The 72,089-nt window shown below is 44.3% G+C and overlaps 1 protein-coding gene across 5 annotated transcripts; it reads left to right on the top strand.

Moving 5' to 3' along the window:
• Positions 1-12,673: 12,673 nt before the first annotated feature.
• On the top strand, positions 12,674-69,836 carry LOC147454216 (Phosphoglycerate mutase family protein). Of its 5 annotated transcripts, none has more exons than XM_086516222.1 (8): positions 12,798-12,855; positions 12,934-13,014; positions 13,311-14,494; positions 27,418-27,540; positions 27,706-27,818; positions 31,600-31,667; positions 31,845-31,969; positions 69,477-69,836. In XM_086516222.1, exons 5-8 carry the CDS (start codon positions 27,779-27,781, stop codon positions 69,643-69,645), a joined length of 402 nt encoding a protein of 133 aa, XP_086372348.1. In that variant the 5' UTR covers positions 12,798-12,855; positions 12,934-13,014; positions 13,311-14,494; positions 27,418-27,540; positions 27,706-27,778; the 3' UTR covers positions 69,646-69,836. The 5 variants fall into 5 exon arrangements, with proteins under 5 accessions (XP_086372344.1, XP_086372343.1, XP_086372348.1 ...); XM_086516220.1 differs by having other exon boundaries at positions 27,639-27,818; XM_086516219.1 differs by lacking the exon at positions 27,706-27,818 and having other exon boundaries at positions 12,807-12,855; positions 13,311-14,043; positions 14,132-14,494; positions 31,605-31,667.
• Positions 69,837-72,089: the final 2,253 nt, after the last annotated feature.

The following is a 72,089-nucleotide window of genomic DNA, read 5'->3' as shown; positions in this document are numbered from 1 at the left end:
TGCTTAAAAATTCCCTTTTCTACAATTTGCTACCCGATTTGCACTAGTTGCATTCCCCAAGTATTGCAACTTTTCTCAATTCAAAAGTATGTCCAAGCAATCAAGCTCTATTGCTTGTTGTCAGTTGCCAATGCTACCAAATTTTGGGGCCGTGAGCTACTCGTAAACTCCTTAATTGGCCTTGCAGATTGCAGTACACGGCATTGTCAAAAATAAAAATTTTCTACTCTTGCTATTGATTCAAGCTCAATTGTGTGTGTGTGTGTGTGTGTGTGTGTGTGTGTGTGTGTGTGTGTGTGTGTGTGTGTGCACGCATGCGCGCGTGTGTGTGTACACACACACAACCTCAAGCTCAAGATGCCGACTCCCCTTTTCTCTCAAGCTCACAATGCTCTTCCATTGCCAACTTTGCCAATGCTCCAAGCTCTGTAGAGTTGTAGTTGATGCTCAATTTGCACTTGTTTCTCTGCTTTTATTACTCAGATTGTTGCCGATCTCCTTCAAGGACAATTCTTTACAGATGCCTTGATTCCCTCTCAAGATTCCATGTCCTCAAGAGGACCTGCACATGTTGGTGGCTCCAAGCTCCGCTATAGCCACTGATCCGATTTCATCGTGCCAGATCTGCCACTGCCAAGCTCAAGTTTGAGCTCCAAGCTCCACCATAGCTAGCAAGGTCACTGTGAGGCTGTCCATCAGCTTTTATGCAATGTAGAGTGTTTGTACGAGAAGGGGAGAAGGAGAGAGTGCAAGGTGATGGGTGGGTGGAGCAAGTATTAAAGTGAGCTCACCCTTATTCTCTATATATGTACAAGAATAAGGTTAGTGGGTGATCAGACACTAGACGTCATACAGCTCGGGCAAAGGCACAATGCCTTTACCCCAACACAAAGTACAAGTAATTACCAAGGATGGAGTTTGCATAGGCTCACAAACACTATGACAAGTACCCTACATGTAGCCCTTACTGAACCATCCTTTGGAAACTTTGAATGCTACATCTTACCCAAAATTTTGATGCATGTCACCACATAGGCTCTAGCGATGTGTGAAACCGAATATCCCTCCTAGAAACAACATGCTTTCCTTGCAGGTATCTTGTAATGACCTGCAATTCTCCATGATGCATCATGCTAGGGTCAATAATCACATGACTAACAATTTAAACTACAAACACTCCCACTGCAGCTACTATGACGGGTCTCCATACTAAGAGATTATACATGAGAGTCGTGAAGGCTAATGACAAACATGTAATCTTTGCCAGCATATCCGTGGAAATCACATCAAGACCATGTGCAGTGACCTTTGCCAATCTATCTTCGGTAGGTATCTCAACACTCACTGCATCACTACCAAATTAGTCACGATGAACTCCTACTCGTCAATCGTGACTGTAGGGTAGTTGTCACTCCCTCATTGTCCATAGAGACTATTTTTACAGTCCTCATATCATCATATCAGTCTTTAGCATGAGTATGTCAAAGAACTCCACATCATTCATCTCCATGGTATGAGGCATTTGTGTCCTAAGAGGATCAATCTATTGTGTCTCAATAGAGCATGTCCGCTCTAGCTCTGCGTCTATAGACATGTCGTGCACAACACTCTGTAGATCATCTACAAAAGATATGTGTCTAGTCTCTTGCTGACATGGCTATAATGTATTGGAGACTATGCCATCTCTCACCTCAGATACATGCATTGGGTAGACCAAGCCAATCCTAGCTCCTCTCGCAATGACTAGCAAAATGCAACGCAACGCATCTCAAATAACTCCTCTCTAAGCAGTACTTGACATCCATTGTCTCTCAACTGTCTCACTGAGATCAAACTCTGTGCAATCTCCAGAACATAATGCAAATATCATAGCACATAAGATGCACCATTGGGTAATGACAAACATACATCTCTTGCACCCTCTATATCATATGTTGATCCATCAATTGGATGCATACAACCAAGGCTCCCACTAGCAAAAGTGCTAAACCACTGACAACATGATGTGACGTGGAATGTTGTATACTCATCTAGCATCCATCGAGAGTAAGTGGCATCTCTATCAAACATAAACAAAAGAGGAACACTAGAGGTAAACATGATATCATCATCAATAGGATACAAAGCCACCTCTCTAGTCTATGTCATCAAAATCGTCTCTACATCACGCATACATTTGTGCCCCTACCTCACGCATCTAAAGCAATGTCGTCTAATGTGCCTTGTGTGACCACAATGCCAACATCTCAAGTGTCAACATAAACGAGACCGCTCTCTCACATGAGTCATCGTAGTAGACTCAAAGCTGTCACACATATCAATTGCCACAAGTAATAGTGAAAGTGGGAGATCAACTTGACCACTACACAATCATAACTATGATCAACACATATGCAACCTATAGCTCAACATAGCTCTACCAAAGAAACATGTAGAACCGGTAACCTGTGACTACTTGTAATGTGTAGCCACAATGAGAATACTCTATAACTCCACCACTATCACCAATACAATGGCCGTCAAAATTGGATAAGCAAGAGGTATGGCTCTAGTGGTTTTTCTCGTGAGCACGGCTCTTGAATGACGATTCTGAACACATGCAATGTAACATTTAATGGCCTAAAAACTTGTGTGTAGCGGAAATTAGCATGAACATAGTGGGCATTTCATTAGAATAGATTCCTAATGAGAATTACAAGAGTGCTTGGGTGGAGAGAGCAACAAAAAGCGTAACACCTAGTTAGATAGCATGAAAAATACTTTCAAAAGAGAGAGAAATTAAGCTATTGACAACAGTTGAGGACCGGATTTGCATGTAGCCGGTCCCCCCTCCAAAAGGCTTTGTATTATGGTTTCTCCCATCAAGAGAGACATTGTACAATACAATTCTTTGTGTTCCTTCAAGACTAGCTAGTGCAATGAAGATGAAAGCTTCATGCACTAAGCAAAACACTTAGCAAACACAACATCAATTATCCCTAGTCTCAGACCCAAGACCTCACACACCTTCAAAGATGGTGAGAGCTAGCAGGGTATGAGAGTAGATTGAGAGGAAGAAGGAGTATCTTACGAGAAAGTTGTACATCTCCTCACATAATCACTCATATTAGCATAGCTTAGCTTAGTAATTAGCATGGTAGAGGAGATGAGCATGCATTGAAGCTTGGCTCTTGGTTGGATATGCATCACAAAGCCAAGAGTTGTTGGTGTAGGCCTCCCTTCTCACAAGCTTGGAGTAGGTGGTAAGCTTTCCATTAAAGCTTGAGAAGGAGAGAGAGAGTCTTCTTTACTTCACACATGAGATTGTGTGAGTGTGTGTGTGATAATGCCTTGCAAAAATCAGCCCCCCATCTCTCTTGGGCGACCCCTCTTGCTATTTGCTCTTACTGACCTCTCATTGGATCTCCCTAGGGCTAGCCAATGACAATTAAGTAGCATAAGTGATAGCCTTCTGACATGTGTCCCCCTTTCCCCTTTTGTGAGAGCTTTAGGTAATTTAATAATTCAACTAAAATCTCATTGGACCCCTTTGCCTCTGGGCCAATAGGAATCAGGCAAGCCATTGGGCTGCTGAATGCTCATTGGACCCCTTGGGAGACTGTCCAATAGTCTTCTAGAGGACTTAATTCTCATTGGTTCTTTTATTAAGTGTTTTTAAATTAATTAAACTAGATTTAATCTAGGCTAATTCTCATTGGTCCACCTCCAAGGCCATCCAATAGGAATTGGGTACACCTTGTGGGCATCTAGCCTAGGGAGCTGACATGTGTCCCTCATTCCCTTTGTGTAAGGGGAGCTTGTGTGTGTGTGTGTGGATTTCTCTCTCATCCCCTACATGCAAGGCTCACCCCCTCCCAAGTAGGGATTGCAAAGACTTTTTTGTACACACACAAAGCATCCAATTCCTTTAAGGTTGACCTTTGGACACAACCTTTGAATTTTGGAACCTTAGCATTTTGGAAGTCTTAATGGGCTGAACCTTAGGGTCTTTTTAGCCCATTGTTGCACATGGCTCTTTTGCAGATGGCCCCCCCTTTGGATCCCTATTTTCCCTCCTTTGGATCCCTACTGTGGCCGGTCTGCTAGCTTAACCAATATTCTAGCTTTTTCTCCCCTAGCACTTCCCCATATTAAATGATCAGTTTAACATGAGAAAATCATTTAGGAGAATTAGATATTGATTATTATGACATGCAGTTGGTTGATTGTGCTATGTGTTTGGTTTTTTATCGACATGTTTTCCCATCGATAAGGCAGTGTGCCAGATTCCAAGCACTTTTTCTCACAGGTTACACATTCTTTTCCAATGTAGATTATGCAGCACATGTAGTGCTTATGTATGACTGTGTGGAACATTCTAGAGAGTGATTTTAACATGGTTTTGGTGCAACCTATGATATGTATTCATTTGCAGATATAGCTTCAGCTATGTATAGCTCGCAAGTAGTAGATTCACAGGTTTACAGGTACTTTGGACAGGTGCAATCGTCCATAGAGCCACTCGTTCAAGAGTGAGCCAATTTTCCATTTGTGGATCTATTTATTAAGACATTGAGTGTCTATTTTCATGGGGTTTTGGAGGGATTTTTTGACTTAGTTTACAAGGTTAACATTTTTCTCAAATTCACGCCATGTTTTCAGCATGTCTGCTATTTTACTCTCTGATGATTTAGTGGTCTAGTTTGACTTCCACTTTGATAGGTTTTGTCAACTTGGACACAGTTTAGTGTTCTTGTACCCAATCTTATAGGAGTGAGAGTTTCATATGCTCATGTAGCTATAGACAGATAGTCATAGGCTTTACATGCTCTAAAGGTTTTTGATAGATCTTTGCAAGCCTACTTGGGATGCATTTTGAGCCCGCAGTGGCTTGGTATATCTTATGCATGTATCTGAGGTACGAGAAGACATAGTCTCGATTTTGTTACTGGCATGCATTGAGTGAGAGACGAGACGTGTCTACTTAAATCTAACTTCAAAGTGTTCATGTGCTTTAAGATATTTTTGGCTATGGTTCAAAATGTACTATGGGCACCCTCCGTTTAGATGGAGGGGGGAGTATATGTCTCATGAGTTTAATGCATTTTTGGCTAGTCGTGGGATAAAACACCAATGTACAATACCTTATACGCCTCAACAAAATGGTGTTGCTGAGTGGAAAAACAGATCGCTTATGGAGATGGCATGATGTATAGTCAAGATTCAAGCTTTATCACATTCATTTTGGCTTCAAGCTGTCATGTCTTCTACCTATGTACTTAACAGGTGTCTTACTAAAGCTTTACAATCTAAGACTCCTTATGAAGAATTTCATGATAAGAAGCCATCTATTGATCACACACACGTTTCTGGTTGTTTGGCTTATGCTTTGGTGCCACAAAAGTAGTGCAAAAATTGGATGATATAGATATCAAATGCAATTTTGTTGGTTACAGTCTTGAAAGCAAAAGTTACAAGTTATACCATCCACATACAAAACTTATCTTGGATTCACGAGATGTTGTATTTATGAAAATTTCTTGCTATCATGTACTAGAGATAGTGATGTAGGTACATAGGACATTTATGACAGTCTATTGCCTCTTTTTGATGGTGAAAACTTTAATGTAAGTTCTAATGAGGCAAATGTATAGCCCATGGGGGTTTTGGAAAATGTTATAGATTAGCCTACAAATTTAGACAATGTACTTGATGTGGAAAGGGTTGAGAATGAAGAGGCTAGAGGTTTTGACAAAATGGATGATGCATACTTTGCATGCCATAAATTGGATGCACCTATGTCTACTCATATTCGTTCAAGTTCTGGCTGGCATCACATGCATCAGATTGTTATACTTTGGTTGTTTCTAGTTTATGTGATGAAGAGAAACCTCTTTCTTTTGATGAAGCATAGAATTCAAAAATTTGGATGGTTGCAATTCAATTAGAATATCATGCACTTATGTAAATGAAACATGGACTTTATGTGATTTTCCTCTTGGAAAAAGGCTTTTGGTTAAATGTAAGCCGAATAGTGAGAGTGATTGCTACAAGGCTAGACTTGTTGCAAAAGGTTATGCACGATAGAAAGGCGTTGACCACCATGAAGAGACTTTTGCTTCCACTTGTTGTATGACTACTGTTTCTTTTCTATGTCCATTGGTAGCTTACTTTAGATGGAATGTACATCAATTAGACCTCAATCAAACATTGTTATTGCTTTCTTGAATGGTGATATATTTGAGGAAGTATTTGTAACACAACCTCACCATTTTGTCGAGAAAGGACAAGAAAATAAAGCTTTGTATGGGTTGAAGAAATCTCCTCGTGCTTGTATGAGAAAGCTGATGCTCATTTGGTTAAACAAGGCTTTTGTTAATAGTCCAACTGAAAGCACTTTGTATGTCAAGCATGATGATATACATCTCATGGTGATTTTGTATGCAGATGCTTTGTTGAGGACTAGTCCGAATGAAACAAACATTGCCAGACATTATTATGTAAGTTTGGAGTTGAGGCCACAAATCTATTACTACTCTAATGGAAACACATTTGAAATTGATCCTTCATGATGTTGGAGATTTTGTGGATGACATTCTTTGGATGCCTTATTTGCAATATGAGGTTGGATATTTAGTTTGCAGTTTCATAGGAGGTCAGTAGATTTATGCATAACCCAGGGTCTAAGCATTGGCCGAGTATTAAAAGGATCTTTGACTACTTGAGTGACACTCTACATCTTGGGTTGCTTTATCCCAAGGGGGGATCATTACTACCAGACATGCATGCTTTTTTGGACTCAAAGCGGTTTGTTTGTTATGAAATATGAGTGTCTGCAAGTGGTTTCCATTTCATACTTAGAAATTCATGCATATCATGGTTGGTAAAGTAAAGGGGATAAAAAACTTAAGGTCTACTTGGGAACAAAAAGAGAGATAGATGATGAAGGATAGAGCGAGTTTATTTGGGAAAAAATGAAGTAGAGGATAAAAATCACGATGTTGCCATGTGAAGAAAAACTAGAAGGTACAATTTGAGATGACCAGATTTGAGACAATATATAAGAACCTCACTAGTAAAGTTTTGAGAGTAAGACTATAGAATTGTTTGATTGAGTTTGTAATCATACTGTGTATTTCTCTTATTTAATGTACCTTCTTTAAAGCTTAGTATCTTTTTTAACCTTAATATCATTTTACTTAGAAATCTCACAAAACTATCAATTGTCTTTAGGGTTTTTAGGCGTTTCGGACACAATGGTGTGGTCAAAATCATCAAATTCATGTTAAATTTAGAGAAAGTTAGATTTTATCGCTGCTAAATGAAAACCTTTAGTGTGTTTACAAAGCCTACATCAACTGCGACAAATGATGGCCCACGATGTCATGGTCCTTAGCATGAGAATCTTTACTATGTGTTCTAGGGAAGTTTAAGGTATTCTTGTACTCCACCACCTACGTTTTTATGCACACAAGGCAATATTGACAAAAGTGGACTTGTTCTAATTTAGAACAAATTCACATCTAGTTGAACTACTAATAATGCACACATAATCTTCATGATGATCACATGGAATTTGTGACTTTTATGCTTGACATTAATGCTTAGAGGGAATGTCGATTTGGGAAGGTAAGTTCTTCTCGAGGTATTATTGTCTATGTTTTGTTGTTGTTCACATAGTCCTTAATGTCATCTATGGTGTGGCTGAAGTTGAGATTCAACATCCTCTGCAGCTCAAGTCGTCCTGTTCTAAGTTGAGGTGCTAAAACCATCACTTAGAGACAACAATAATGGTTGGACTCGCTCGGATATGAGATTGCTCGAAAAAGCTTGCTTAGTTCATGGGAATCTGATGTTGGTGGAAATTTGCACATCCCACAAGTTGAAGTTTGATAGCATGGAAGGAACTAGCCAAGGTGAGAGCTGGTACAACAAATTGTGTAAAATCTAAAGGTGAAGATAGAGGAGGACATGCATAATTTTGATGCATGCAAGATTTTTAGTCCCAAGCATTACGCAAGTGAAGAGATGAAGATGGAGAATAATAGCAAAGCATGGCTAGAGAAGCTACTTGGTTAGTTTCGATGATTAAAAATGATGTGGAGAAATGCAAGGGAGAGCTCAATATATTCACAACAATTCTTGCCAACAATTTCAAACAAAAAAGTGTTCGTGATGCATGTCATGTTTGCAAGTATGATTTCACTATGCATGCTCCTTTACAAATATGATGAAACTGTGCAAGATACTTTTGGTAGTGCCTATGAATATGATTGTTTCAAAGTGTGGGTTCACTCTTCAGAATACCATAAAGACAACTCAAAGGACTCGTATAAATGTAACAACAATGGAAAACTATATGTTTATAGCTTGATGTGGACCCAAGTATACTTTAGATATTCCATGGGATGATTTATATTTGAAAGCATTAATGAATGCTCAATATAAGTATACATCAGAGAAAAGGAGTGGAATCCATAAGGCTTTGATCATGAGCTTGACAAGAAGAAGATTTATACTACTAGAGGCTCCTCAAATTTCAAGTAGTCTCTGAAAATTCCGTCAAATGACTTTTGTAATCTCAAAATTAGCTCTCAATTTCTTCTACAAAGTTGTGGAGCTTGAAAAGAGCTAAAGTTCTTTTTAAAAAGTTTTTGCAATATGACCTTGTATGAGGGAGTTAAGCTCAATTTAATGAAGACTATTGCTTCCCCTCCCTTTTTAAAAATAGTAACTTTGAATTTCTTAGAGGAGGTGGAAGAGTCCAAAGTATGGGAGTATGAACGTGGAGGTTTAGCCTCTATTGAGATCTTTGAAGAGGCATATGGACTTTCTAGGTCGTTACGCCCATCCACATGCCCTTTTACCCACTTTGCCTCCAATTCTACCCACCGTAAGCTATTGTCATTTTGAGTTCTTGTAAAATTATTGTGAAATCTTAGGAGAATTTTTCATGCACTTATAAAGTGGCATTCATCTTTTGGCACTTCCTTAGCCATGAGTGCACTCCCTTGTATGCCTCATTGTCCTTAGATGTCTCTCTAGTATAGTCATTTCTAGATAGAGAAAGGCCATGGTAAAGCCTAAAATTTATCAAAGTTAAATTTTGATGACATGCCCTACCATTTTCAACCCTGATTGCAACTATTTTTCACCATATAATCATAGGTTCACACTATGCTTGCAATGTTTTAGTGGCAAGGTGTACTGTTCTCGGTCATGGTTTCTCGATGTGAGGGGTGATGGCAATCATATTCCGTAGCCATCGTGAGGGGTGATGGCATTCATATTCCATAAAATGCTCAATGACCCACATCATCTAATGAATGCTGGGTCACCAAATTCCCCGAAGACAAGGGTGTCAAATAGTCTTATGGTGGTATTAGTAGTATTTTCAAAACAAAAAGTTGTAGTAAATTTTGATAATTGTTTCATGCATGTATCTTACAATTTTAGCTTAGAAAAATAAGTCTAAGGCCACAAGCACCTTGCGATGCAAATTCTCCTTCATCAATTTCTTAATTCTCTCCCTCTCTCCATGATTTTCACCTCCATGCTTATCTTTCTGTTTTTACTCATCAATTGTTGTTTTTTTCTAAAGCATATATTAAAATACTTGCTTTTGTGCACATCAACAAATTTCGCTTCAATTCCTCTCAATTCCACTTGAATAGATGAGATATATTTTATTTCTCAAAATGACGTGGACACTATGCTATTAGATTCAGATGTCACATCTACCATAACTTTTGGCTACAAACTTTCTTGATATGAACTTCCATGTTCAAATCTGTATGTATGATTAAGTGAATTGAAAGACACACTAGCCACATTCTCCTCTTCTTAGACAAGCATACCGATTATTTGTCAATTCTAAGAGATTTATGAGAAATAAAATCCATACTGCACAATTCTATTTCTTTCATTGTATGGTCGGTCCACCATTTCATCTCCGGGCAATCATTGTTATTGAGTTTACCAAATCACATGCATTCAAAATTCTAAAAATAGACCCCGTGTATACATTATGAATTTCATATTTCCACCTAGGAGGTGCCCATGACCTCGCTCTCTTGGTCGGTCTCTTGCTCTCGTCCTATCTTCACTGTATGCCTTAACAGTTAGCATACCATGATTTTGAAAATATGGTGCATCATATTATTTTGTCGTATACATTTCTATTATAGCGTAAGTTGCCGGACATGTTAAGGTATTTACCTATGGTACACTAGTATACATTTTCTATATGGTTGTTTAACACGTCAAAAGCAATCTATATCGTTGGATTGTCTCTCAAGATTTAATGGATGATGTTAGATGAACATGGATAAGGCTCTCTTATCTCTGTCATTGGATTGTTAAAATAACATAGCATGACCTTGTCGTAGGCATTTCTATTATTTGTAGGTTTGCTCGACATGTTAAGGGACTTATTTATTGTACATTGGTATACATTTGCTATATGGTTGTTTAACATGTTAAAAGCAATCCCTATCGCTAGATTGTCTCTCAAGATTTAATGGATGATGCAAGATGAACATGGATAAGGCTCTATTATCTCTGTCGTTGGATTGTTAAAATAATAGAGATGGATCATCCATTTAGACCTTGACATACAATTCAATGATAGATATTGTTTTGCATCTATCAACCATAGAATACACATATAATGAAGCTTAAATCCATGCACATCTGACATCATCTACAAGATCTTGAGAGACAATTCAACAATAGTGATTGCTTCCATCTATTAACCATACAATAAATATATGCTAGTATACCATAAATAAATACCACAACATTCTTGGCTCTTTGAAGCAAGGCCAAATTCTCTCTTGGCACTTTGGTATCCTTCTCACCCATGTCTCCATGGAACTAAAGTCTTGGAGGAAATGGATCATCAACCACTCATTCCCATGCTTCAAAAGTCCCATCCACCAAGTCTCCTTCTTTGATGGATTCTTGCTCTATAAGAATATCAATTTGACATAAAGTATAGAAAAGGAAAAATAGATTTTTAGCATATGGCATCTCTTGATGTGAAATGAAATAGTCACAACTCACATCAATAACCGGATATCCTATCATGCAATAAGAATTAACGAGTTACAAAAAGTTGACCAAGCTGTTCGACAAATAAACCAAAATTTACGAGCTCCCCACGTCTATCTCCATAAACCTATGTATGTAATCATTGACAATTTGGTGTGCCTCAGGTACTACAACAACATTGATCCAATATTCCATGCCCATCACCTATGAGGTCACCTTGGTTTTACAAGGTGCTAGAAAAACTTCGATTAACACATTTTTGGCTACAAATGTGTAAAACCAATAGCTACACCAATACATAGCCTGCTAGGAAATCGAAACACCAAATCAAAGGCCACATTGGGTGGATGCATGATTAGGTGGCCCAATTTTTACTAGTTGAACATATCGGCATTGTTCGTCTTTGAGGCTTCAAATTGGGGAGAATATAATACTAGTTGAGAGGTTGCACATTCATTTAACTAAAAGCTGAACTAAAAAAATCTTAGTTCAAGTCATGCATTCACCTCATTACTTAAACCCCATTATGGCTAGTGTTCGTAGGGCGGGGCCCATTTTTGACCTGAGTCCCTAGCAAGCATCTTGGTCATCATAGAATATCTCACACAATGGTGCGACTTGCAAGCACACATCAAGTAGGGGCTACCCAATCGTAGAAAATGAAAAAATAAGGCAGAATCGTACGAAGATGCTCTCGAGGCATTTGTGCGAGGTCAAGACCATCACTTGCACAAGCAGCGTGCGCGGGTGAGGAAGGGAAGATCCTGTGACTTGCAATGGGGGAGGGAGGGCGATGCAGCCGGACAAGCCATGAGAGCTATGGGCGATAGGAAGCGACAACAGCAGCCAGACGAGGGCAAGGGTGATGCAGCCGCTGTTGCGAACTATTTTTTTATACTTATGGTTGAGTGTTCAGATCATGACCACCTGGATGGTGGGTTAGCTAAGGGGAATACCCTCAGGGCGCTGGAGTCTACCGTGCCTACATTTGAATCCGCCATAACCCTTTTAAAGGGTTAGAATGTAATTGTCTGCATTCCAAGGTTAGGAGTAGGAGTTTCGAGGAATCTCCTATGAATGACGGAATAAAATAAAGAGGAGCCAGTAGGAGTCAGTAGAAGTAGCTAACAAAGTCCTAGAAAATGTCACTTTTAGGCACGGTAGAACAATTTAAGGGAGAGGTTATGCAATCCTCATAAGGAAAGCTCGATCATGACACACTAGTGTGAATATAAGCTATGTATTTAGGCCTGTGTCACACTGGGACACCCGACAACTTGCAATTTGTGAGTGTGGATACACAAGAGGTGTCACACCAGGTCACCCAGCAAATTTGCACGCATCTCAGCAGGGAATTGGCACTAGCCAAGGGGAAAGCTCCCCGGCCATCGCGCTGACCTGCAGAGTCCGAAGCCTGTCGCGAGCACTCCCGCCATCACTTTTGCAGATGGCCTCCCAGTTTGCGAAGTTGGCCGGGGGATTGAGGCCGCCCCTCTGACACTCACGCAAGGCCATGTTTCACTTTTTGGCAAGCAAATGGTTGCTTGCCACCTAAGCATGGCCAACGTTTGCCCGCCCTAGTGTGACACCAGCCTTATATACACTCTAAGTCCTGAGTTTTTGTCAGCCTTAACTCACGTCATCCAACTGAATATCGATGAACGCACGGGCCAGAGAGAGGACGTCAGAGAGACCGGCATTAGTACTCTCTGTTTTCCACACGCACGAGCGCGCGGAGGAGCTATGGAGCTGAAAAATAAGTATTGGATTCTGCGGCACGGGCGTAGCAAGCCCAACGAGAGAGGTCTGATCGTCTCTCATTTGGTGAGCACCCTTCATCCTGCATCCATGCAATGCTTGTGCTGGTTCCATTACTTCTTGTTTAATTTGGGTGGTTCCTAGAGCAACGGTGTGTTGGAGGAGCATGGACTCTCTGCTGTGGGTATAAATCAAGCTCAAGAAGCAGGACGTCTGTTTCTCAAGGTATTGCACGTCCCTCCTGACGTTACGCACTCTTCAACTGATGGTCCACCTGTGTATTGCAAGGCACAAGTAGCGATGTCTTCCCTAAAAATTAGTTACATGATGATTCCATGCTGGCAGCCACTATGGAGATTTATTAACATCACAGAGCTTTAGCACCTGTGAAATTCTTCAGTTTCAATGCGAAACCTAGTACTTTATGTGACTCGTGCACCTATTACGCCTTGTAGTTCAAAAATAAAAATAAAACTAAACAGATGTATATAGCATTTTAAAACGCTGCGGACTGTGTGCAGGCAAGGTTATTCTCAAGGTGCAGAGAGGGAGAGGTTAGACATTGCCTCAGTTGCTTCTGCGAGGGAGTAAAGGTGCGACTTGGGAGAGGAAGAGGAGGAGAGGATTTCGAAGTGGCGAAACAGCTTGGGATTAGTGCAAAGGAGTGGATCGGCATCGGCTTGGAATGTGGAGCGGAGAGGAGATTTTTTGTGGCCTAATGGAGTGCGAGAAGGTAGGAAATACCAAGTTTTGCAACTTCAACAAGGCACCCCCTTGCTCGAGCGCCCGTGACGAGATCGACCAAAGACAACTAAAAGCTATGGACAACGGATTGTCAACCATCCATTTCGCAGCCTATGTCTCGGCATAGTTCTCAAGGAACCCAACAATTTGTTTGGCTCAAGTTTGTGAAGTCAAAAGCAAATGGAGGAGTTGGTTAGAGGACAACGACAAAGATCAGTTGGACAAGGATGGCAGTACCAGTACTCAGTTAGCTGCCTCGGTACCTGAGAGGTACGACCGCGGTCATGATTGTGATTCGACGCTTTGTTTGGCTCGAGAGTTTGAAGCCAAAGGCAAAAGCAAGAACTCACAGATAGACAAGGATAAAGGCAAGCTGGACAAAGATTACGATAATAAAGATTTGACAAAGGAGATCTGCATGACACTCGTGGCGGTGGCCACAGTGGCCTCGATGTCAGATTTCTAGTCAAATGACATGTGTCACCACTAGCTTCAACCACAGAGAAGCTTGTGAGTGGCAGAGAGGGGCAGGCACTGTTTCCTATAATTAATTTGGATCCTTGTGTTGGAGTTCAAATTTTGGTGTTTGGATCTGTAGGTCGGAGTTCAATGCACATGTATCTGGCAGGGAGCCAATCAGACGTCTAAAACACTATGGATGGGCTAGCTAATTCATTGTTGTTGGTCGGATTATGGACATGATGTGTTCCAACAGTTCATTATCTTGGAGTTTTATATTTTGGACGTGATGTGTTCATAGTTTACGAATGGGGATTATTGGACGTAGTATGGTCTACAGTTCAAAGTTTCTACAAAGGCAACCGATGCTCAAGATGGCATTACTTTCAGGTATAAAGTTGAGGAGAGCAACATCGAGGTGTATCCAGTAGCCCGGCCGGTGCTGGGTTGTCCATGGTAGCTTCTTCATCGACTTGGTCCCATTATTTAGTTTGGCTTTTAGGTATTTATTTTACTTATTTGTCAAAGTCTTTGGTAGGTCAATTTACTGGGCTTGTTATATAAGCAAACCCTTGCCTCCATTGTATACACATTCAATTATTCATTGTTAAGGTTGATTGGTTCAGGAGACTCTCTCTCTCTCTCTCTCTCATGCTCACTCCCCTTGGTCTCTACGCTTTCACATCGTCGACTTTGACAATAACCAAGGTAGTTAGTCCTCTTCTTGCGCTTTTTCATTTGCCCTTTTGGATTGATTGTTCATGTTCAAAAGCTGACTAATCTAGGTCTGAAGGACCTCTTGCAGCTCTTGTTCTGTAAACATCCTCGGAGAAGGAGGTTTCTTGATTGCTGGTTTGATGGGTGGTTCGGTGGCTTTTTGTCACTGAATGTGCACTTCAGTGATGATTACTAAGACAAAAATTTTGCAAACTGAGGATCTTTGGCAAATTTAATCATCTGCTTTGTTTACTCGTCAACCTGCTATCGATGTTCGATCTCTTGAAGTTCGTACTGAGTAGGCCCACGTGGCCCGTATTCTTCCTCTGTTAATTCGGTTGACGACACGGCCCGGCGTAGTTCCGTGCCAAGAGGTAATGGCCCCAAAGATTGATGGCCCTTTTTGTATTTATTTTTATATTAATCTGTGTGCAAAGTACAAAGAGAGCCCGCGGGTACTCACTCTCAGACTCTGCGTCCAAATGCTTTGAGTACTAAGTCCCTAAGGACTTATTTATTCTTATAAGAGATGGCCAAAAGCAGAGCCTTAAAATCAACTAACTCAAGCTGAAAAGCAATTGCCCAAAAGCAGCCAAAATCAACTAGCATAATTTCCGTACGATGTCAGCTGAAATCACGGAATTCCATACGCTACAACGAAAGCATGTTAGCGTGTTCTGCGACAGTTCGTAGAGTGCCATGTCAGCATGTCGGCGCATTTCCCGGGGGGCGTGCCTCGTCACCTGTCACAAATTGGTGACATGGCTACCTGGTACACACACCGCCCTGCTGAGATGCTGTAGTGGCAGCTGTATAGTCTCCCCAAATTCCCGCCGCATAATGCGTTGGCAAAAAAGTTGACGTGGCAGCCATACAGTCTCCACGATTTTCGGGCTGCTAACGTGGCAGATTTGCGTACGGATTTTCTGGCAGCTTTTGGGCCTGCTTTTGCCTGTGCAATGCATGAGAGAGAGAGAGAGCTATACTTTTTAAAGCTTTGCTTTATTTACTCAAGAGAGCTTGTGAGAGAGAGATTGCTTCATTTTTGAAAGCTTTTGAGTTTTCAACTTTTAGGGGCTCTGCTTTTGGCATCCCTTGTAATGATTAAATAAGTGGGCAGGCTTCCCACTTCTCCGAGCATCTGGACGTAGAGTTTGAGAGTGAGAGCGTCCCACTAGTGCCCTTGTACTTTGAGCTGCAGATTAATACAAAAAGAAATACCGAAAGGGGTGCCAATCTTTGGGGCCAACATCGCTAGGCACGGAACTTCGCCGGGCCAGTGTCGAATCAATTGTGAAATGTGAACTGTTTTAAAGTGAAATATTGTGGTGTTGCGGTAGATTCTCAACTTGGAGTTTCCAAGTCTGTTACTGTGGTATCAGAGCGCGGCCGACTACTCTTCTACCGGGAAATCCGATCCTTTTTTACGCGGCACTTATGGATTCAGATAGAGATCAGTCGACTTTCTCTGCACCTGGAGAGGTGGGAAGAGATCACGAAGAGGATTCACGCGAGGAGTACAGCCCGCCTCGGCCTACTCCGGTGGAGCTTGAAGAGATGGAGCGTCGACGATTGATCGACCATGCAGGGAAGATGATGTTCAATTTTACGAAGGACTCGAAATTTGCAAAATTTATGAACTAGACCTCCTTCGACGAGGTGTATGCACAGTGGCAGCAGACCACAGAATCACCGCCCAAATCAGTACTCAAGAAACCTCCTACTCCAGGATGTTTACTGAGCAAGAATTGGAAGAGGTGGTTGATGCACGGATTTCTTAGCTTTTTGACACGCAGAACAAAACGGAAAAGCACGACAAAAAGCAGAAGAAAGGAACTGACTTCCCTGGTTATTTGGGTCGTCAATCTACTTCTGCCTCGGCAAGAAAGCAGACGAAGCATGTGCGGTTTGAAGGATTCCTAGTTCTTCTTCTTCTAGAGTTCTTCTAGGTGTTTTGAGTTGAGCGAAAAAGACAGAAAAGGCAAAATTTGAAGCAAAAAGCAAAGCTTCAGAAAGGCCAAGACAAAGGCAAAGAAGTCAAAATCTCGCCCAGTTTTGGACAGTTCTACTGAGGACTCGTCTTCGGATAGTTCGGACTCCGATGACAACAAATTTTATGCAAGGAAGAAGAATTTTTACAAAGCCAATCAATATGACTTTCTGGAAGATAAAAGCAAGAAAGTCCGAGAGTTTAAAGAAGGTGGACAGTCAATTAAATTTGACACATTTTCTGTATTTCGAGATGCTTCGAAGGCTTTGGCCTTCATACAACATTTTGACATAGCTTTCTCTGGAGGACGTTACTCAGAGCACTCCAAGATTCGGAGGGCTACCTCTTACTTGAGGGGAAATGCTCAAACTTGGTGGTCCATGCTTCTATTGAACAAGAAAGTGCCAGTTAAATGGCTGAAATTTAAAAGGCTTTTTATTTTTTCTTGGTTGACTTGGGAGTACGAGCGTAACATACGAACTGCTTGGAACCATCTTCGGATGACTAAGAGAGATTCATTGGACGCATATTGTGAGAGATTCTGGAACTCTTTTCTACCAGCCTCTTCATTTAAGAAGATCTCGTTCAAAGAACAGATTGAGCGGTTCACATTGGGACTTCCTACAGAGATCCGAGATCACTGCTTAGAGCAAAAGTTAAATTCCATTTAGGAATTGATGAGTCATGCGACACAGGGTTTTGCCATTCATTCAGGCAGTTTGACTTACCTCACAGATGAGATCATGACGCAGAGAACCGAAGAGACTTCTAACAATGAATGTAGAAAGAAGAAGAGTAACCCAGAACAGAAAGAAAAGGATGCACGACCCCAGCTCACTCTTCGAGAGAGGGTCAGCTATATCAAAGAGGGAAAGTGCTTTGGATGCAGGGAAACTGGGCACATGTTCGTGAAGTGCCCTAAAAAGGCACCGAATAAACAGGATGAAGAAAGGTCAGAGAGTTCGAAAGCAGCTGAGGAACGTGGCAGAAAAGGCAGATGAAAGCCAAAATGGTACCACATTGCGTGGGGCCCGAACCAAATTAAATGAATGAAAGTATAAACTTTGCCGCTTTTAGGGAAAAGTGAAAGATTAGGAATCCCTCTTTTTCTTTGATGAAGGAGCCAAGGCCAACTCCTTTTGGCGGCTCGATTTGGAATTACGCTCGATAGACTGAGGCCACAGGCGGAGGTAGTTCTAACGGCACCTGGACGGGATGTTGCCATTACACCGATCATGGGCAAACTTTGTTTGCAATGTCAGGGGTGTTTAGGGTACGAAAATTTCTACGTAATTCCCTTGGGAGGTTGTGATGTCTTGTCACAAACTGATGACGCGTCGAAGCCCTGAAGAAGGGAGTCAACTTGCAGATGTGGGCCGAGGAGCCTAAACCCTAAGTGAAGAGGCAAAGCAGCAGGAAATAAAGTAGGGCTCACACACTCACACAAGAACTTACGAAGCAGGCTGATGACGTGACAGATTTCCAAAAATCACGCTGGCTGATGACGTGGCAGAACTGTATAGATTTCCACTTTTCACGCTGGCGGTGCTCACGTGGCAGGACTGTACGGATTTTCGTAAATTGCGCTGACAGCTTTTTGGCTTTGCTTTTGGACCAGATGCTTTTGAGTTTGAAGGCTTTTCACTGTAATTGGTTTTTAGGCCAAGGGCCTTTAAATATGAGGTTAGGGCTCATTCTCTGGCATGCTTCTTGGAGAAGGTGCAGAGTCTGGAGTACCGGCTTGTACTGTGTTGATGCAATATAAAGAAATACCGAAAGGGGCGCCAAGGTTTGAGGCCAATACTCTTTGGGGTGGAATTCTGCCACTTTGTGTCGCGTGTCGTCCCTCTCTTTCAGTTCAGTTGTTATTGAAGTGCTAAAAGTCTGTTCAGTCTGTTCTTTTGTATTGGCACGTGGTGCCCGTCTTGTGACACGTCCTACTCGAAATCCCTTGGTACCACAAGAACAACGCCGTGGTTGACTACCGGGTCGAGAAAGCGACTTTGACAAATGAAGGGCACGGACATTGTACTTGATGAAATTCAGTATCTTTACTTTTTGGAAAGGATTGAATGATGATTGAAGGTCGAATATGTTTTGACCTCGAAAAAGAACGCCAAGATTTTCTCCACACTCATGCCGATTTCTTTTCAGAGGGCCTGCCAGGCGAGTTACCACCCGCTCGTCCTGAGGACATTCACTTCCGCTGCACCTTACATTGGTATCAGAGCTTTGGCAGTGTTCTGTATCACTCAAGAAAAAAACCACAAGAACCACATAATTTTTTTTGCTTGTTGAGGTCGCACGTAACCCAAGTCTTCTTGGGCATGTCGATTCCTAATCATGTTTTTGAAGAGTGACAGGAAACCCAAGAAAGAAGGGCTTGTCCAGCCTCCCCTTGTGCCTCTTTTCACTCATTGAGAGCGGATCGTGCACTTAGCGGCCGGCCAATCGACGTGAGGTGGGAAAAAGCAACCTTGGTGTGAGCGCAAGGCCGCCAAGGGGTGCGCCCGTGGGAAAGAGAAGAACTCGGGTAAAGAGAAGATCCTTCTCTAACACAGATTGCAAGCTAAAGAAGAACCTCAAGAACCTCAAGAACCTCTAGACTCCAAGAACCTCAAGAACCTCAAGACTCCAGAACCTCAAGACCCAAGGACCCAAGACCCAAGACCCGCAAGAACCCAAGTTCCTCGTGAACTTAAGAACCCAAGACTTCAGTGGATGGTCAACACTCGAAGCGGAATGGATACTTCGCTTAGAGGTGGTGAGCATGAGGGTGGCAAAGAAGAATTTTCCCTACCAGGAGGTTTTTCTGACCCTCCCCCTCCCCCATCTATGCCAAGGATTTCACTAACAAGCTTTCGACAAAATGATGATGGACAGGAAGTTAGAACGCGAAGAAAGAAAAGCAGAAATGGATAGCAAGCACAAAGAAAGAAGAGCCGAAATGGAGCGTGAACACCAAGAAAGAAAAGCAAAAATAGCCGACGAACACGAAGAAAGCATGGCAGCCATAGCCCGTGAAAACGAAGAAAGAATGGCAGCCATAGAGCGTGAGCACAACGAAAGGAAAGTCACATTGTTCTGACTTTTTCCTAATGTGCAGGCGCAGCTTCAAGAGATTCGGTAGAAGGAGACTCTCTTAGTCTTGTCTTCTCCAAAGCAAGACACACAGAAATTACATGATTTGCATGATAATGATAAGCATGATGAATTGCATGATGATTTGCAGGATAATGATGTGATTTCTCACGAGCATGATGATTTGCAGGAAAAAGACGTGATTGTTCACAAGGTTGATGGTTTAGTGGATACTTTTTCTAGTGAAGCTAACCTCATTGCAGATTCGATCGATCACAAAGAGCTGATCTTGGCTTTCGAGTCGAGGTCCGTAGATCCCCCACAAGAAGATTCGATAGATCCTGAAGAACCGATCTTGGCTCTTGAGCCTAGGTCCCAAGAATCCCCGCAGGAAGTATTATGTGTTCACATAATTAGTCAACAGGCATTGTTCGAGTGTTTCATTCGTGATCGTTTCCTGTATTTTAGTCACCGTTCTTATGTGATCCCTTTTCACAGGCATGTCATAATGTACGTTGAGCACGATTCACTCATGAATGAGCACGGATGTATGCCGATTACTCATGAAAAGATGAAATGTTTGCATTCAAGGAAGTCACATTCCATGTCTCTTCCTTGGCGGGACACAGTCGTAGAAAGAGCACAAGAAGGATTGAGCATCAAGCATCTGCATTTCCATTGTGTTTTGCCACAGTTGATTGATTTAGATCAGAAAGCCAAGATGCGTGTGCTTGATGAACAGTTTGGCACTCCGTCACTTTGTTCATCTGCATTGCATGGCATGCACAGTTTTTTCGAAAGAATAGTATTTTTCGAGTCACTTTACATGGAATGGGTATGTTCATGTTTTTGTGTTGGAAGTGGTTTCAGGACTTTTCATCCTCGGAGATTCTTGAAGAAGCTAGACGCATGACTATAGACGAAGTTGAAGCATGGAAGGAGCCACAGAAGACTTTGTGTCGCTTTCGGCGCGGCCCAAAGAAGCAAGCGTTGCAGACCTTTATGAAGTTCAAGTATTTCATGACCCACGCATCAGAGTGGGCCGGCGAAGAGTCCTTTCGAGGATTCCAGACACTGATAACGATCTCCCTCGATGCCATACAGTTTGGTACCAATACCTCACTTTGAAAAGGAGGGGATGTCACGTGCACATCTAACCCTATGTGTAGTGGACAAGCTACTTCATGATATGGGTTCGGTTCAGTTCAGTTCAGTCAGTCTAGAATAGGAAGTGATTTGGCACTTTTGTGAGTCTGTTCGCAGACCGTGCATGTCCAGACACTTATATTAGATGCATATTCTCTGGTTGCACACAGCATGATCATCAGATTTCCATCAAAACCCATCAAGAGCATTTTTACAGTGCATAGACCTATTTTTCCTATTTTTGACATTTTTCACTTATTATTTTTAAGTGACTTTTGTTGGGAACTGGGTAGGGCAATTTGACTAGCCAAGTATATATAGAAACCTAGCGCTAGCACTTTCTGGCAAAAGAGGCAGCAAGAACCCGGTGTTCATCAGGCAACTTCTCAGCAAGACTCCCCAAGACAGAAGACCTAGCGTTTTTGCAGATGCAGAGCTAGCGTTTTTCAGCAAGACAGAAGCCTGGCGTTTTTGCACAGCAGAACAGCCTCGGCGACAACACGACACAACAAATCAGCCCTAGCGTTAGCAGAGTCCACAGCAGACAATAGATTTCCCTAGCGTTAGCAGATTTCCACCGCAAGACCAGTTTTCAGCCCTAGCGTTTTTGCATCAGTCTGATACCTCAGCGTTTTTGCAGATCTTCGCGACAAGATCCACAGTAGGACCAGCGTTTTCAGTTTTCAGGAGTCAGACATCGCAGTAGAAGTCCCGAACATCGCAGATCTCACCTCCCCGCAGCAGATCCTCGCCGCACGGTCAGATTCATCGAAGTTTGCAGTTTCAGCCCGGAAAACGCAGATTTCAGCATCTGTGTTTTCAGCGTGTCGTCGTCGCATCGTCGCCATCGACATCATCACCGACATAGAGTCAGAATTCAGCAGATAAAGATTTGCAGATTTCAGCCCTTAGCATTTTCAGATTTCAGCCCGTCTCGTCGTCGTCCTCATCGTCGTCGACATCGTCGACAAGTTTAAAGCATTGTAGAGATTTGTGCAATCATAAGTAGACCGCTCTCGCCAGATTCAGCCGCTGTCCGCAGATTTTCAGCATCTGCGTTTTCAGCGCATCGTCGTCGCCATCGCCGTCATGGCCGACACAGTGTCAGAATTGAGCAGAAGTCAGCGTTTTTGCAGATTTCAGCCCATCCTCGTCGTCCTCAACATTGTAGTCGGCAAGTCCATTGCATCTAGACCATTGTACCAGATTTGTGCAATCAATAACATAGACCTCTCTCGCCATAGAGAGGGGGGCCCTTGGAGGAGGGTTTGAGAACCGTCTGGTGTCGTATTCTTCTCTCTCTCTCTCTCTCTCTCTCTCTCTCTCTCTCTCTCTCTCTCAGTCTCGGCACCTTCATTCATAATGTCATTCACTTTGTTTGTGATCATTGCACTCTCTCACAAAAGGTACAGAAGGCTCTCCCTTCCGTAAGTAAAAGGAACCCTTGAGCACAATTCGGAGCACTCATCTTGAGCAAAAGTTCAACATTCACTTCCGCTGCAACTTACACACACCTCTCCTCTTTGGAGTCTCAAAAGCAAGACGACAGCGAGGGCCTTCTTGCCAAAGCAAAGGAGGTCGAACACACCGTCACCGCACGCATGGCAAACCTTGCCACCCAAGTCCAAGAAGCAACCATCACGGTCTCCTCCAAAGTAGAAGAGTGCATGCAGGAACGTTGTCGACGGGAAGGACTAGCACTATCTATTTGTATCGGCGGCTTGCCCTCTACTTGGTGGGGAGAGAGTGACGACTATACCCCAACGCTAGTGAAGCTCAACCAAGCCATCCACCCAACCGAGTTTGACCCCATCACAATTGAGAAGGTTCACCATGACAACCGCACCAACCAAGGCATCTTGGTCTTCAAGACTAAAGAGGCGCGCATAACACTTGTACAACAAACACGACTTCTCAAGGGCACCAAAGTATGGATAAGCGAGGCCTTGACTCTTGCCCAACTCAAAGTCAAGAAACAAGGAACTCCAAAAGGTTCGAGAGGCACGAGCAATCGACAAATGGGCCGTCTATCGAGGCGGCAAGGCCATCATCGAGGAATTTCGGGCTCCAAAAACTCCGAGGCCATCTTCCCCTTCTCTTTCCCCTAAGTGACATATGTCACAATTTTGTTGTATCCACATTAGTCATGATTCTCCATGTACTCCTTGGTCCCATAGGTCATATTTGACCTCCAAGGACGATAATGAAATCTGTGTGTGTCTCTCTCTCTCTCTCTCCCCTCGTCGGATAGATCTTTAAGGTCTCTTGGGATAGTTTCCTACGACGTTAGAAATTCTCTTCTTCTTCTCTCTCTCTCTCTCTTTCTTTCTCTCTCTCTCTCTCTAACCCTTCTTAAGCTAAGTAAACCTCATAGACCTAATAAAACCACCATCCACAACTCTTTTTGGAACAAATGTTATGCCACTCCCATTAAAAGCATAGGTCTCCCTCACCGTATCAACAAACTCCCAATACCAAAGAAAGATTTCCCCTTGTAAGGAATCCTCTGTCTTTCTCGTACACCCCCAACTTTCATTTTCCTTTTTCTTTATTTTCACCCTCCCCATGTTCACCAAAGGATGAAAGTCAAAAGTGGAAAACGGGATATCTGTCCGGTTTTCTAATTACAAACAAGCTAGGATGGTTTTCCAAGTCCCCTTTTGGATTTACTGAGAGCCAGTCGTGAACTTTAAGCGGGTGAATTGCATTTTTTATGTCACAAGGAAAGGGCTATGCTGGTTGTAGATTGCGCATACGCTGAAGAGGAACAGCTTGTCTTTTTGTGAGTGTGTGTGGGTTGGATGAGCTCTACCATTGAGGCCACTACCCAAAGCCAATGCTTGCTCGCCATTTGTTTGCGAATCCAATTTGCACGGCAATCAGTATGGGGTGAGGGATGGCCCCTTGACACCTCGTCCCTTTGACCTTTTAAATTAAACGACCCGTTGAAACTTACAAGTCTTTTACACTTAAGCTTATTTTTGGAAAACAAGGGTGAAGCTCCTTGTAAACCCCCCATAAGTTAAATGTTGGCTGAAAGGACGTGCTTTTCCTTCATAGGAAAAATCTTCCTCTTCCCTTTGTTCCCTGCATAGACTTTATCATGGCTGTCCATGCTAAAACTTGTGCGAAAGGAACCACAATAGCCAAAATGCCTTGCGTGTCTGAAAAGGTTGACCACGCCGAAGTAGAAGCCTCACGCATTGTCCTCTTGAATCCAGTTGTTCATGAAGAATTAACTCAAAAAAAAACCTCCCTTGACCTATTTATAGTATACTATAACCAAAATGTGATACTCCCACACTGTACATATGCTCGAAGTAGATGCTTTACGAGAAGGGAGAGCACTTCGAAGTTGCATGCAATTTGGCGTCCATCATTGGCTAAGCATTTGGCACTACATGCTCCACCTCTAAACCTCATCCTTTGAAAGCCGATTATCATACAAGAAGTGGTACTGGAGATAGAAGAGATCCCCTCTACTTGTCAAAGACAACTCCAGCACATGGAGTGGAACATGCACCTGGTTTGCTGCATGCTGGATGAACAAGAGTAAAAAATGGAATCGAAATTTCTATCCTCAAATGGAAAATAAAAAATCAAAGAACATTCTCTCCTTCTAGAAGGAAGGAAATCCCCCGTGTTACCCATAATCCACAACTGGCATAAAAGTGCAACTGAATCATCAACTTGCTACCCCTTTGATAGATACCTCTGTTCACAATTCCAAGAAAGACGTGAAATTGGAAAAGGCACAAAGAATCTGCCAATCCATCTCCTTGAAGAAAACACAGCCATAGAATTGTGCTCCAAAAGTGTTGAAGAGGATCCTATTGGTGTCCAAACACTTTCAACGATACTTGCAACCATGCACTGACCTGCAAGAGTGACCCCCTAGCCCTCATTATTAAGGCACGTAGGCCCAAAAAGCACTTGCTATGAAAAATTGGCGCCCCATAAAACCTGGTGTCCATAAAGTCAACACTTTCAATAAATTGGTCAAAAACCAGGCCGTCCATATTGCCATGTCAGCAGCCTGCAAAACGTGTTGCGACTCCTGCTGTGATTTGCAGGCAGCTGGGCTGTTAGTTGAGACCTCTGCTCCGATTCGGTCCATCCTCTCCTCGTCTGGTCCAGTACAGTGATCACTTTGACAAAAGTACTCTGTCATTTCTGGATTCTTCGAGAGAGACTCTATTCATATTTTGTGTGGCTAGTGGTACGTTTATCAATTGGAGAAAATCCCATGGTTTTGCATTGGAGTTAAGAGGGTGAGTGTGAGACTCTAGTGGGGGTAAGCAGATGGCTTTTCCTGGTTGTGATCGGGTCAAACATGCTGCTGTTTGGGTTTCCAGATTGGGATTGATGTTTCCTCTCAGCAGCAGCTCATGCTGTCTTTGCAATCCATTGGTTACAGCTGTGTCATTGGTCATTGTCACATTTGTCGCTGTAGATCATGCTTTCGTGGAAAATTAGGTACTTTTGGCTACAGCTTGTCATGCCCTTGTAGCAAGTTGAGTACTTTTGGCTACAGCTTGGTTTGCTGCAGGGAAGTTTGTATTCATTGGTCGGCAGCTTACATTGCACACTAAATACTACTTGCTCTCTGATGAATGGCCTAGGCTACACTGTTATTATCTGATCTAATCTTTTTGTGGACAGCCTCAAGCAGTACTTCGTGATGAGGGATGTCTATTCAGTAGCTGCATCCACCATCCATAATTGCAATTGGGGCAAAGAGGAGAGACTCATGGATTGAGTGTCTACTTGTATTTACACCCCGGTTGCTGCTGAGAAAAATAATTGGTGCTTATGGTGCATTGGATTGCCTTGGTCATCCAGAAATTGGCCAACGTCGTGCTTATATTGGCCAATATTTTACCTACATATCATGGACTCTGGTAGTTTAGCATTGAGATCAGATGTTCAGCAGGCACTGTTTGTACAGTTCATGAGTAAGTGAATCCTTTTGAGACTGCTGTTTAGTTTGCAAGGTGGTTGGCTAGAAGCGTTCTGGTAGTCTGATTAAGGATTACCTCCCAGAATTGTGAATGTCTCCCCTTTGGGGAGGGGTTACTTCAGAGCTCATTTTGAGACGTCATAGCAAGCAGAGGGGCCCTAGCATAGAGTCCTATAAATTGGAGTAGACCATTTTTCTACCTTTACAGTTGAGATAGGGCATGGACCTTTCTAGCCTGTGCCAGGGTCTTGGAGTTACAATTAGATTGCCTACCATCTTTGAGAGATAGAAAGGTATCTTGGAGACCTTTTGGGTGACCATTTTATGATGGTCAAATCGCTACCCTTAAGAGTTATCCTTCGCTCCTCTCTCTTGTGAGGATCCCATTTATTCATCTTCCTCATCACTATTCATGGAGACACTTGGCAAAGGGTGTGTTTATGAAGGAAACATTTGGTAGAGGGTTTTTTTCATAGGACACTTTGTTTGTGATAGAGCAGGAGACAGGGCAGCTGGGTGCACTCATTGGTTGGTGCTCCAAGAGCAGAGACAGTTGGCAGATGTTCAGAAGAGATAGGAGCTCCATAAAGTCTTCAACTTCTGGTACTCCAGGCAGGAAAAGAACAGAGGTAGAGAAAGCAAGAAGAAGAGACACGTCACACAGGGAAATGAAAACAGGGCCCGAGCCACCTATGCTAACCATTGACGCCTTCTGGCTTGAGTTGATCCAACACACTCAGATGAGAGTATGGAAACATCCAGGGCAGCTTAAATAGGGCTGAGAAAAGTGTGACCCTTTCTTTAGTTTGTAGTGGCCAGGACCTTGCTTGAAGCAGAGCAGTGTCTTTTTTGGTAGTATGGGCTACCTGTTCGGTTCTTCTGTCCTCCCCTTTTATGATGTAACCTTTGTATATTATTTTTGCCTATCTTGGGAGAGTCTCCCCTCTTTGTTCATATTCCCTCAGTGGGGGTTGATGCAGACCACTATTCAGGTAATCAACTAATACAAGGATTTCTTTGCACGAAGAAGAAAAGATTCCTCAGAGGACTGAGGTGCCTTGGAGTATGCAGGTACATAGGCATAGGAATTTCACAGCTGGAATGCCGTCTTCTTCGGATGCCCCCTCCTTATCAGCAGCATGATCACTGCCATCTCCTCCGGAACCTGATGGCATGCCACTGTTAGTATTCCTCTTGATAGTCCTGATAGAAATGATATTCCTCTTGCTATGCTCATGCCACAGGATGAGGAGAATTTCCCACATCTTCTATAGGAGGTGTATATGTTGGTCCCTATCTGGACTATCTATTGGGAATACTCTCTGGTAATTGGCCTAGTGAATGAAATTCATCATAACTTACTTTTCTCTAACATCTTGAAGGTCAAACTTTTTGGTAAATAGTTGTTTTGTCACCTTGCTGATTGCTTTTGCTGCTTTTGCTATATTGAGCTGCATTGCATGTTTTTGTGCGTTATATCTGATTGAAAGGGTGCTGCTTTGCTCTAATTGTCATCCCTTATATGATTTAGGAGACCTTAGCCATGGGCCTCGGGACAAATAAGGTGCGGATCTATTGCTCACCTTTTAGTAGAACGATAGATACAGCAACGGCGGTGGCTGAAGTTGTACAGCTGGACCCTTCTCAAATAAAGGTGCTCTTTTTTTTCTCTCATAACCTCCTTTGTATTTTCAAGTCTATTTCTTGTTTGTGTGATGTGCACGATTTAGTAATTGTGTTATTCATCAGCAGGGCCTGATGCACTATCATGTATCACATTGCTTCCTGGTAGATGATGTCATGCTCACAATTTTTACAGCACATATCTTACACTCTCTCAACAAGCTACATAGGCATACAATTTGGCAATTTTTAGAAGCTACGAAGTGTTCATGAAGGAAACATGGATTTTAAATCAGATACATAGCCAAGGTTGGTCTCCAAATGTTTTTTTGTCTTTTTCGGTTTTCTTTGGCTTGCGATGAAACTTTGTTTCAGATGTCTCATGTTTCACTTTTGGGCTACCTATAAGTGGAAACAAGCTTATACAATGTATGTCCGTTTAATTTTTGCATTCAAGTGAGCTCCAAGGGAAGACTTGAAAGAAATTGTAGGAGTTCCTTAATAAGAAGCAAACCTGTCATTGTGCCTAGGAAGACGGCAAAGGATCAAGCAATGGGAAGATGAAGATCATGAGGTATTCTAGCCTTTTGACATTTCCAGCATGTTGGTGGAAGCTCTAGAACTGCCATGTTGATTTGGCGGTGGAACCAGTTGCATGACTCTAGGAATTATGTACTTCAAAAAATGTTGAAAATTTTGCAGATGTAGTAAAAGCGCTTGGAAACCAACTCCTGTAATTTATTGATGAGAAACTTTGTGTCTTCAGACGAGCTTCAGACTCCATGAGGTATTCTAGCCTTTTTACATTTCCAGCATGTTGGAATCCTTAGTGGAAGCTCTAGAACTGCCATGTGGATTTGGCGGTGGAACCAGTTGCATGACTCTAGGAATTATGTACTTCAAAAAATGTTAAAGTTTCTGCAAATGTGGTAAAAGTGCTTGGAAACCAACTCCTGTAATTTATTGATGAGGAACTTTGTGTGTTCTTCAGACTTCATAACTGTTTTAGTTGTAATGTGTAGAGGAGGGAGGATTTGTTTTCTTGGTGGAAAAGCAAACAACTGATCTCTCATACCACCGTAATTGGCCGGCATCACGTGCCAACAAAAGAGATTAACTGATAAGTAGGACGGACTCGCGCTTGAGTTTTACATCAAGTACAATCCCTTTGCCCTGGCTTTCCTTGCCCTATGATTGACCACGGCGGTGTTCTTGTGGAACGAAGGGATTCCTAGGAGGACGTCACACCCTTCCAAAGGCATGATGTAAAAGTCCTCGTGCCCTAAATACCCCTGACAATGCAACCGTAGTTTGCCAATGACATGTGTAATGGCAACATCCCGTCCGGGTGCCGCTAGCACTGCCTCGGCTGGTGGCCCCATTTTCTCGGGCGTAATTCCAAGTCAAGCCGCCAATTTGGTTGAAATGCCCCATGCTTTGTAAATTTGAGTACTTTCGTCCATCTGATCAGGATTGATTGGTCTCCACAAAGTTTGGTACCAGTCCTGCTTTCGTCTTTCCTTTTCTCCACGCTCTTCGGCTGCTCTAACTCTCTGGTTTGTCTTCTGGTTGTCCTCTGGATACCTTGTGTGGGCACTGGGCCGCCACATGTCCATGTTTTCCACATCCAAAACACTTCCCCTTCTTGAAATACTCAGCTCGCTCTTTTGCGGACAACCGAGGGCCTGAATCTCTCTGTTTCTGAAGCTTTCCTCTTCTTCGGTTACCGTTGTTTGAATTTTCTCCAGTCCTTGTGTGTCAAAAGTTGATCAGTGGGATACGTAAGAGTACCCGCATGCATAGCCGACCCTTGCTTGGCATGTCCATTAGTTGTTGTATGGACTCAGATTTCTGCAACAAATTGTAATCCTGTATCTCTTTAGGTAGACCACAACAAAATTGCTCAATTTGTTGCTTAAAGGTGATCTTTTTATAAGAAGAGACTGACAGAAAATTATCTTAAAATCTCTGGCAGTAAATGTCTAAAGTATCTTCTTGGTCGTCCGAAGATGATTCGAAGCGGTGATCACATCACGTTCGTACTCCTGAGTGAGCCAAGAAGAAGTGAAAAGTCGCTTGAACTGTAGCCATGAACTGTAGCCACTTCGTTGGTGCTTCCTTTCGTAACAGTAAGGTGGACCACCATGTTTGCGCGTATCCCTTCAGATAAGTGGGAAGGAGAAATCAACCGCTGTGTCCAGGGCCTCTGCCCCTCTAGCTGCTAGAAATAGTACATGGACTCTGAAGCAAGCCACCTCAAGGTCGGGAGAAGAGTCGTCGAGGTATCGTATAAAGTCGTAGTCGAAGAAGTCCCAACTGTGACAGATGTCAAAACTGGTCAGTCCATGGGGAACTGTCGCAAAAGGCGACACCTGTACCTATAGTGGATCTGCAGGTACGACCGCTCCTCTCGCGCCAAGTGGCTCGTGGCAAATGCATTGCCAAGAGACCCCTGAGCTGCTAAAGGACCTGTCCCGTGTGCTGGCGACGAGGTATGGGAGGGAGCAGATGGCGGAGCAGGGGGACTATTGGGAGGGTTGGAAGAGGCAGAGGGGGTGGAGGCGGGTGATGGTGGTGGCAGAGGGGTGGGGGTGGTAGGCAGAGGGGCTGTTGGTGGAGAAGCTGAGGTGGAAGGGGTATCCGCCGGCTCTATCCTGTTGTAGAGGGTCGAAACGGTTCCTTATGGGAACCCACTGCTGCTGGCCTGTTGCAAGCCGACCACCAAGGGCGCCAAACGGGCATGGTGGTCCCTAGTGACGTCGACCATGAACTTGCTGCCAGCCCTCCTCTGCGTGGGCACCAGTCTCGGAGGAGGTACCTGTCTCTACTCCCTGCGTCTGCCTACTGATCTTGGCCAACCTTAGTAGGCTGAGTGTGTGTTGCGGGTCGGGGCCTCCTCCGTGGACAGGCCTTCGCAAGATGGCCCATCTGTCTACAAATGAAGCATCGATTCGGGAGCCCCGAATACTCCATGTTCTGATGGAGCCAACCACCACTCACCCGAGGTAGTAGAACGAGCTTCGGGAGGGGGTGGGTGTCTCGAACTAGAACACTAACGAAGATATACCTGGTGCCTTGGAACCAACAGAAGCTGCCGTGCGCGGTGTCTGCAATACGGTCCCAATCTCGGAACCTATCCTTGAGAGTAGCAGGAGGTACTCTTTACTCAGGCAGGAAAACATATCGAAATGGGCAGGTCTGCCTCCTCGACAAGAGCATCGGTAGCCGGCGGATTGAAGCGATGGCGCTAGTGTTGAAAACAAGCTCTGGTTGCTCGGATGGCCAGGGGGCTCATCACAATGACCTTGGACGCCATCTCGGAGGTATCAAACTCTATCCGATAGTAGTCGCGCCCGAGAAGCTGAATGTCAATGATCTTTCCCACCCCTTCTATGCTAGGTCGGGTGTCGATTATCTTGCAGATAACAGAGGTGGCCTGAAGGTGTGCCACCTCTGCCTCTAAGCTTGCTTGCTCTGTCGGCAGAAGAGCAAGTCGGATGGTTGGTTCTGCGGAGTCGTGTGAGGGGGCTTCAGTTGAGTGCCTCTGTGCAGAGCAGAATCCTCCATCTATGTCTGCTGCTATGACAGCGAACAAGGACGGGAAGAAAGCGAAGGATGAGGGTCACGAGGCGGATAAGGGTTCACCAGCTCCTCCAACGGAGAAGAAGGGAGAGCAGCACCGGGGGGGTGTGGTGTGTGGGCAGCAGCAGCGAGTGCTCCGCTTGCGAGAAAGAGAGCAATCTTGGGATTTAAACATTTGTTCTCTTCTGTGTAGTAGCTAACACCAATGTATTTTACATATATGACTTGCAATTATTTTAACAGTTTAATTAGAGACTTGTAAGTATTTTGGGCTTTCTTTAGACCAATATCAGAAGGTTTCTGGTTTGGATAGAATATGAGGCTGGTAATTTGGCTTGTATTGTCCGTACTAGTGGCTCAACTTTTGTGCTAGCCAGCTCAAGCAGATCATGAGTGAGCATCAAAATGTAAATCAAGTTGGGACTAAAGATTCTTGCTCTCAATAGCATGTGTACTGGATATCTGCTGGATATGACTTCATGTGCCATATGTTTTTGATTTGTCTCAGTGCAGTGCGTAGAGCATCTACGGGAGAGATACTTTGGACCTGCTTTAGAGCTGAAATCTCATGAGCATGTAAGTTTTTAGTTGCTTTGAGAAAATATGGTTTGGCTTATTTGTTTCTCTTTGGGCCTAAAGTTCCAATTGCACTTACTTTTGACTATTTTCCAACATTTGATTTATTACTGGGCCAACATTAGCATCCTGCATCTGTCCTTTTTACTCCTTAACCCACAACACTGGTGATTTCAGTATCCTGAGATATGGGCATTGGATGAGCACAATTCTTTAGTTGGACCTATTGGTGGGGAAAGCGTGGCAGATGTTGCTGTGCGGCTAACTAGAGTAATTCGGCAGATAGAAACAGAATGCCAAGGGTAAAGTAATTGCAGAAGCTTTCATTTTCATTGCTCCACGTAATCAGTCAAGTATGGTTTTGAATTAGAAGTATGGCCCTTGAATTTATTCTGTATTCAAAAAGGAGAGAAGATTTTGAGCTTTCCAGTATGTGAACAAAAATAGCTTGAGGCCTTACAATTGTTATTCAGAATCCATTTATCTATAAATGGTAGAAGACTTCCTTTTGACATGCATAAGGTAAATGGAACATCCCCCTGAGGTATAGGAGGGCACCCGGTCCTTCATTTTTGTGTTGTGGGAGGCACTTGAGGGGTCGCACAGCTCCCTACCTCTAATTTAAAGAGTGAGGGAGGGGTGCCCTCGTGTGAGCAGTTGTGCCAGAGTCCGCTCCTTTGCTCCCTTATGTGGCCCAGTGTTGAGCAGTATTTATGGATCTCTCTCTCTCTCTCTCTCTCTCTCTCTCTCTCTCTCTCTCTCTCTCTCTCTCTGTGTGTGTGTGTCTCTCTCTCTCTTCCGCAAAGCATTTGACACAATACCAGAAGAGCCGTTCGTCTAGTGCCTTCAGTCTCGTGTCGTGCTAGCAGAGATGACATGGGGTATTCATTTAGAAAGTTTTTGTACAAGGTGTCATCGAACAAGAGGGTATTACTTTTGTTAAACATTGGAAAATACTCCCAAAAGTTTTCAAGCTTTTTGAAAAGCATTTGCTTTGGGGGACTCCCAAAATCCCAAGAGCTTAAAATGGCAGATTTCTTGAGCAACCCAACCACTCAAGCATTGCTTTCCCTGACTCAAGCACTTGTCAATCCTTATCTTCAAGTTCTGCTGCTGCAGCAGCTCCAAATGCTTACCTATGCAACTTGATCAAGGCACGGTATGAACATCTTGGCATTCATCCGGACATAGTGTGCGTAGTTATTGTCTTGCCTCACAGTAGAAGTGCCACGTTGACAAGTTTAGTGGTAAGTGTTGCTTAAGTTTGTCATGTACAACGGCTAGCAGATTATTGAAGTCTAGGAGCATTGCAACTGGATGGGGGCCATGAAACCTGGTCGGTAACTGAGGGAACCTTTGCTAATATGCCCCTGGTCATCACTAGGTGGTCCGTGGGATCTATTTTGATGGGTTGCACCCCTGAGCTTCCTTATCCATATGCTTTTTCTCATCTTTGCCACCAGAAACTGCAGTGTATCTTTGATCTGGCTGTCCACCTCTGCATCCCCACTTTGAGTTCCCATTTAGCATTGTTAGTTTGAGCCACCCCACAGACTGTGTTCACTTTGGCATATGCAGTTGGGGCACTATCAGCAGGCACTGCAACAGTTGCATCTTGCACTTGACCAGGAGCAGTGGCAGGAGCATGTGGGGCAGATATTTTCACGGGGACGGACACCAGGTGCAACGGTAAAGAACAGACTGAACAACTTTAAGCACTTCAAATAGCAATTGAACTGAAAGAGATGCACGACACACGAGACACGGAGTGGCGGAATTCCACCCCAAGAGAGCACTGGCCCCAAACCTTGGCGCCCCTTTTGCTATTTCTTTATACTGCTTGAACTTAGTACAATGCCGATACTCTATCCTCTGCACCTTCACCCGAAAGAGTGCAAGAGTATGAGCCCTCTGCACATATTTAAAGGTCCTTGGCCTATGAAAAGCAGTTACATGAAAAGCTTCAAACACAAAAGCTTTTGGTCCAAAAAGCTCGTGCTGAAAAGCTGCCTTGCACAAATCACGGAAATCCATACACCTGCCATGTTAGTAGCTGTCAACGAAAAACGCGGAAGTTCTTACAGTTTGCCACGTCAGCAGCCAATGCAAAATTCGGGTGTCCGTACAACTGCCACGTCATCAGCTTTTACACTAGTCTTTTGTGTGTGTGTCTGTGTGGGTCCAACTTTATTTATTGTCTTTGTGTCACTTGGGCGCCATCAGACGGGGTCCCCTAAGTTGGTAGGAACTCCTCTTTAGAAATAGGCCTCTCGGCAAGACTTTGCAAGTTGGTAAAACTTCTTCCGCTGTTTGTTCTTCCTCTACTGCTTCTTCACTTAGGGTTTAGGTTCCTCGATCGAGATCTCCAAGTCGGCTCCGTTCTTCAGTGGCTTGAGACGTAGCAGTTTGTGACAAATATTGGTTCTATTGGAGCACTTGCAAGCTGCACCGGGCTAGTAGTAGGAGGTGGCAATGCAATTGTAGGCTCAATCGAGGCTGGCTAGGGACTTGCTCACAAGGAAACGTTACTCTGTTATGCAAAGTGAAATTTTAATCGCAAAGAGTGACAATGATTAGATTTGGAGCGTGGGCTAGATCAATCGAGAAAGACGTACAATCAATAAGATGGCATGATCATGAAAGATTGCTCAATATGCATATGTGGGATGATTGTTTGAAATGCTTTTATCTATTTACGGAAATCTCAAATTGATTTTCAAAAGGGAGAATTGTGTTGAACTCAACAGGGACTCTCATTTGATACCCATATTGATGTTTCTTTTTGTCATTAGTATTTCTCACGAGAGAGAGAAGCTTCTAGAAGGTTCTAGGAAGGTAGGTTCGTGAGGGCTTTAGAACGAAGGTTCCAAAAGGAGGACAAGTTGCAGAGGAGAGACAAGTGTTAGGACACTTGTCACACATGCTTCACCTTTTCTGATGTGGTTGGACACTTGTCTCAATGTTAACCAGTTACCCTTTTTGACAGCTTTACCTAAAAATACACCTCATTTATCTCTCCTTAGAGGGTCGAATCTCGATGCTCTTTGTCACCCATCCGAAGTGACTCAGGAGTACCGATTCTTGGTGGCCCTCAAAAATTCTTCTTCACAGTGCTCGTTATTTCTCTGAATGACGCACTAAATATATATACTCGGATGTCCCAAGGGAGAAAAACCTCTCACTTATAAATCCAAAAATTCATTTAGAATTATACTTCTTTTAGCTAAATCTAATCTAGACATATATGTACTCGGATGTCTCGAGCGAGAAAACTCTCACTTATAAATCCAATAATTCATTTAGAATCATACTTCCTTCAGATAAAGCTAATTTAGCATGCGGAATGGACATCTCTGATGCGTAATGGGATGGGTGACATAGAGCATCGCGAAGGAGTTGTTTTGTAAGTTCGGTGAGAAAGAACTAAGTGATGGGTATTCCTGATGCATCACATGGTGGGTGATGGGAGCATTGGAAAGGGAATATACCATACTTAGGCGGAATTCCGAACTGATTTAGAATTCTGCACAAGAAATGAGGCAAGCACTTGATTGAAGATGGGTTCAGAGTAAGCTTTGAGGAAATGTAATTGCCTTCTAGAAAAAGCGAGTTATTTTTCCGTAAAGGAGTCTATGTTAGCATTGCATATGTGCATCTAGGGATGTGTGGGTTGTGATTGTGTAAGCATAGTTTTCAGCTTGTAAGTTTGTACTGAGCTTTTAGTAGGTTCAAACCATTTTAAAGTGCCCAGTTGCCCACTTAATAAGTGGGCAGCCTGCAGATTTAAAGAAGCTTGAAAAACCAGGTGCCTCCACTCTATCTCTTTTTTAGCGTAAGGAAAAAGCGATTCTCTCTCTCTCTCTCTCTCTCTCTCTCTCTCTCTCTCTCTCTCTCTCTCTAGCCTAGGCGCCCCCTCTCTACCTTATTTCCACCAAGGAGGACCCACTCTATTCCTGCCGGCTGCTAGAGGCTATAAGACCCTCTCTCTCACTCTTAGGCATCAGAAAAGCCAGCACAAGAGCTCAGCCCATGCTGCTGCAAATTTCAGCCAAGATGATGATGTCGCAGGGGAAGAAAAGCTAGCTAGTGTTACGCCCATGCTGCTGCAGATTTCAGCCGCCAAGATGATGCTGCCGACATCGCGAAGAACGGCTTTCGGGGATTGTTTCCATCATGACAAGCTGCTGTTTTTCTCTGTTTTCAGCCCATAATGTCGTATACGGAGCTGATTTACAAGAAGGAACCCGAGAGCACGCTTCTTCTGTGTGTAGGATTGGAAGAGAGCGTTTTCTGTGTAGAGATCTCTTTGGGGGAGTTGCTTTTTGAGAACCAAGTTGTGTTCCGAGTTTCGAGACTTCACATGTGATGTTTTTCATGTTTTGATCTATGAGTGTTTGTTTGCAAGCGCACTTCTTCTACACGAGAAGGTAGGAGTAGAGGAAGGCATGAGCCTCTGCAAGATTTGCACCCCGAGTTTGGGATTAGATCCACAATTCTAAGAGTTGTAGACTCTCGAGTTGGGATCAGGGATTGTAGAGACTCTCCAGGAGGGACTTTGTGTCTAGGGTAGTAGAGTTGATGCTAAGATCTCTGTGGAAGAGGACTCTGGCACAGAGTCGGAAAAGAGTTACAGGATGCCATACCCTGGGTCTGGAAGGCGAGTTCGAGAGGCGAGAACCTTGGTTCTTGAGGATTCTGAGCAAGGAACGAAGGTTCCTAGGAATAGGGTTTTGCCTTGAGAATAGGAAGTTGAGGCTTTTGAGTACTATCAAGTCTGATCTAGAACGAACACTTCAAACACTTAATATCTGAGAGAGGGATCACACTGCGTAACGGACTTCCGAGCCAAGACGCATTGGCCCCAAAGACTGACGCCCCTTCCGGTATTTCTTTTTTTTTTTACCAAGAAAAAGATCCTTCCATTAGTTACTAAAACTGCCTATAGGGCTACAACCACCTCTACTAGAGAGGGCTACATCAAAGACCAAGGGAGACTCTCCTGTGAGAACAAAATATGTACAATGGCGCCTAAATCACGAGATGGGATGAGGTAAGAGCTAGACAGGTGGAGGTAATGCCATCAGGGTGCACCCTGGACCATGGTGAAGAAGGGCCGTGGGTGCCAGAGTCGCAGGAAAGCCTCTCTGCGCTCTTGCATGCGGTCGGAGCTGCCTTGAAGTCTCTCGAACTGACCCCTGAGAGTATGGATCAACTCTAGCCAGAAGTCACGAACAGTCTCCGTAGGTGGGACAGGGCGAGCCTCGAAGATGCAAAAGCAACGGGCCTGCCAAATGAACCCGAGTGTCAGGCCACAGACGAGCTCCGACACACTTCTCTCTCATTGCACCACGCCTGGGGGGTAAGCTCTGTAGCAGGCTGAAGTGTAGGTTGACCCCCCTTGATCACTATCATCCTGCTAGTGGATGATAGCTCAAATTGTAGTGCCGGGCCCGTGAGGGTGGACCAGGCAACAACACCCCAAGTGTACTGACGGATGTGGAAAGAGTTGGCATTAGCCGAAGAACTCGAAGCCAAACCTGCTGTGCCATGGGGCAGTTCCACAGACAATGACACTGACTCTCCAAAGGATGGACGCAAGCTGCACATGCTGTGGAGAGGTCACTATGTACCAGCCAGCTCCCTATTGCTGTAGCTCTGTGTGCAACTAGCCGCTGGAACAAAGTGACTCGCCTTGGCTCTCTAGAGTCCCACAATGCTCCCAAGAGCCTGGCAAGCACTCAGCTGTGAGACCCTCCTCCTGCCAATGAAGTGCTGCAGCAGGACAAGCCTCTCTCCCTGCTGCCAGTATGTGATGCCCCAGTTGAACAGTGTATTGAAAGAAAGGGATCCTAGGGTGGTCAGCTGAAGAGAAGAGGTCTCTCCAAAACCACTCCCCAGTGTCCGAGTGCACTTGTGACAGAGGGCAGCTCTCCCAAGCTTAAAGCCTCTAGTGGCCTGCCTCAAGGACTGCTAGGTCAGGATCTGTGACAGATCCTCCCACAGATGCTCACCACTCGTATCCTCTGAAAACAACATTCTGCAACCTATGGAGCCTCTACTGAGACTCTGTGAAGTCGACCCTCTCCCTGGATCTTGAAGAACATGGGGGGGGGGGGGGGGGGGGGGGGGGGGGGGGGGGAGGGTATAGACTCCGAGCAAGCACGAACTGCGATGAGGACCTCCAGTCGCGTGGAGGCCCCCCATCCATCTGGGAGCTGCTCTCTCTGGAGGGGTGAGCCACTCAGCTGGTAGAGCCTCTGTAATGTCCTGGCACATGCTCTGCACCCCTCTCATGCATCGTAGCTGGGTGCTTTGTACCTCCTCTGGCAAACCTGAAAACTGAAGCCAGTCGCCTAGAGTGAGGGCTGGGCCCTCTGCCATGGGACCCCAAGAAACATGAGGCCTACTACCAACCAAGTGGCCTCTCTGGGTGCTAACCATGGGGTTCCAAACAAGGGGTTGTCTCAAGCGCTCCTGCGTGCAAGTGGGTTGGTGCTGCTCCAGGCCACTCTGTAGCTGCTCCCCAGAGCGAAGCAAGCTCGTAGCAAATTGATCCTCCAGTCTCCTGCTCAGACCAACTCTACGCATCTTTGTAAAGATCCACTTGATGGAAGGGCTCCTAGGGCCTCGTGCATGAGGCACTCGAGCTCTAAGCCGCTGAAGCAACAACTCCTTCCAGGGCTCCTCCTTTGGAAGCAGTCCTTTGACAACAAACTTTCCAAGAAGGGCTCTGCTCTGCTGTGCTGGGTCTATGATCCCCAGTCCCCCCTGAGAACATGGTAGAGTGATGACGTGGCAGGGGACTCTGGCTCGAGCTAACTGAGTGTCGCGCCTTACCAAAGAAAGTTCTTGATCAGCCTCTCTAACTGGCTGATACAGGAGCTCGAGAAGATCCAACAAGATGTGATGTACCACATAGTAGCCATCAGTACCTGGTTGGCCACTACAACTCTGCCTGCCAAAGAGAGCCATGCCGAACTTCAATATAGCAGCTTCCTTTTGATGGTCAGGAGGAGGGGAGCAGTCTGTTGCTTAGGGGACAAGTCTAGGCCAACCTGACAACCCAAGTAGCGAACTGCAATCCTTGGGGGAATCCATCTGAAACCCTCGCCTGGCAACCATACAGCTCAGTACCAGTACCTCACTTTGAAAAAGAGGGGATGTCACGTGCACATCTAACCCTAACTGTACGTGGACAAGCTACTTCATGACAAGGGTTCTTTTCAGGTAGCTTAGGAAGTGTTCTAGCACTTTTGTGAGTCTGTTCGCAGACCGTGCATGTCCAAGCACTTGTAGATGCATATCCTCTGGTTGCACACAGCATGATCATCAGATTACCATCAAAACCCATCAGGAGCATTTTTACAGTACACAGATCCTTTTTCCCTATTTTAGCCATTTTTCACTTATTATTATTAAGTGACTTTGTTGGGAAACTTGGTAGGGCAAATTGGCCAAGCATGTATATAAGAAAAGCTAGCGCTAGTACTTTCTGGCAGAAGAGGCAGCGGGGACTAGGCGTCCGATAGTGCACCTTCTCAGCAAGACTCCCCCGCAAGCAAACATAGCATTTTCAACCACCAAGAACCAGCGTTTCTTCAAGTGCAGATCAGCCCCAATGTTTTGCAGTTGCAGATCAGCCTGGCGACAATAGACCCTAGCAGATCCCTTAGCGTTTTTGCAATAGACACCAAATCTGCCCTAGCATTTTTGGATCAGCCTCAAGCTCTAGCATTTTGAAGATTTCAGTCTTACGACATTGCGACATGGCCCTTGCAGTAGCAGATCTTCACCGCATCGTTCCCTCCTCAATAGATCAGCCCTAGTGTTAGTAGAAGCAACAAACCAGCCCTAGCGTTTTTGGGACAGCAGAGCACCTAGCGCAGATTCCCGGCGATAGAAGTCCCCTTTGCATCAGCGGTTTTGCATTTTCAGCGACTAGACTCTGTACCGCAGTCCCCAAACCTTGCAGATATTACCTTCCCGCCGCATATCCTCGCGGCACGGTCAGATCAGCAAGCGTTTGCAGATTCAGCCCGCTATTCGCAGATTTCAGCATCTGCGTTTTCAGCGCATCGTCATCATCGCCGTCGTCACCGACATAGAGTCAGAATTCAGCAGATAAAAGATTTGCAGATTTCAGCCATTAGCGTTTTCAGATTTCAGCCTGTCTCATCGTCGTCGACATCGTTGGCAAGTCCATAGCATTGTAGAGATTTGTGCAATCAATAGTAGACCTCTCTCGCCATAGAGAGTGGGGCCCTTGGAGGAGGGTTTGACAACTTTTCTGGTGTCGTATTCTTCTCTCGCTATCTCTCAGTCTCAGCACCTTCATTCACAATGTTTTCCACTTTGTTTGTGATCATTTGGACTCTCTCACTAAAGAACGGAAGGTTCTCCCTTCCGTAAGTAAAAGGAACCCTTGAGCACAGCTCGGAGCACTCATTTTGAGCAAAGTTCAACATTCATATCCGCTGCACCTTACATCTCAGCAGATTGGTTTGCGTGGTCTTGAGCTCCCTATAAGGGCAAATAAGCTTCTTGACGCTGAGTTTTCCCACAACTCAACTTTGTACTTGGAGGGCCAAGGGGCCAATTTGCACAAGTGTGAGCAGGCTCTTGAGGTGTTCTGTTGTGCATCAGGCCCATTGATCAACTGGAGGAAGACAGTTGCTTTCTGGGTTGGCAGTGCTCCTACACCCGATTGTCGAGAGAGATCGCCAATAGCGTCTGGAATCCTGGAAAGGGCTCTTCGCTGGCCCACTCTGATATCTGGGTCATGCGATACTTGAACTTCATTAAGGTCTGCAACGCTTGCTTCTTTGGGCCGCGCCGAAAGCGACACAAAGTGATTTGTGGCCCCTTCAATGCTACAACTTCGTCTATAGTCATGCGTCTACCTTCAAGAATCTCCGAGGATGAAAATTCCTGAAACCACTTTCAACACAAAAACATGAACATACCCATTCCATGTAAAGTGACTGGAAAAATTCTAGTCTTCTTTAAAGATTGTGCATGCAATGTAGATGAACATATAGACGGAGTGCCAAACCGTTCATCAAACACACGCAAACAATGGAATCGAAACCTGTCTTTCTGATCTAAATCTATTAACTGTGGCAATTCACAATGGAAATGCCGATGCTTGATGCTCAATCCTTCTTGTGCTCTTTCTGATATTGTGTCATGCCAAGGAAGAGACATGGAATGTGAATTTCTTGGGTGCAAACATTTCATCTTTTCATGGGTAATCTGCATACATCCGTGCTCATTCATGAGTGATCGTGTTCATGTACCATATGGCATGCCTATGAAAAGGGATCACATAAGGACGGTGACTAAAATACAGGAAATCATCACGAATGAAACACTTGAACAATGCGTGATGACTAATCATGTGCACACATAATACTTCCTGTGGGGGTCCTTTGGACTTCGACTCAAGAGCCAAGATCGGTTCTTCGTGATTGATTGAATCTGCAATGAGGTTAGCTTCACTAGAAAAAGTATCAACTAAACCATCATCCTTGTGAACAATCACATCTTTATCCTGCAATTTATCATGCTCGTGAATAATCACATCTTGATCATGCAAATTATCATGCTTATCATTATCATGCAAATCATGTGTGTCGTGCTTTGGAGAAGAAAAGACTGAGAGAGTCTTCGTCTCCCGATTCTGTTCAATCTGCACCTGCACAATAGAAAATAGTAGGACCAACTCTTGCATGTGTTGGTCTCTTTGTGCTTGTCTATCTTCGGCCGCCAAGCGCGCTTGCTCACGCTCGCGCTCCAAGGCTACCCTTCTGTCTTCAGTTGCCAAGCGCGCTTGCTCGCGCTCACGCTCCAAGGCTAACCGTCTTTTTTCGCGCTCGCGATCCAATTCTGCTATTCTTTCTTCGTGCTCACGATCCAATTCTGCTTTTCTTTCGTCGGGCCACGCTTCTTGTTGTCGCATCATGTTCATCATCGTCTTGACCAAAGCCTCCATAGGATTTGGTACAATCCTTGGCGTAGATGGGGAAGGGGGAGGGTAAGAAAAACCTCCTGGTTGGGAAAATCCTTCTTCACCACTTCCATGCTCACCAGCTCCATGCGAAGTATCCATTCCGCTTTGGGTAATGACCATACACTGAAGTCTTGGGTTCTGAAGTTCACGAGGAACTTGGGTTCTTGAGAGTCTTGGGTTCTTGGGTTCTTGAGTTCTTGAGGTTCTTCTTTAGCTTGCAATCTGTGTTAGAGAAGGATCTTCTCTTACCCAAGCTCTTCTCTTCCGTGCGGGCGCACCCCTTGGCGGCCTTGCGCTCACACCAAGGTTGCTTTTTCCCACTTCACGTCGATTGGCCGGCCGCTAAGTGCACGATCAGCTCTCAATGAGTGAAAATAGAAACAAGGGGAGGCTAGACAAGCCCTTCTTTCTTGGGTTTCCTGTCACTCTTCAAAACTCTATTAGGAATCGATACGCCCAAGTGGACTTGGGTTACGTGCGACCACAACAAGCAAAAACAATTCTTGTGGTTCTTTCCTTTAGTGATACAGAACACTGCCAGCTCTTATACCAATGTAAGGTGCAGCAGATGTGAATGTTGAACTTTGCTCAAGATGAGTGCTCCGAACTATGCTCAAGGGTTCCTTTTACTTACGGAAGGGAGAGCCTTCCGTTCTTTAGTGAGAGAGTGCAAATGATCACAAACAAAGTGGAAAACATTGTGAATGAAGGTACTGAGACTGAGAGATAGAGAGAGAAGAATACGACACCAGAAAAGTTGTCAAACCCTCCTCCAAGGGCCCCACTCTCTATGGCGAGAGAGGTCTACTATTGATTGCACAAATCTCTACAATGCTATGGACTTGCCGACGATGTCGACGACGATGAGACGGGCTGAAATCTGAAAACGCTAAATCTGCAAATCTTTTATCTAATGAATTCAGACTCTATGTCGGTGACGATGGCGATGATGACGATGCGATGATGATGCGCTGAAAATGCAGATGCTGAAATCTGCGAATAGCGGGCTGAATCTACAAACGCTTGCTGGTCTGACCGTGTGGCGAGGATCTACTGCTGGAAGGTGAGATCTGCAAGGTTTGGGGGCTGCGGTACGGAGTCTAGTCGCTGAAAATGCAACACGCTGATGCAAAGGGGACTTCTATTGCCGGGAATCTGCAAAATGCTAGGTGCTCCGCTGTCCCAAAGACGCTAGGGCTGGTCTGTTGTTTCTGCTAACGCTAGGGCTCATCCGTCGCGGAGGGAATGATGCGGTGAAGATCTGCTACCGCAAGGGCCATGTCGCGATGTCGTAAGGTTGAAATTTGCAAAACGCTAGAGCTTGAGGTTGTTCCAGAAACGCTAGGGCAGATTTGGTGTCTGTTGCAAAAACACTGAGGGATTTGCTGGGGTCTACTGTTGCGAGGCTGATATGCAACTGCAAAACGCTGGGGCTGATCTACACTTAAGAAAACACTGGTTCTTGGTGGCTGAAAACGCTATGTTTGCTTGCTGGGGAAGTCTTGCTGAGAAGGTGCACTGTCGGACGCCTGGTCCCTACTGCCTCTTCTGCCAGAAAGTACTAGCGCTAGCTTTTCTTATATACATGCTTGGCCAATTTGCCCTACCCAGTTTCCCAACAAAGTCAATAATAATAAGTGAAAAATGGCTAAAATAGGGAAAAAGGATTTGTGCACTGTAAAAATGCTCCCGATGGGTTTTGATGGTAATCTGATGATCATGCTGTGTGCAACCAGAGGATATGCATCTACTCTAAGTGCCTGGACATGCACGGTCTGCAAACACACTCACAAAAGTGCTAGAACACTTCCTAAGCTAACTGAATAGAACCCTTGTCATGAAGTAGCTTGTCCACGTACACATAGGGTTAAATGTGCACGTGACATGAGAAGTCAAAAATCTGCTCATCGCCTTAGCATAGAACAGAAAGAGGAAGGGGGCAAGAGGGCAACCCTGTCTGGCCGAATGTGTGAGCAAGAAGCGCTCCCCTCTTTCCTTGCCAAGAGCACCCGACTGTGCGCACGCATGTAGAGAGCTGGCACACCTGTGATCCAAGCATCTGTGAAACCCATCCTGTGAACAGTGCCCTCCAGGAAGTTCTAGTCAACTTTGTTGTAGGCCTTCTCAAAATCGAGAAGGAGTATCACCAAATCCTCTCCTCGGAGACGCGCGAGGGAAGACGCCTCCCAAAAAGTGAAGATGTTGTCAAGGATACTACGCTCCTTGACAAAACCTGTTTGGGTCCCATGAATAATGCTCTCTAGTAGTGGCTGGATCCTCAAGCTTAGAGCCTTTGCTAGAGTTTTGTAGGATGAGTTGAGGATGGTAATGGGTCGCCACTGTCGAATCTCATCCAAGGAGCCCCCCTCCTTGGGAATCAGGTAGATCAAGCCCTTACTCATGCTGTCAGGCATCTCGCTAGTGTGCAAAACATATTGGAATGCACTGCAAAGATCTGAACCAAGCAAGTCCCAATACTCCAAGAAGAAGCGGGGAGTCAAACCATTCTCTCCCGGATAGCTACCTCGGGGAGTGCTCCGAGGGCCTCATGGAGCTTCTCTAACTGGAGGGGAAGCTCAAGTGTCTGTCACATCTCCTCGGTAATAAGGTGTCACGTGCGCACTTCACTTGCGCCACTTGACATGCTTCTGCCATAGTCTAGCGTTTGTCTTAGCGTAGGACCTAGCGTGGCACTTTGTAAGCCTCTAGTAGGACGTGCATGCCCAGGCATGTCATAGTTGCATACCCTCTCTTGCACAGTACAGTCATTTCAACATGAGCATTTTCCATAGCATAGAACCCTTTTTGCCAAAGTACACATTTTTCACTTATTATTTAATAAGTGACTTTTGTTGGAAAAGTAGGTAGGGCAAATTGCTAAAGAGCTATAAAAGAAACCATTGGGCACTTAGTAGAAGCAGAAGAAGCAGGACACAGAAGGGCAGGCACTCGCTGCAGAGCAGGCAGGCACCCACAGGTCCCAACGTTTTCTCAAGATCAGCCCAACGTTTTCAGCCTCAAGCAATCAGCGTTTTCAGCCACTACCACTAGCATTTTCAGTTCCCAGCCTTAGCCTCGCGAGAACCCGTATCCTCTGCTTGCAGATCCTCGCCAGGTACCCCATCTAGTACCAGATCAGCCTAGCGTTTCCAGAATTCAGCAGATCAGCCTGGCATTTTCAGATTCCAGCTAGATCAGCTAGCGTTTTTGCATTTCAGCCCTAGTCTGGTGAAGCAATTGCAGATCCAAGCCGTAGTACCGCCACAGTAGCAGATCCCCAGCAGAGCATCTAGCGTTTTCAGTTTTCAGCCTTGACACCATCGTCGTCGTCGACATCATCATCGTCATCACAGATCCCTATCTTGACGACAAAACGTTCGTCATCGTCATCGCAGATCCCTATTTTGACGATGACACCTCCGTCATTGTCATCGTTATCGTCATCGCTTTCCGGACTTGACGACGACACCATCGTCGTCGTCGTCGTCGTCGTCACAGTCACCATTGTTGTCGTCGTCGACATCATCGTCGACATAGACTAGCAGTACCCATCGTTGACATCACCGTCTTCGACAGAGAATCGTCGTCGACTTCATCGTCTTCGACACAGTATCGTCGTCGACAAAGTGTCGACCCTTAATACATCGTCGCCGACTTCATCGTCTTCGACATAGACCTCGTCGTCGACCTCCCCGTCATCAACATAGAACCCGCAGTACTCGTCGACATCATCGTCTTTGACATAGTCTCCTTCAGTACCTCAGTACCCTTCTGTATGTCAGTACCAGTACCCAACATTAGTAGCAATAGTACCCATTAGCATCAGCATCTCAACATCCAGCCATTGTAGTAGCATTTGTGCAAAGCATAAAGAAGCTACTTGCTCTGACAACAGAGCAAGGGGGCCCTTGAGGGTTGTGACTTTGACATCCCTGTGTCGTCTCTTTTCCCTCTCTCGTCTCTCTCTTTCTTTCAGTTCAGTTCAGTTCAGTTCTTTCAAGTGAAGTAAAGTGTCCCTTGTGTTTGTGTGCGGAGTACTAGATCCGAGCAAATCCTTATTCTCTTCCGCTGCACCTGACATTTGTATCAGAGCTCTGTGTGTGCTTCGGCTTTGCGAACTCAAGGGAAGAACCAAAGAACCCCGAGAACCCAAGAACTCAAAGAACCTCTCTCAGTGTTTTTTTCCTGAAGAATCTTTGAGTCCCGACCATGGACTTACCAGATCCCATCTTCATTGCCATGTGTTTGAAGGGAGATCGACATTGGATACATGAAAACCCAGATCTTGCGGATATGGAAGGAGTTGGAGAAAGGATCTGAGCACCGGTAATGTTTTCACCATAGTCAGTGTTCGGGGAATAGCTCTTGCTATAGCAGGGAGAGTCAACACTATCTGGTATAGAGCCAAGGCTGATATTTGACAATCGTAGTAAGGCTGGACAGTGACCCTTACACGGTGTTTGCATCATCAGCAGTACCCACAGCACCCGCAGTACCATCAGTCGCTGGTTTCGGAGGAATTTGCATTGGTTTGTGCATCCACAGCATCAGAAGCATTCATCAGTCAGCATCAGAAGTACAGATAGAAGTTCGGCAGTTGTGCCTCACTTTTAACAGGGGGGGATGTCACGTGTGCACTTCACTTGCGCCACGTGGACACGCTTCTGCCATAGTCTAGCGTCAGTCTTAGCGTAGGACCTAGCCTGGCACTTTGTGAGCCTCTAGCAGGATGTGCAGCCCAGGCGGGTCATAGTTGCATATCCTCTCTTGCACAGTACAATCATTTCAACATGAGCATTTTCAAGAGCATAGAACCCTTTTTGCCAAAGTACACATTTTTCACTTATTATTTAATAAGTGACTTTTGTTGAAAAAGTAGGTAGGGAAATTTGCTAGAGCTATAAAAGAAACCATTGGGCACTCCGTAGAAGTAGAAGAAGCAGGACACAGAAGGGCAGGCACCCGCAGCAGAGCAGGCAGGCACCCATAGCAGAGCAGGCAGGCACCCACAGGTCCCAACGTTTTCTCAAGATCAGCCCAGTGTTTTCAGCCTCAAGCAATCAACGGTTTCAGCCACTACTATCAGCGTTTTCAGTTCCCAACCTTAGCCTCGCGAGAACCCGCATCCACTGGTTGCAGATCTCACCAGATACCCCATCTAGTACCAAATCAGCCTAGCGTTTTCAGAATTCAGCAGATCATCATGGCGTTTTCAGATTCCAGCTAGATTAGCAAGCGTTTTTGCATTTCATCCCTAGTCCGGCGAAGTAGTTGCAGATCCAGGTCATAGTACCGCCACAGTAGTAGATCCCTAGGAGAGCATCTAGCATTTTCAGTTTTCAGCCTTAACGCCGTCGTCGTCGACACCATCGTCGTCGTCGAGTCATCACAGATCCCTATCTTGAGGACGACACATTCGTCATCGTCATCATCATCGCAGTCCCGGACTTGTGACGATGACGACGACACCATTGTCGTCATCGTCACAGTCACCATCGTCGTTGTCGTCGACATAGACTAGCAGTACCCTGTGGACATCACCATCTTTGACACGAACCGTCGTCGACTTCACCGTTTTTGACATAGAACTGTCGTCGACTTCATCGTCTTCGACATAGTACCGTCGTCGACAAAGACCCTTAGTACCTCAGTGTCGACTTTATCGTCTTCGACATAGACCTCGTCGTCGACCTCCATGTCTTCGACATAGAACCCGCAGTACTCGTTGTCGACATCATCGTCTTCGACATAGTCCCCTTCAATACCTCAGTACCTCAGTACCCTTCAGTATGTTAGTTCCAGTACCCAGCATTAGTAGCAACAGTACCCATTAGCAGCATCTCAACATCTAGCGATTGTAGTAGCACTTGCAAGCATGAAGGAAGTACTTGCTCTGACAACAGAGCAAGGGGGCCTTGTCACAAAGTGATGACGTGGCAGACTGCAGAAACCCTAATTTCTGCTAGAAACCCTAAAAAACTTGCAAACCCTAATTTCTGCCACAAACCCTAATTTCCGGAAATCGTGGAGGCTGAATTTTTTTTTTTGAAAAATGATGAGCGACGCGAATTTTGCTTTTTAAAAAAAAAAGAGAAAAGACTCTCTAAGAGAGAGAACTTATGCTTTTTATTTTAAAAGCTTTTGGGGCTCTGCTTTTGGGCATCCCTTGTAATCTTTAAATTAGTGGTGAGGGCCTCACTTCTCAGAGCATCTGGACGCAGAGTCTGAGAGTGAAACCCTAACCGCTCTCTTGTACTTTGATGATTGATTAATACAGAAAGGAATACCGAAAGGGGCGCCAGTCTTTGGAGCCAATATCTCTAGGCACGGAACTCCGCCGGGCCAGTGCAAATCTATTGTGATCTGTGAATTGTTTTGAAGTGGTTATTTGGTGTTGTCGTGATTGATTCTTGACTTGGAGTGTCCAAGTCTGTTACAGTGGTATCAGAGCACGGCCGATTTCTCTTCTACGGCAAATCCGATCCCTGATTTTTTTTTTTCCGTGGCACCTATGGCTTCAGGCAATGATCAGTCGACTCCCCCTGCATCTGGAGATGCGGGCTGGGATCACAACGAAGATTCAGACAGAGAGTATGGCCCGCCTCGGCCTACTCAGGCGGAGCAAAGAGAGATGGAGGGTCGTCAATTGATTGGCGATGCAACAAAGATGATGCTCAATTTTGCCAAGGACCCGAAGATGACAAAATATATGAACCAGACCTCTTTGGAAGAGGTACAGATGGAGTGGCAAAGAACCACAACACCACTCCCGAAACTCCCTCTCAAGAAACCTTCTTCCTCCAAGAAATATACGGAGAAGGAACTAGAGAACGTGGTTGATGCACGGATTGCTCAGCTTTTCGATGTGCAAAAGAAAGGCAAAAAGCACGGCAAAACGCAGAAGAAAGGCACTGACTTCCCGGGATATTTGGGTCGTCGGTCGACATTTGACAAGGCAAAGAAATTGAAGAAGCGCGTCAAGTTTGAAGACCTACCCAGTTCTTCTTCTTCTTCTTCTGACAATTCTTCTAGCTCTTCAGACTCGAGCGAAGAAGATAGGAAAAGCAAAAAGCGAAGCAAGAAACAAAGCTTCGGAAAGGGCAAGAAAAAGGCAAAGAAGGCTACATCTCGCCCAGAGACTGACAGTTCTACTGAGGACTCGTCTACAGACAGCTCAGATTCCGATGACGGAAAGTTTTATGCGAACAAGAAGAATTTTTACAAAGCCAACTAGTATGACTTTCTCGAAGATAAAAAGCAAGAAAGTCCGAGAGTTTAAGGAAGGTGGCCACTCGATCAAGTTTGATACTTTTTCAGGATACTCAGATGCTTCGAAGGTTTTGTCTTTTATACAGCAGTTTGACATTGCTTTCGTGGGAGGATGCTATTCAGAGCACTCCAAGGTTCGGAGAGCTGCGTCTTACCATAAGAGGAATGCTCGTACTTGGTGGTCCACGCTTCTTTTAAACAAGACTGCGCCAGTTAAATGGCTGAAATTTAAGAAGCTTTTTATTTCTTCTTGGTTGACGCAAGAATATGACGAGATATGCGAGCTGCTTGGAACCATCTTTGGATGACCAAGAAAGACACAATCAATGCTTATTGTGAAAGATTCTGGAGCTCTTTTCTACCCGCCTCTTCATTCAAGAAGATCTCGTTCAGAGAACAGATTGAGCGGTTTACCTTGGGTCTACCTACAGAGATCCGAGATCACTGCTTGGAATAGAAGTCAGCTTCTATTCAGGAGTTGATGAGTCATGCGAAGCGGGGCTTTGCAATTCACTTTGGCAGTTTGACCTACCCCACAGATAAGGCCATGACACAACGAGACTTCTGGGAATGAAAGTACAAAGAAAAAGAGCAATCCAGAGAAAAAGAATGCACGACCCAAGCTTACTCCTGAGGAGAGAGCTCGCTTCATCAGAGAGGGGAAGTGCTTTGGATGCGGGGAATATTGACATATCTTCGCGAAGTGCCCTAAAAAGGCACAGAAAGAACAGAATGATAAAGACGACGATAGGCGTGAGAGTTCGAGAGCAGTTGAGGAATGTGGCAGAAAAGGCAGATAGAAAAGCAGAACTGGTACCACATGGCGTGGGACCTGCACCGAATCTAATGAATGAAAGTACAAACTTTGCCGCTTTTGGGGCAAAGTGAAGGATCAGGAAGCTCTTTTGAAGGAGCCAAGGCCAACTTCTTTTCACTTGGAATTGGCGGCTCGATTTGGGAATTACGCCCGACAGACTGACGCCACAGGCAGAGGTAGTTCGACTGGCACTCGGATGGGATGTTCCATTACACCGAGCATCGGCAAACTTCGTTTGCAATGACAGGGGTGTTCAGGGCACGCAAGTGACGTTCTACTCGGAATCCCTTGGTACCACCAGAACTACGCCGTGGTCGACTACCGGGCTGAGAAAGCGACTTTGACAAATGAAGGGCTCAGAGATTGTACTTGATGAACTTTAGTTTTCTGTACTCATTCTTTTGGGAGAGAATTGAACGATGGATAAAGGTTGAATATGTTTTGACCTGATCAAAAGAACGCCAAGATTTTTCTCCACACTCATGCCGATTGCTTTTCAAAGGGCCTGAAGATCAAACCATTGATCTGATGCCTGGAAGCACGCCACCTAACCGGCCACCTTACCGTGTGAGCCGAGTACAGAATGAAAAGATTATGAACCCAGTGAAAGACTCTTGGAAAAGGGTCTTGTCCAGCCTAGTACTTCACCGTATTGCTCTCCAGTGTTGTTGGTTTTGAAGAAAGACGGGATCTTGGAGAATGTGCATCGATTATAGCACTCTCAACGAAATCACCATCAAGAACAGATTTCCGATTCCTAGGATCGATGATATACTCGACAGGTTACAGGGATCCTCGTGCTTTAGCAGGATTGACTTGAAGAGTGGATATCATTAGATCAGGATAGCGCTAGGAGATGTCTACAAGACAGCTTTTCGGACGACTTTTGGGTTATTTGAGTTTTTGGTGATGCCTTTTGGCTTAACCAATGCTCCAAGAATGAGGCAAAACACAGAGATCATCTGCTTCAAGTCTTTCAGGCATTACGAGATCACACGTTAGTGATTAATGCAAAGAAAAGTGAATTTTTCCTACCAGAGATACACTTTTTGGGACACATTGTGTCAGCAGCAGGAGTGCAAATGGACCCAGCCAAAATAGAGACTATCCGTGATTGGCCCGATTTGAGGAATGTCCATGAAGTTAGAAGCTTCTTGGGACTGTGTTCGTACTACAGGTGGTTCATACGGAAGTTTGCAGAGGTTGCTTCGCCTATGCATACCTTGACACAAAAAGGAGTACCTTTTCTGTGGGGACCCATAGAGGTGACTGCCTTTCAGACATTGAAAGAGAAATTGACTATGGGACCAGATTTGACTTTGCCGGACTTGCAGAAGTCATTTGAAGTATTTTGTGATGCTTGTGGTCGAAGACGCAATTACGAAGCTCAACGACATTCTTCAACCCATTCACATCAAGCCCAAAACCATCTCCTGGATAAATGACACACATAGACGTGTTCCACCCAAGCTCTATATCCTCACATTCAAGGACAAAGAGGAGGGGACGAAGCTATTATGCCCATCCCGCCTTCTCAAGGGAAGAAATCTTTGGATCATTGAAGAATCGACCATGAATCAACTCCAGGCCATTAGGAAAAATATGAACCTTAAAAGGGCCTTGTAAAAGCAACGAGTAAGATTTCAGTCAGCAATAGGACATAAAAGGGGGGAATGGATAGTCCATATCTATGTATCTCAAAACTATATCATGTATCATATTTATGGAACGAGCTCGACAATGCGATCCAAACGCACTATTGTCTGACAAATTTTAAGTTAAAATGCTCAAGTTATGGCCATAAAAAAAAAAGCGAAAACTGGTGGGACTGTGGCCACATGCCCATTCTCATTGGTGTAGAGAGTATATTCCAAAGGCATCTTTTTGACCCTAAAGGGCCCTTTTGGGGTTCATATTTTTCCTAATGGCTAAAGCCAGCGAGCTCATGAAGATGCATGACGCTTGTAAAGAAGGCAAATGGGTGGTCTTGTTGGAATTAGGGTTGCAGGAAAACACACACAGCTTGGAGAAGACGAAGGAAGCTCAAGGCACACAACTGAGAGCGTATTACTTAGTGTGCAATGGAAAGATAGATACCCCTAGAGTGATAGACGTATATATCATGCACGGGGGAGAAAACCTCCTAAAGAGGGAAAAAATGCCATGGTGGTCCTAGTGTGTTCACACACATCACTACCATATGTATATGGTAACAAATCCCCCCTGGAGTGATGCGGTGAACAAGAGCTGGCACACGAGTAAATGGAAGTGCCATGCCTTGAGGACATGATTGGTCCACAAAGGGGAGCAAGCCCAAAGCTTTGTGGAAAGCTTCGAGCTTCTCACGAGACAATGCCTTTGTGAAAAGATGTGCAAGGTTGTCGTGTGTTGGCACATAAGCTAAGCTGATCTCTCTTGCTGAGAGCCTCTCCTTGACATAGTGGTAATGCACCTCAATGTGCTTTGTGCGAGCATGAAAAACTGGGTTTCTCACAACTGCCAGTGCGCTCTGACTGTTAGTGTAGATAGTGTTGGCAGTGTCCTGTCCAACACCCAAATCAGCCAAAAGGTGTCTGAGCCATACACACTCAACCGTAGTTGTGAAGACTGCCCTGTACTTAGCCTCACAACTAGAAGTGGCCATAGTAGGTTGCTTCTTGCTCAACCACGATATACATGAACTGCCAAGCATGAAACAAAAACCACTTGTGGACACTCGCGTGTCAAAACAACTAGCCCAATTTGAGTCCGAAAAAGCATGTAAGTCTGGCGGCAATGATAGACACTCGCATGTCAAAACAACCAGCTCAATCTGAGTCCGAAAAAGCATGTAAGTCTGGTGGCAATGATCTCCCCTTGGGATAAAACAAGCCAAGATGTAAAGTGCCACTAAGGTAGCGGAAAATCCTCTTGATAGCCTGCCAATGCTTATACCCTCGGCTATGCATAAATCTGTTGACCTGTGAGACTGCAAGCTGAATAACTGGCCTCGTGTTGCATATATATTTGAGGCATCCAATAGCAGTTTGGTAAATAGTGACATCTGCAGGATCACCAGCATCATGAAGACTTAATTTCAAACCTGTTTCCATGGGAGTGGCAATAGGTTTGCAATCCTCAAGTCCAAACTTACATAGCAATGTCTATATGTAACTTTTCTGACACAAAGCAATACCACCATCACACTGCTTAAAATGTATACCCAAGTAATGATGCAACAGCCCCAAATCTTTCATCTTGAAAGTAGTATTCAAATCAGCCTTAAATTCAGCAATATGTCTATCATTTGGTCCAGTGATCAGCAAATCATCGACATAAAGAACCACAATAAGACATCACCCTCACGCTTTACATACAATGTGCTTTTTGTTGGACTGTTACGAAAGCCTTGTTTGACCAAATGAGTGTCAGCTTTCTCATACCAAGTATGAGGAGATTGCTTCAACCCATACAAAGCCTTTTTACATCTGCCCACTTTGTCCTCTTGTCCTTTCTTGACAAAACCGCGAGGTTGCCTTACAGAAACTTCCTCAAATATGTCACCATTCAAGAAAGCAGTAACAATGTCTGATTGATGTACATCCCAACCAAAATGAGCTGCCAATGCACATAGAAAATGCACAGTAGTCATATGACAAGTGGGAGCAAAAGTCTCTTCATAATCTATGACTTTTTGCTGTGCATAACCCTTTGCAACAAGTCGAGCCTTATGGCGATCGATCTCACCATCCGGCTTGCGTTTCCTCCTGTAAACCCACTTCGTACCAATGGTCTTTTTGCCAAGAGGCAAATCACATAAAGTCCATGTGTCATTTTCTATAAGTGCATCATATTCTGATTGCATGGCAGCCATCCAATTTTCTGAATTTTGTGCTTTATCAAAAGACAGAGGTTCCTCAATATCATGTAAGCTAGACACAGCCAAAGCATAACAATCTGATGCATAAGATGCATGGCGAGAGCATGAACGAGTACGACTAGACAAATGTGCATCCAATTTACTGTCACGCAATGTATGCACCAACCATTTTGGCATACCTCTAGCCTGCTCATTTTCAGCCCTTTCCTCATCAAGTACATCATGTACATCTGCATCAGTAATAGGCTGATTTGTAACATTTTCGGAAACCCCCATAGGCTGTATATTTGCCTTATTGGAATTTACATTCGAACTTCAACCACTGAAAAGAGGCAACAAAGTGTCATAAATGTCCTGTGAGCTTACATTACTGTCTCTAGTACATGACAGCAGGGGCTGAACAAAATCTTCCACAAACACTACATCTCGTGAAACCAGAATACGCTTTGTTAGCGGATGATACAACCTGTAACCTTTGCTTTCAGCACTATAACCCACAAAAATACATTTGACAGCTGTATCATCCAATTTTCTGCGCTGTGTTTGTGGCACCAAAGCATATGCCAAACAGCCAAAAACACGCATGTGCTCAATAAAAGGCGTTCTATCATGCCATGCTTCATATGGTAATAGACAGCAAAGCTTTCGTAGGACACCTGTTAAGTACATAAGCGGCACACATGATGGCCTCAAGCCAAAAAGAATGCGGCAAAGCTTGACTTTTGACCATACATCGTGCCATTTCCGTAAGTGACCTGTTTTTCCTCTCAGCAACACCATTTTGCTGAGCCATATAAGGCACTGTATATTGGTGTTTTATCCCACGACTAGCCAGCAATGCATTAAATTCATGAGACATATACTTCTCTCCTCTATCAGAACAGAGGGTGCCCATAGAGATTTCGAGACATGTTTAGCCATAGCCAGAAATTGTTTGAAGCACATAAAAACTTCGGACTTCACTTTAAGTGGAAATACCCATGCATGCCTGGAGTAATCATCAATGAAAGTCACGAAGTAAAGATAATTGCCCAAGGACGGAGTTTGCATGGGCCCACTATAACCGGCCCGTACAACGTAGAGGGCGGTACTATTTCAATTACTTGTTAACTTTACACAGAGCACTGAGAAGGGAAGAGAACACAGTTGCGTCCAGCGACTAGAATGTCATTGCGCACACGAGATCGACACCCTGTAGGCCCCAAAGACTGGCGCCCCCTTTCGGTATTTCTTTATTCAAATTAAGGTAGACGATCCGACCACTTAGCACAAGCTTTCACAAAGCTGTCCAAACCTGGTGAGGGCTGAAAACGCAGGTTTTCGACAGCATAACGGCGCAAAAACCCCTGTAGGTCAAAAACACCTGTCTAGGACGGATTCCCTCGATATCTGGAAGCTTTCTGGTGAGCTGTCACAGAAATTCAGTGGGCTGTAATTCTCTGTTTTTCACTGCCGGGAGCCCAAAAGCCTGTACACGCATCCCAAGGCTCTCACGAGGCTTCCCCGATGTTCCCTTGCAGTTTAGGTGCGAAACCCTAAACCTGCAGAAAAACACAGCAGGCTGTAATTCCCTGTTTCGGATCGTTTTTAGCGGAGCGAACACGCCTACGCGTGTCCCAAGGGCTCCCGCACGCAATGGGACAGTTCCCCTGTGAATTGGACGAGTTTTCACGCGAGAAAACTCTCCAAACTCGCAATCTTTCGTGATGGAACTGTGCGTACCTGTGGGGGATTAGCAATTAGCTAATCCGGTTCCTGTTCAGAAGGCTCTTGCCTTGGCAAACGCGCATAAACCCCCAGAACCGTACATAGGTCAAATGAGAAGCCCACTGGTGGGGCATAACATACTGTACGTAGGGGAGAAAGAGAGCAGTATGTAGCGTGCGGGGCATCACTCCCGTCACCATACTGTGCATAGAGGGCAAGGTAAGCATTCCATAGCTTCTGTACTTGCTACAATCCACCTGAGGCTGAAAATGGCGCCCCCTTTGTTGATATGCAGCTCGTTTTTGCCTCCCAGAGTGGCAGAATCGCTCACAGGCTGACACGTCGCCCAGTTTCCGAGTTTGGGCTTTCCCTGCTAAAAATATCTCAATTGGTGCGTCAGTTGACTTGGCAGCAGAGCAATAAAATGTTCCCCTTGTCATTCCAGAGCTAATGACGCGAACACATTTTCCGGTCAAAAATAGTAGTTCCCTAAATTTTAGGAGATGCTTCCATGGCGTCCCTATCGGTCTCCTGACCATCATTGAAGACTACCATTTGACCAACATCTACAACGTGGGTTAATTTACTGGCCCCTTTCAACTTATAAAGCTACAGTGACTTGACGAGTGGCCCAAATTCCAGTTTGGCGCACACGAGCTTCCATACTCATCAGAATTCAGTGCTAACTGGCCCGGGTAGTCCCTGTCTGACCGACCTAGATCCCCGATGTGAGAAACCCATTTGGCTGCAGCCGTTTCACACTGGCCATGCAATGTCTACTTGCACCTTTTCAAGGGTTTTGGGACAAACAAGTAAAAATAAAATAAATATATCTAATACTTATTTACGGAAGCAACAGGAAAAATACACCTCCTGGTGACACACCCCACCCTTGAAATACTGCAAGCGACCTCGCTTGCATGCCAATAATACATGCAGATATCTCCTGATATCACATATATTCTATGATGGGAATCCAAGATATACATGCTTCCGGAAATGTAGTGTTAGACGATTAAACAATCCCACCAACCTGGCTACGACACATATATCAAGCATAGAAGTCTTCTAGTGTACTCTTGAGCACAAACTTCTCTAGCTAAATTCTGTATGGAAAGAGTAGATACAATTGCTTAACTACTCTCTTGAGGATCATGAACCATGCTCTTGCCTTGCTCCAAAAAGGTTGCATCAAGTCACTGTGGGTTCCATTTGAAAGGCTTCAAGATACAATTGCAATAGCTGAGGTGAATCAAGCAATTCAGACTCTTCCATCCATTTGGTATCTAATGATGGATAGTTCTTGAACTTCACCAAATAGCGTCTTGCAACTTTTCCTCTAACCTTTCTTTCTTTATGTGCCAATATCTGTTCAGGAACAAGGATTTCATCCAATTCTTCCACTTCGGGTTGTTCCTCATCAAGTATATTCTCTGGCACATCACCAACAAAGGGCCTTAGAAGGCTGACATGAAAAGCATTATGTATTTTCCAGCCTTCTGGTAGCTTCAACTTGTAAGCTACATCGCTGATCTTTTCTGAAATCTGAAAAGGACCATAATATCGCATACTGAGCTTAGGAAACAAGCGTTCCTTGCCTTTCCTTTTCCTTAACCTGGCCTTTTCAAAGCGCAAAAGTACCCAATCACCAAGTGAAAATACAAGTTTACGACGGTGACGATCAGCAGCTTTCTTTTGCTTAGCCTGAGTCTTCTCAAGAGCAATCTTTATCTTCCTGTATGTTTCATCCATATCTTGCACATACTTGTCTGCCTCAAATATCTTGTCCTTAGTCTGCGAAATGGGTGGGACTTTCTTTCCTCCTTCCACTATCTCAAATGGTGCCTTACCTGTTGACGTATGCACTGTGTTATTGTAAGCATATTCAACCAATGGGAGATGGTGTTCCCAAGTTGCCTTGTGCTCTGAGACATAACATTTGAGCAGGTCCAAGACAGTAGAATTTGCCTCTTTTGACTGTCCATCAGTTTGCGGATGAAACGAAGAAGAGAACTTGAGCGTAGTGCCCATGTTCTCAAACAATGCCTTCCAGAAAAGACTCGTCATACGTGGATCCCTGTCATTGACAATTGACTGAGGCATCCCATGATATTTAAAGATATTGCTCATGAATATCTTGACCATGTGTTCTGGCTTTATCTTCTTCCTAACAGGAATGAAATGGGCCTGCTTATTGAACCTACAAATGATAGTCCAAATCCCATCATTTCCTGTTTGCGTCCTTGGAAGATCAAAGATAAAGTCCATTGCTATACTTTCCCATGGCCTATCAGGGATCGGCAATGGCTGCAACAATCCCGATTGCTTTTGTCTGTCAAATTTGACTTTTTGGCATACTAAGCATGATCTTACAAATGTGTCAACATCTTGATGCAAAGCTGGCCAATAGAAGAATGCCTCAACCCCTTTCACTGTCGCATCAATTCCACGATGCCCAGCATAAGGTGGAGCATGACTTTCCATCAAAATCTTTGGCCGTAACTGTTTAGTAACGCATAACTTTCCATGCATCATGAGAAAGTCATTCTTAAGCATATAGTGCTCATGATGTTGCCCATCAACAAGCTGGTCATAGATCCTTGCAAAATCTGAATCTTCAGCATATTGTGTCTTCATTTCTTCTAGTTCACAATGGTACGGAATTGACATTGCTGAAATTTGGGGCTTTCGTGACAACGCATTAGCCACCACGTTCTTTTTCCCTTGCACATGCACAATCTGAAAATGGAACATTGACAAGATGTTTGCCCATCTCATGTGCTTCTCAGACAACTTCGTCTGTGTAAGAAAATATCGCGAGGTTTGATGATCCGTTTGGACAACAAAATCAGCCCCTAGCAAATAGTGTTTCCAACTAGTGAGAGCATGAATTACTGCCAGCAATTCTTTCTCATAGACTTGCAAGTTCCTTTCAGTCTTCAAAAGAATTCTGCTCTCATATGCGACTACTCGGCCATTCTGCATTAGAACTGCACCAAGACTATGGCCACACGCATCACATTGAACCACAAAAGGTTTAGAAAGATCTGGCAAAATAATTACCGGATCTGAAGTCAGCTTCTCTTTCAAGTGTTTGAACGCTAAAATTTCCTTGGCTGTCCACTTGAAAGTAACTCCTTTTCCTTGCAGTGCATAGAGTGGAGAAGCAATCTCAGCAAAATTTCGGATGAACCTCCTGTAATAGGAACATAAGCCTAGAAAGCTTCGAATGTCATGTACGGACTTCAAGTCTGGCCATGACCTAATTGCTTCCACTTTAGCGGGATCCATGCGTACCCCATCCTTTGAAACAATGTGCCGAAGGAAGTGAATTTCTTGCAAAAAGAACTCACTTTTCTTCGCATTGATGAGTAGCCTATTCTTGTGTAGCTCATTGAAAACTGCGGTCAAGTGATCCCTATGCTCCTCTTCAGACTTTGAGTAGACAATCATGTCATCAAAGAAGGTACCCACGAAGTTTCTATGTGGTCTAAAAATTCTGTCCATCATTCTATTAAATGTGGCAGGAGCATTTGTGAGACCAAATGGCATGACAAGAAACTCATAGAGACCAAATGTTGTCCTGAACGCAGTCTTATGGACATCTTCTGGTCTAATGCGTATCTGATGATACCCGCTCTTTAGGTCTATTCTTGTAAACAATGACGCTCCCTCAAGCCGATCAAGAATGTCATCTATCCTCGGTATGGGGAACCTGTTCTTGATAGTATTCTTATTCAAGGCGCGATAGTCAATGCACATGCGCCATGAACCATCCTTCTTTTGCACTAAGAGTACAGGCGAACAAAAAGGGGATGAACTGGGCTGAATCACCTGACCCATAATCTCTTTCTGCTGGGCTGCACTAACCCTGTATGGTGGTCTATTCGGTGGACTAGAACCTGGCACAAGATCTATAGTATGATCCTCAGGTCTCTCAGGAGGTAACTCCCCTGGCAAAGAGTCTGAAAAACAATCACTGAAACCACTCAAAAAAGTTGACCTGTCTTTATCTAAGGTAGACAAATTAGATACAACTTGAGGTACTTCTTTTGCAAAGATCAAGTACGCAGAAAGATGATTCTTTATTACAGATGAAATAGCAGAGGCAGAAACAACTGGAACAGACTCGCCTTTAAGCTTTACATCAAGGACATGAGTCTTTCCTCTATGTACAAGGGTAATCTTTTTGTTGTAAGTATCCACCATAGCATGCAACCTGTAACACCGTGGGATACCCAGTAACACATCACAGCCCTCAAGCGGCATAATATGAAATTCTTCCGCATCCACATAGCTCTGAATGTGCAGACGAAGCTTTCCCAGAATGGGAGTAACAGGCTTTGAATGTCCTGGGCATGCCAAACCTGCTTCGCCTGTCATACCCATCTCCTCTGCTCGAATGCCCAACTTTGATGCCAATTCTGGTGATATGAAATTTGCACGGGCTCCTGGATCAAAGAAAACCAGCACTGTCTGGTCTCTAACTTTGCCCCAAGCTCTGCACAGCTCCGTGGCATCTTTGTTTGGCTAATCTCCAACCAAATCTGGAACAAGTCTTGCACTCGGCTTTGGCTTCTTCCCTTTATGGTCTGACTTGTCATCCTTATCCTGTGACTTCTTCTGTGGGCACTCATTTGCAAAGTGTCCTTCCTGTTCACAAATGTAGCATTTCTTGGCCTCCCTAAGAGCTTTCCTTTCTTGAAAAGTTTTGCCAGAAAAATGCCTTGTTTGTCCTTGTCCTCGTTCCGAAGAAGATTTAGACTGCTTCTTGGACGTATCAGCTTCTTTGTGGGAGGCTCAGAAGGCTTTGCTGCAACATTGCCCTTGGCTGAAAACTGTTTGCCTTGGGACCCTTTCTTGTGGCTATTAAATCCATCAGAATCTCCCTTCGACAGATTGCTGGCCACTCTTGCATTCTCTATCAACTGAAACATATTCATGACAGTAGTCTTTGTGCAGTAGTCCCTGATTTTCTTGGGCAATCCGCAACAGTACTTCTCAATCTGTTCTGACAATGGCACAAACCTGTAAGAGGTGACTGGCAACAGTGCGCCCAAAACTGTTTATTGTACTCTTCCAAATTCGCACACTGTTTAGCATTCAACTCGTGCCATTGTGTCATCACATCCACTTCAAAAGTGTTTGTCAACCATGCAGGCGCAAAAAGCTGTTTGAATTGGACCCACGTTGTTGGGGCTTGACCCTGGTTCAACAATGCGGTCCACCATTGAAGTGCATTCCCTTTCAAGAAAGTGGCAGCCTTGCGTATCTTTGAAGATTCCGTGAAGTTGCCTCCAGCATAAGCTGCATCGAACTGCTGTATGAAGGTCAAAGCCTTTAATTGGTCCTCAGTTCCTCTGAAAGTTTCAAACTTCACTCCCTGCCCACCTTCCTTGTAATCCTTAGGCTGACTCAAAGGAGCCACATTATCATAAACAGGTGCTTGTAACAGTGGTGCTCCATGAGTGTTCATTCCAGCACTCGCATCAACTGTTTTCCCTGTCATATCTGCATTTTGTACGTATGGCTGCGAAAAACCAGCCATACCAAATTGTGTTCGAGGCACTCGAAACTGACCATAGGCACCCTGAAAACCTGGTTGGACACCCATGTTCGCGTACATAGGGTTACCCATGCCTGTTTGCATTGTCCCGAACACATTCCCTGGCATATAACTTGTGGAAGGTCCAGCCATAGCTTGAAACACTGAACCACCTCCAAAATAACCAGGATAAGTATTAGGTAATGGAAGGGTTTGACGCATAGCCTATTCATTGCTCCCTTGACCATTCACAAACGGTTCCTGTCCAGCTAAAGCAAGTTGCTTTGGATCATTGGACACCGCTAGTTGCTCAACCACATGGGCTTTCCCTCGAGCATCATGAGTCCTCTGCGCATTGGAAATCTCCTTTTCCTGCAACGGCTCAGTCATGCCCTGTGTAGGAGGCTGAAAACCCTGTGTCGGAGCCTGTAAGAATTCCTGCATCCTTGGGTTGTTAGCCAACTGCTGAAACATGTCCATGCAACAACGCAGTTGAGTTCTAAACAACCTGTCCTCTTTTTCTCTGTGCCATGTGAGGAAGATCCCTCTTCAGGTACTTGGTCTCTCTTCTCTGCCATATCGACAAGCTCTGTGTTGCTTTCACCCACAACAATCCACGCTGCACTTTTTGAAGAAAAAGTGACTATCCCGGCAATGGAACCATATAACCGGCCCGTACAACGTAGAGGGCGGTACTATTTCAATTACCTGTTAACTTTACACAGAGCACTGAGAAGGGAAGAGAACACAGTTGCGTCCAGCGACTAGAATGTCACTGCGCACACGAGACCGACACCCTGTAGGCCCCAAAGACTGGCGCCCCTTTCGGTATTTCTTTATTCAAATTAAGGTAGACGATCCGACCACTTAGCACAAGCTTTCACAAAGCTGTCCAAACCTGGCGAGGGCTGAAAACGCAGGTTTTCAACCGGATTTCGACAGCATAACGGCGCAAAAACCCCTGTAGGTCAAAAACACCTGTCTAGGACGGATTCCCTCGATATCTGGAAGCTTTTTGGTGAGCTGTCACAGAAATTCAGCGGGCTGTAATTCTTTGTTTTTCATTGCCGGGAGCCCAAAAGCTTGTACACGCATCCCAAGGCTCTCACGAGGCTCCCCCGATGTTCCCTTGCAGTTTAGGTGTGAAACCCTAAACCTGCAGAAAAACACAGCAGGCTGTAATTCCCTGTTTCGGATCGTTTTTAGCGGAGCGAACATGCCTACGCGTGTCCCAAGGGCTCCCGCACGCAATGGGACAATTCCCCTGTGAATTGGACGAGTTTTCACGCGAGAAAACTCTCCAAACTCGCAATCTTTCGTGATGGAACTGTGCGTACCTGTGGGGGATTAGCAATTAGCTAATCCGGTTCCTGTTCAGAAGGCTCTTGCCTTGGCAAACACGCATAAACCCCCAGAACCGTACATAGGTCAAATGAGAAGCCCACTGGTGGGGCATAACATACTGTACGTAGGGGAGAAAGAGAGCAGTATGTAGCGTGCGGGGCATCACTCCCGTCACCATACTGTGCATAGAGGGCAAGGTAAGCATTCCATAGCTTCTATACCTGCTACAATCCACCTGAGGCTGAAAATGGCGCCCCCTTTGTTGATATGCAGCTCGTTTTTGCCTCCCAGAGTGGTAGAATCGCTCACAGGCTGACATGTCGCCCAGTTTCCGAGTTTGGGCTTTCCCTGCTAAAAATATCTCAACTGGTGCGTCAGTTGACTTGGCAGCAGAGCAATAAAATGTTCCCCTTGTCATTCCAGAGCTAATGACCCGAACACATTTTCCGGTCAAAAATAGTAGTTCCCTAAATTTTAGGAGATGCTTCCATGGCGTCCCTATCGGTCTCCTGACCATCATTGAAGACTACCATTTGACCAACATCTACAACGTGGGTTAATTTACTGGCCCCTTTCAACTTATAAAGCTGCAGTGACTTGACGAGTGGCCCAAATTTCAGTTTGGCGCACACGAGCTTCCATACTCATCAGAATTCAGTGCTAACTGGCCCGGGTAGTCCCTGTCTGACCGACCTAGATCCCCGATGTGAGAAACCCATTTGGCTGCAGTCGTTTCACACTAGCCATGCAATGTCCACTTGCACCTTTTCAAGGGTTTTGGGACAAACAAGTAAAAATAAAATAAATACATCTAATACTTATTTACGGAAGGCAACAGGAAAAATACACCTCCTGGTGATACCGACAAACATCACTATGCACAAGCTGCAACCTGCATGTGGCCCTAACTGAACCATCCTTTGGAAATTTCGAATGCTGCATCTTACCCAAAATACAGCCTTCACAAACATGTTTGATAGGTGCTTCAAGAGGCGGCAAAGAAGCAACCATATCAGATTTCTGTAAACGCAGCAAACTGGCAAAATTCAGATGACCAAAACGTGCATGCCAAAGTTTTGCATTTGAAATAGCCCTTGAATCTGCAACTGCATTTGCAAAATTTTGTCCACACTTGTCATACAAAGTGAGCTTATACAGCCCACGACACAAAAGACCAGATGCAACAATTTCATCACCAAAACTAAGATCATGAACTGTACATTTGTCATTCACAAATTTGACTACAAGTCCAAGTCTAGCAAGTGCAGATACAGACAAAAGATTCTTCGTGATCCCAAGTACATAAAGTGCATCAACAAGTGTGAAAGAACTGCCATTTGCAGAAGTAAGCACAATCTTTCCAACTCCCTGAATCGGATAAGAGGCATTGTTGGCACAAGTGACTGAATTCCCATGAGAGACAGACCCGAGAGAGGTGAACAATTCTCGATGTGAGGTAATGTGCTTTGTAGCACCACTGTTGAAATACCACACATGTAAATCTGCAGCAACTGACATGCATGCATCATGGACAACAGGATTGTAAGTGCACTCTGCACTAAAAGCCCATTTTGCATCAACATCAGCATCACAGTCTTCTTTCACAAAAGACTCAACAATGGCTGCATTTGTAGTGGAACTAGCATTTGCAATGGAACCACCCTCTTTCTTCTTTGCCTCTTTGGCCTTCAACTTAGGACACTGCTTGATCAAGTGATCATTAGCTTTACAATAATGGCAACGCATCTTCTTTTTGCCCTTATCACCAGAATTTCCAGACGAATTGTTTTTAGCAGAAGCATTAGGAACAGGTGATTTTCCACTCGCAGAAGAACCATAAGAAGTGGTTGCATTGCTGTTACCACCCTTTCTTTGAGAAGCAATAAAAGCCTGTTTAACTGTACGTTGTGTAGTCATGTTTTTTCTGGAAAGTGACTTTTGTAAGAGCAATGTGCACAATGCATCAAACTTGACAACTTCAAGATTTCCTTGGGTCATAAGTCTCCAAGTATTAGCAAAAGTTTGGTAAGAATCTGGTAAGGCATCAAGAACAGTCTGCACAAGAGAACTGTCTGAAATGACTTCACCTGCAGCTATAAGTTGCTCATTGATATCCTCGACACTAGCAAAGAAAGTGTCCATATCATCTTCCTCATGCATAATCTTTGACTCCAGCTCTTTACGCAGCAATGAAATTTTTGCCTCATTGCGGCTTGCATAAAGACCAACCAGAATATCCCAAGCCTGTTTTGTAGATTTCGGTGAACGAATGTGAGGAGTAATGTGCGCTTCACAGAGAACACAATCAATGCATGAGCTTGCGCATCCTTTACTTCCCAACGAGCTTGTTCTGCCGTAGGCAAAACAACTCAAATAGCAGCAATCCTTGCAGCAAGACCTGCCACATCCTCAACATCGCCTACATCCTTAGAACCAGGATGTACATCAATGCACTGCACAATATTCCAGACGCCCTTTGACACAAGAACATGTTGCATCATGTAAGCCCACATAGGATCATGTTGCATCATGTAAGCCCACATAGGATAATTGTCCCCATCCAACCTGTCCTCAACAGCAAACATCTTGAACACATCTGTGTTGTTGTCAGTCATGGAAAATGCCTGCACCTGATGTGAAAACTGCCCGAAATGAGGAAAAACTGAGTGAGACCAGCACGTGCTATATAGCACAACCCGTAGTAGACTATATGGGACCTGTTATGCAGTATTTGGCACTGACAGAAATTCGGAGAAAATGACGAAATTGCCTGTGCAGACCTGGCTGTCGTGGAAACGGAGACCGAAATGAGCCCGAATGAGAAATCTAAGCAGACGTGCGAACTGAAATCGGAGAAAATGAGAAGGCGTGTGCTGCAGCTGCTGGCGACTAAGCCCGGGAGGATGCAACCTGCTTTGATACCAATTGTTGGAATTAGGGTTGCAAGAAAACACACACAGCTTGGAGAAGAGGAAGGAAGCTCAAGGCACACAACTGAGAGTGTTTTACTTGGTGTGCAATGGCCCTAGAGTGATGGGCGTATCTCCTAAAGAGGGAAAAAATGCCCCGGCAGTCCTAGTGTGTTCACACACATCACTACCACATGTATATGGTAACAGGTCTATCGACTCTGTAATGCCATCATTCAAGAATTTTGTTCTCTCAAACAAGCCCCCCTCCCCCAGCCTCTTTCCTTTTCTTTTCCTCTTCTTTATTCTCCTATGGACTCTTAGTCCTTAAGTGATATATATCCCACACTCTCAACTCAAAGGAACTGTTGTAATGTTTTTCTTTTGGTCCCATAGGTCATATTTCACCTCCATGGACAATAATTCAATCTCTCTCTCTCTCTCTCTCTCTCTCTCTCTCTCTCTCTCCCCCCCCCCTTGCTCTTCGCTTTGTGTGATTACCGGTCTTTGCTTCTTCAATGGGTGCTTTACCTTTATTCATCTCTTTTCTTAACTTTGTCTTTGTGTTTATCTTTTTAAGCATCTTCATTGCTGATCTTTGAGCTGTAGTTCTTTTATCAGCAAAGACATGACCCTCATCATATCCATCATCCTCATAAATAGCGTCCAAAATCCCTACAACAAACTATGGTGGTGCTTGAGCTTGATTCTATCCCTATTGTTGTGCTTGCACTGCATTGGAGTGGTGGCACATTTGCATTGGCGTTACCCTCATTACTTAGTTGCCTTTGTATGGTAGGATACCATAGCCGCATGGAATGGGGAACGAGGCATAAGGGTGGGGGAACGAGGAATGGGCAAGAATAGGGAATTAGGTACAAGAGCAAAAACTGAAGGGATGGGCTTACTAACAAGTATAGAGCCTAATGTTTATCACTATATAAATATCTAAACAAGGAATATCACTCTTTGCAAGGAACTTGTGTGTATCTAGAGAGAGTAGGTGATGGTGGGGGTGTGTGTGTGGAATGAAAAAAGAGTATTGCCCCACTAAATCCAAACGAAAATAACAATGTGAACTAGTTCCTTATTTCTGCTTTCACAAGGGAACACGTCTCGGTGGGTACGGAACGCGTTCTCGAATGGATTCCCTTGTGACAGCAGAAACATGGATCGTTCTCTAAAAAAGGAAACATGGGAAACGGGTTCCTCATTTGGGAACGCGTGTTCTTCTGTTGTGGGACCCTATTCCTTGTGTTCCCTATGGCTATGTAGGATACAGCCTCCTGGCTTTCTCCTTGGTTGAGGACAATGAGATTACATATGGGCTCTCCCCACAATTGTGACATAGTGCAGGATCCGTCTATTTTTTGAGGCTGTCGTTATTGACGTCCCCTTACAACATCGTTTTAGATAGTTTGCATAGCCAAATCAAGGTTACCATTTTACTTTGTCAATGTTTGTATCTTTTGATGAAGAGTCTCTTGTTGTCTATCTAGCTCTTGCCAGCCTTGCAACTTCCGCATGATGATCTCTTTCTACATGGTTACAATCTTTTGCTTCCTCACTTTCTTCCTTCATTGCTCTTGGAAATCTAACAGCTTCTTCGTAGGTACATGGATCCTTAAGCTCCACTTTATCCCTAATGTTTGCGTAGAGTAAACTGAATCCCTCCAAAAAGTTGAGTAAAACCTGACTTCCTTCCAAAACTCTCAAAATCCTTTGTCAACATGCCTCAAATCTGCTTATGTGTACATTGACACCCTCATCTTCTCTTTGATGTAGCCTTCTCAGTTCCTTCCATAGATCTTTGGGATTGTCTTCTTGCTCAAAATTCTCCTCAAAAACCTGACATAGAAAAATCCAATTGGGTTTTTGATCTTCTCTAAGTGTGTCTTCAAACCATTCATGTGCTTCTCCATCTAGCAATAAACTCCCAGTTTTACCTTGAAAGCGTCGTCATTCCTATTGCTCTTGAGTGCTTTCAAGTTGATTCTTCGTATAAGCTTGTCAACATCTTCACTTTTTTCTCCATTGAAAGCTTCATATCCTTCTCCAGCCATAGGTCTCTTCAAGTAGTTGCCAACCTGTTGATCAAATCCCCATTAAGTGGAATTTCCCCTCCTTGTGGGGGCACCAATTGATGTGAGGGATTGGGGGGCTGGCCTCTACAACACCTCCAACCACCTCAATGAATAGAAGGTGTACTGTCAAAAGGGATGTGATGTTATGCTCCTCCCGCCCAAAAGCCCAAACAAAGTCTCTCACCTATGCACAACCAAAAGTTTAAACACACCTTCATATAGGAGTTCTTGGAACAAAATCACTCAAAACCAGTGTAACCGCGAAACGTTTCAGACCCGAAACGTGGCGTTTCAACCTAGGCTACGGCCTCACTGAAACGTCTGAGCGAAATGCCAATTTTGTGTATATATAGAGTTATGTATAGGCAAAATAGGTGTTCACAGTGCAGTGAGTAGAGACACATGCTATGTTAACCTTGAAATAGCATATACATAATAAATAAATAACGACCAAATTCTCCAAAGGGAATTTTTCTTTTTAGGCGTTTCACTCCGGGCGTTTTTCCTTGAAGGTGAAACGTTTTGGCCATTTCACCTGTTTCGCGTTTCAGGCCTGCTGAAATGCCTTTTGCGGTTACGTTGCTCAAAACCCTCATAACGCAAAGCTTCCATGAGAAGAAAACCTCAACAAAACTCACTATATCTCATAAGAGAGCCCTCAGGACAGTTTGTTCTGAGAAGCATATGTGCAGAGGAGAACAGTGATAGGATAAAGGGGAGAAGGTGCCGATTCAAAAGTGTTTGAGGAAAAGCATGCTGTCTCATTACTTGAGTGATGAGACGGCAGCTTCTCATGCAAGGCCCACTACCCGTCTCCTTCTGATTATAACCTACATCTAGATTGGCACACAATATATACCTTCACAATGATTTCAAAATCTGCGGCTCTTCCTTCCATTTTTTCCTCCAAGTGGTGCCACCAAAAAGTGCGAAAAGTGGTAGGATCATTGCATGCCTTGACCCCTCGAGGCATTTCTCATGGGAACCAGAGAAGATGGAGGCTTTTGCAGCCGCAAACTATGTGGTCTTTGTCAGTGGCATGCATGGGGAGTAAACTGTATCTGATTGACCTCGAGACCGTGATAATTTAGTAACAGTCGAGCTATCTAACCATAGCCAAGATCCTCTAGCAACTCGCATTGCCTCCGTCTTTTGGCCAGAATTATCATAAATGGAATTTTCGAATACATAATATTCCAACCAGAGCCATCAAGGACTGACACAGACAGAATCTTACGAAAGGCCAAAAAACGTCGCTCAGATAATGGGAGAACTTTAAAAGTGAGACTTGATAGCCTCGTCTTTCCTGGGTGGCATGAGGAAGATATGGACTCAGACCCGAGATAGTTCTGCGTACCTTTCTATCACCAAGCGTACAGAAATAGTAAAAAAACTCCCCTTTGCAGCTCATGTCAATGCCAACCAAGCTTCCTTGCACTTGCGATAGGTGAAGGATCTGAATCTGCATCGTAGGCTTGAGGTAGGAGGTAGGAGTAAAAGATTCCCATCTGTTGCCCAATGCATTGTTCTTGCCTGTACCCATGATAAAGGTGTGAAACTTTTACTGAAGCTGGACGTTAGTATTCTCTAACAATGTCATCGGCGATAGAAGCAAAATGTTCTTCTCAACAGAAGCAACTGGTCTGGACCTGGCAGGGCCACGAGGTATCAGGGCAGCTGAAAAACAGCAGAAGCAGCCCAACACAGTGCATGTTCAAAAAGCAGTAAATCGTAGCTAAAAGAAAAATCAGTTTTCAAAAATCAACGATTGCAATTGCAAAACGTGGGTGCTTTGTGGTGAAAAAACTCCCTTACATATGGCTGATTTTTTGGGTGGTTAAATTTGTGTTAAAGGCTTCTAATGCAGGTGCTTTTGGAGCCCATATTACAATGCTCATAGGTCTCATATCACACAGAGGTGCACGACCATGTCAAAATGTTGATTTAGATGAATAAATCACTTCTCTCAATCCAGCCGTGACGATAGTGAGAAGGTCTCAATAAGTGACACGAAAAAGATTAAGCTGGTGAGCTTTTCATTTGTTAGTGTTATTGTTAGACTGGCCAACACTAAGCAACTGGGAAATTAAAAGGGGAGGCTTGATTTAAAGAAAACAGCGATGCACTGTAAAGGGAGAAATATTTTTTCTGTTTGATGTTGTGAACGTATGGTATTGTTCTTGTGTGTGTGTGTGTGTGTGTGAGAGAGAAGAGAGAGAGAGAGAGAGAGAGAGAGAGAGAGAGCTTGCTTTTGATTGCCTCACAGATTAGCAGTGCTGTTGGTGAGTCATGGTGATCCTTTACAGATAATGCAAACAATAGTTAAAGCACCACATTTTGATTACTCACAAGAGGATATCCAGTATGATGCCCTGGTCTTATCACAACATCGACGCTATGCTTTAGAAACGGGAGAGCTACGTAGGCTCTTCTGATTGTTGCAATCTGTTCAAATGTGATTCAACAATTATTAATTGGGCAATCATTTGCCAAAATTTAGTTGACTTTGAAGGGGGCCTTGAGCAACTTTTTCCCTCTTCTTTACTTCTTTTATAAACAATAATTCATTTTTCTGGCCTTGATTTTCAAGGTCAAACTAATGAGATAAGCAGGAATTATGCCACAATCTAAGGTACTTACGGGATTTTATAAGTAAATGCTTAATTGATTACCTTCAAATTTCAAGGCCCGGGCAGAAGGGGGGCGGGGTTTGTCTTGGAAGCTTATCACATTATATTGAAACAAACAACATATAATTGAAAGAAACCACATGTTTAATGTCCATGGGACTCACTAAGGGTTGTTGTACGGTAACATGTCAGTGTCAGGGATGAGGGTCATATGAGGGAAGGAAGGTGCATTTTACAAAGCATGATCCCATAATTTATGGGTACTTGGTGCACGTAAGTGACGTCCCCTTATTTGCACTAATGGATCCCTTGGGATTTAATGCAAGAACCAAAGCACGATGGGGTACACTATTCACATACAAGAGATCCTGCAGGGGGATATTGAATTAGTGTATGTTCACATATTTGACTTGGTGGTTTGTTTTCAAGCACGAAGATGCTCCATAAGTTTCGAGAGGATATTTTTCGACTGATCCTGTGGGGAAGTCTTACAATCTTCTTCACCAACAAATAACAAGTAGTGGGAGATTTAGATGTACTTTTGATAGGTAATGCATGCAAGTACTATTAATCAGATTAGACAAATATCTTGGTATTGGGAATGAAAGTACATTGTCAATTTTTGAATTTAAATAGCTATTTTCTATTGGCATGGGCTTACTTCATTGTATTGATGGTAGAAATTATGGATTCAAAAGAAAATATGTTTTCTAATGACTTAAAAAAAGTAAATTCATGTGTAAACACTGAAGGAAACTCCAAGGATGAGAATAAGGGAATGTTAAGAGTCTTCTAATGTCGAACGCTGGCGTGTTCTAACTGTCATCAGCTCTCGCGTGCATTGAGAAGCGAATCGCAAATGTAACACATGGGATAACTCTCATGTTGTCACTTCTATTATCCTGCCATGAATTTCGATAGTTCCTTTGTTTGAATCGAAGGTATCCACCACTTGCTGGATGATTTTTGCATCGAAGGGTATCTTTGTGGTTTCCACCACCACTTCTAAAATCTAGAGTTTGATGAGGTGCTGTTTTTTCTATTGGCACAAGTACTAAGTGCTTGTGTTTGCGCAGTTAGCTCATTTATGGCTTCTTGCATCTTTTGTGAATTTTTTTTGTTTCTGTTTGTCCATACACGAGTCTTGCGAACAATCTTGTGTGAAAAGAGAGTGCTCACTTGTTGATGTTGGGGAATCGAAGCAGTATCACCTCGGGGTTTCTGGTAAAACAACAATCACATTTGATGGAGGTGTGAGCGAAGATGAAGGTTGCCGTGTTGAGATTGTTGCCATAGATGAAGGTAGAGAAGCTTCCAGGCCAGGGAGCAAGTCGCACAAGTCTGTGAGGGTAAAGTAAAGGATCGTGCACTCTTCTCATAGTTATACGCACTCGCTCCACTCCTTTCCTACCTCGAGTTTATGCACACCACCTTTGACGTGTTGTTCATCCAGTGGTCGGTCCTTATAATCATTACTAACGAGATTCTTTTAGTGATTTGGTCATTTATATCTTGCCAGTGACCATTGCGTGTTTCAAACCCCATTATTGCTTGAACTGAAAGCCTACCAAATACTCTATTGGTTTATGCTGTCGAAACTCCACGACCATTAGTTCCACTTGTTTGCTATATGATACCTTGCCTGAATCTGTATCCATGTCGTAAAACAGTTCATAACATTGTCTTAGTTTACCCAATCTGAAACTGAAAGATTCTACTTATCAGGAGTTTGATGGTTCATATTCCAGTCATGGTCTTTTGGAGCTCTTTGATGTTTGGATTTATTTGTCCTAATAGCGTCTAGATCAATTCCCTTACACACCTTAGCTGTCCCTCTATTACTGCTCCTTGCTGATGATCGGAATACATCTCAACTTGGTACTATTTTACCAGATCCTGACACTGGTCCAATTGTTGGACCTTGAAAGTTTCCACATCCAGGCAAGTATCCTCGGATAGTTGAGTTTCTTCTAGTAGCCCCTGATCACAACAGTCTTCCTTATTGCATTGGTCTTGTACCTTTCCGCTTCCTTCATGGCGAGTACATCCCCTTCCTTATGGAACATCATCAGCTTCTTTGTAATGAGTGTCTCCTTTTGTTCAAGAATTACCCTCACCCATGGAACTGGTGCACCCTTCATATAATACAAGAGACAAGATTCCAATGTTGTGATCTTGATAATTCCTTCAGATACATCATACTTCCTTGGATCATAAATTTCGAGTTGATGTCAGACTTACTGGGCTGA

This window comes from Adiantum capillus-veneris, chromosome 7, assembly GCF_014529385.1.
Source record: "Adiantum capillus-veneris isolate H3 chromosome 7, ASM1452938v2, whole genome shotgun sequence".
Taxonomy (NCBI): Eukaryota; Viridiplantae; Streptophyta; class Polypodiopsida; order Polypodiales; family Pteridaceae; genus Adiantum; species Adiantum capillus-veneris.
This window is presented reverse-complemented; position numbering and strand designations above follow the sequence as displayed.

Excerpts from the sequence above, each read along its gene's own strand:
- LOC147454216 (XM_086516217.1), top strand. The coding sequence starts at position 12,775 with ATGGAGCTGAAAAATAAGTATTGGATTCTGCGGCACGGGCGTAGCAAG. Across the intron at positions 12,856-12,933 it reads GTCTGATCGTCTCTCATTTG|AGCAACGGTGTGTTGGAGGA; the intron begins GTGAGCACCCTT and ends GGTGGTTCCTAG. Across the intron at positions 27,541-31,604 it reads TGGACCCTTCTCAAATAAAG|TGCGTAGAGCATCTACGGGA; the intron begins GTGCTCTTTTTT and ends GTCTCAGTGCAG.